General features: G+C 41.7%; 2 protein-coding genes across 2 annotated transcripts; both read right to left on the minus strand.

Annotated features, from left to right (window-relative positions):
* Nucleotides 1–38,318: 38,318 nt before the first annotated feature.
* Nucleotides 38,319–53,187, minus strand: LOC145416436 (lipase member H-like). The gene is made up of 8 exons (XM_080285391.1): nucleotides 53,140–53,187; nucleotides 44,746–44,915; nucleotides 43,603–43,745; nucleotides 43,001–43,154; nucleotides 42,519–42,616; nucleotides 40,498–40,686; nucleotides 39,734–39,902; nucleotides 38,319–38,463 (listed from the first exon to the last, which is right to left on the minus strand). Exons 2-8 carry the CDS (start codon nucleotides 44,865–44,867, stop codon nucleotides 38,400–38,402), a joined length of 939 nt encoding a protein of 312 aa, XP_080141517.1. The 5' UTR covers nucleotides 44,868–44,915; nucleotides 53,140–53,187; the 3' UTR covers nucleotides 38,319–38,399.
* On the minus strand, nucleotides 51,106–58,050 carry LOC145416438 (coiled-coil-helix-coiled-coil-helix domain-containing protein 7-like). The gene is made up of 4 exons (XM_080285393.1): nucleotides 57,978–58,050; nucleotides 57,697–57,806; nucleotides 53,802–53,900; nucleotides 51,106–53,305 (listed from the first exon to the last, which is right to left on the minus strand). Exons 2-4 carry the CDS (start codon nucleotides 57,802–57,804, stop codon nucleotides 53,183–53,185), a joined length of 330 nt encoding a protein of 109 aa, XP_080141519.1. The 5' UTR covers nucleotides 57,805–57,806; nucleotides 57,978–58,050; the 3' UTR covers nucleotides 51,106–53,182.
* Between the last annotated feature and the right edge of the window lie 2,981 nt (nucleotides 58,051–61,031).

The following is a 61,031-nucleotide window of genomic DNA, read 5'->3' on the forward strand; positions in this document are numbered from 1 at the left end:
CCAGGAGCTATAAAGTGATCGTAATGGGTCATAAGAATGGAAGATTAGGCACTGATCTTGAGGATAACATAATGGGTTGTAATGGAGTACCAGGAGAATTTGATAATTAGAGTCGACTAAAGGATACGTGTCAGGAGAGGAGGTTGTGCATTTGTAATTTGTATTTCAAACACAAAGATGCACATAAATATACATGGTATAGAGGGAACGGGGATCGTGTTAAAAGAAGCCTGATTGATTATGTGCTCGTGGAGAGGTCGATGCTGGGAATGGTTGCTGATATGAGGGCCATGAGAGAATGATGTGGAGGTCTGTCAGATCATATGATCGTGGTATGCAAAATCAGGCTGAGAGGAGTGAGGTGGATCAGGAGAGAGAGGAGCAGTTAGGGAGAAAGATGGAAAGTTGAGAAGCTGAGGATCAAAGAAATGGCAGATGATTACCAGACCAAAGTAGAGGAGGAGTTAGAATCAGTGAATTGGAATGAAATGGATCCGGACAGCCTGTGGAATGCATATAGGGATTGCTTAGTTAGGAATGCTAAAGCGGTGTGTGGTGTGGCAAGAGTAACAACAAAGAAGGAAGGTACAGTATGGTGGGATGATGAGGTTAAGAGAGCAGTGGAGGAAAAGAGGAAGAAGTGGCTAAAGTAGTTACAGGACAGGGGTTCAGTTGAAATAAGAACTGAATATATTGAGAGCAAGAAGCACGTAAAGAGACTAGGGAAGAGGAAAAAGGAGGAGTTAAGTGATGATCTAGAAAGAGAAATGAATGCAAACTACTCTGAAAATAGAAAGATATTCTAGAAAGAGGTGCAGAAATGTAGAAGTGAAAGCGGAAGGAAATGTGATGGTGTGAAGAATGTAGGCGGTAGATTATTAACCCATGGGGATGAAGTAAGGACCAGATGGAAAGAATATTTTGAAAGCCTTATGAATGGGAGTAGAGAGAGCAGAGCGGCCTAAACATGATTGGTTTTGGGGGTGTGCAAGGAGGAATTCAGTGCCAGGAGACATGATACTGGCACAGGTGAAGAGTCCTGTGAAGCAGCTGGAAAATGAGAAAGCAGCTGAGGTTGATGGTGTATGCAGAGATGATTAAGTGTAGTGGAGAGAGTGGAATGAAGTGCTTGTTGGGGATATGTAAGAAGGCATGGATGAGTTAAACTGTGCCAGCAGAGTGGAAAAAGGCTGTGATTGTACCCTTGTACAAAAATAAAGGTGAGTGAAGTGATTGCAAGAATTACCATGGCATAAGAGTGTGGTAGGGAAGGTGTATGGAAGAATTACCAGAGAGAAGTAAGAGAGATATCAGAAGTCCTAATGAGTAATGAACAGGGTAGCTTTAGGAGTGGCAGAGGATTTGTGGATCAAATATTTGCAATCAGACAGATAGCAGAGAATGCTTGTGAGAAGGACCATAAGGTGTTTATGACAGTCATGGATCTGAAAAAGCATAAGACAAAGTAGACAGAGAAGGATTGTGGAAAGTTTTGCGCATGTATGGTGTAGATGGTAAAATGCCCGCCGTGCCCGCCGCAGGACCTCCCACCTCACCACCCCCCACACCACCACCGAGCCGCCACCCCACCACCACCCCAGGAGGACACACCGGTGAGGTTAGTGACCCCGGGCAAGAGGGTCATCAGGGCATCACGGCTCTGAGCCCCTATTCCCCGCAAGTGCCCCAACCCCAGGTGATCAGGGGAACTGAACTACTGTGCGGGCGGGGCAGTGATCGTCAGACCAGGGGTGGGACTGAAAATAATTCAGTCCCAGGTAACACCGTATTGACGGTCTTGTTACACCCTCTAGGGCAGGAGGCCCAAAGCTACGGCCTAAATAAAGAGAGATTGACAGACATAGGCTACGGCCTAACAGAGTGTGCAAAGGGAAAGGTGACCCCAGGCTCCGGCCTTAACACACTAAGGAGAGAGAGTTGCCCTCGTGCATCCCTCTCCAGTTGCTCTTCGGCTACGGCCAGAATACGGTCCAGGGTAGAGAGACCCTGCTACCGTACGTGTAGCGCTGCCCAATTACGGAAGCGGCGTCCCGGGGTCGGTACCTTGCCGCAATGGACGGGAGAACCAATTCGCCCGTTAGTCGTCTTCCGTACGGGCAGACACTCGGCTCTGGCCGGGGCACGTACCAGGGTAGAGAATTCCCTGCAGGTAGGATCTGTCCGTATTGGAGAGAGTGTGGCCTCTGTGCCCCTCACTCCGGCTTGTCTCCTACTACGGGAGGAACACCACGCTGGCAGTACCTTGCCACGGCGAAAGGGCGACATCGATCACTCTATAGGTGTCCCCCGTATGCCGGGCAAGTTCACGGCTACAGCCAAGGTGCACAATAGGGGAAGGAGAGCCCCGGCTCAGGCCTACAGACACACTCAAGGGACCACGAGTAGCGTGAGTCTTCCTTTAGCCTCTTTCCCTTCGGGGAGCCCTTCGTCGCCATCCGGGCTTATAGGTCCGGAGGAGGCACTAGAGTGGTGGCAAGGCCTGATATCGGACCTACCGCCCACACCCAGGAGTTCTTTGACCCTGCCGGAGCCCCACAGGAGACGCTGCCGCAGTCCAGCCCTGACGGCGCCTCTCACCCTGAGCACCCGCAATCCCAGGACGCCCAGGCCCTCCGCTGCAGTCTACAACAAAGGCGATCCAGGCTCCCTCACTCCCCGGAGGCAGAAGAAACAGGCCCGACTGCTCCAGTTGTTCGGCCCTAGTCCCGAGGGCCACCGATCAGGTCGAGGCCCCCAGACCATTGGGCCTCCCTGCACCCCACCGGCATGGCCCTAGTACAGGAGCTGCCACTCAGGTCGAGGCCCCAGACAGGTGAGCCTCCCTGACAGTAAGTGAAACAATGAACTAGTAAACCCAGGAAACAAGGGGAAAGACAGTGACAGTGACAGTGATCCAGAGTACAGTGACAGTGCTTACACGGAAAATATATTAAACAGTGGCCCAATAGAAACTAGTGCCATCGGGGTAAGAAGTGTATTTTGTCAAATAATTCAGTCCCTCCCCGCATCAAGGAACCAGGGGGTTTTCTGTGAGTCTAGAGGTAGGTGCGCGGGCGAGTTGAAAGATAGTGTATGTGTCCCCGTGACCAGGTGACAGTGTCGAGTGTCGCTATCCGCACCCCACCTCTATTATGGTAATATCCTCGAAACAGACTCCCAAGCTCAGTATTCTTAAAGTGAACAACCCCAGTTTATTATTATCCTGAAGTGACATAATAATTCCATACAATCAATTAAAGTGCACAACCCCATTTGCATAATTACCCTCCAAGTGACCTTAAAGAATACCCGCGATCTCCCTGTGTAATAGTGATAATATATATGATCATTCTGTGAAGCCGAGTGTAATCCTGTATCTCTGTTCCTCTATATGCTAAATATCATTGTATGTACACTGTTATGAGTAGGACCTAAGTAATAGTTGTGATACGGTATACTGCCTGTTTTTATGTCCTGTTCCTTTGTTAGTGCTTTACATCCGGTCTAGAAAAAGAACCCCGTTTCAGTAGCTTGTGTTTTTACGACGAGAAGTCGCCTTAAAAACACAGCATTACAGATGGTAAGCTAGGTGCCGTCAGGAGTTTTTATGATGGTAGTGAAGCATGTGTAAGGGTTAATGGGCATCTAAGTGAATGGTTCACAATCGATGTGGGTATATGACATGGTTGTGTGATGTCCCCTTGGTTGTTCAACATATGTATGAATGGGGTGATGAGAGAAGTAAAAACACAAGTGATGGAGAGGGGGATGGCGTTGGTAATGAGTGGTGATGGATGGAATATCTCAAATTGGTTGTATGCTGATGATGCAGTATTGCTTGCAAATACTGGTCAAGAACTTGGTGGGCTAGTGCAGAGTTTTGCTGGTTTCTGTGAGTGTCGTGCCTTGAAAGTAAATGTAGAAAAGAGTAAAGTGATGGTTATTGAGAGAGAAGGTGACTCCCAGTGCAATGTTACAGTGAATGGAGAGAGACTGCAATTAGTGAGAGAGTTCAAATACCTCGGTGCTGTGATAGAAAAGAGAGGAAGATGTACAAAAGAAGTGGAAAGTAGGGTGACACAAGGAGGAAAAGTAGCTGGTGCTATGAAGGCCTTGATAAGAAAAAGAGGCTTAAGTGTTGCAGCTGCACGAGGCTTACATGAAGGAGTGTTAGTTCCAACTTTAACGTATGGATGTGAGACTTTGGTGTGGCATGAAAATGAAAAGTCAATAATAAGAGCAGTGGAGATGGGACTGCTGAGGAATGTATGGAGTACAGAGGGTGGATAGGATACGATATAATGTGAGTCATGAAAGATGTGGAGCGAGGAAGTAAGTGTACACCAGAATCAGAGAGAGTGTACTGAGATGGTTGGTCATGTGGAAAGAATGGATAACAATGGATTGGTGAAAAAGGTATATCTGAGCAAATTTGAAGGAGGGAGGAGCAAGGTAGGCCAAGGAGAAGATGGAGAGATATGGTGGATGAGTGAGTAAGAGAGGTTTGGAAGTCGGTTAGGCAAGGGAACTGACAAGAGATCAAGCTGACTGGATGAATGTTGTGAGAAGTGCATGATCAGGAATTTATCATGCCTTTTTAACGTGGGAGCTTCAGGATTGACTCTGTCAGATACGTTTATTTGAAGCTACAGAACATGGTGAATGTTTTTGGCGTATCTGATAGAGTCAGGCTTCTGGGGGCTTGAATGATGAGTGAATGGAAGCATGACCCATTGGATTGGGTAAATTTGGGCTGTCTGGACATTGCTACTCGTCACCTTACCCTAGGGTGGGAAAGGAGGTCTGGATGATGATGGTGATTATTATGATTATTATTATTATTATCATTATGAAAGACATTTCACATATGGTACTGCCATGTAATTTAACTCCTCTTGTCCCTAGGTAATATTGTTCTTGATACCAGTCAGTTTCATTAACCTGCGGCGTCGCGTCAACGTGAATTAACGTCCACACGTTTTGTCACTGCCAATCCCGTCGACGTATATAAATGCGAATCAATTGCTAGGTCCCTAATTTGCACAATTTTCAATTTTCGCAAGTGATTTTTGGTACGTTTACACGGGACACCTTCCTCTACAAGATCCCAGGCAGGGACTATGCCTTACCCAGCATGACCTCCCCCCCCCCTCTGCACGCCATTGTCTCAGCATTCACCTGTTATCACTGACCTGGCCAGTAAAGCCATGTCATGCCACGGTACGAAATTCAGGGCCAGAATGATTCCCCAATCAATGACAATGTGGAGGACAAAGTTTACATAGCATTAGAGGAAGAAACAGTCAGAAATGATGATCAAGTAATGTGGCAAAAAAGCATTAGAGGAAGAAACAGTCAGAAATGATGATCAGGTAATGTGGCAAAAAAAGGTCAGGTATGGTGATGAGTTAGTGAGTGAAATAATGCTTATATTACCTATATTACTGTTTGAAAACCAGTATACTCTTGTACTACATATAAATTTGTACCAAGTAAATAAATAAATACCGTTTATGAGTGGTGTGAAATAGTTACCCTCCCATAGAACTCGTTTACTTTGGTGCCAGCCTGTTAGAAAACCTAGTAAGGTAAGGAGGTACTGCTACCTGGATTGGGTATTTTAAACCTCAGGTGGGCGATTTCTCTATGAATTTTCGATGTTTCTCACCAAAAGCGGAGGTTTGAGCCAAAAAAAAAAAAAATCCAAGAATGATCGGGATTGAGGGGAGTCAGTGGTGGAAATGTGGTCGGGATGGGGTGGGTTAATTAAGGTTTGAAAGGAAAGGACCAATGTGTAACATATTTTTCAGGTGTGTGTGTTGGCTCAGCTGTGGAAACTGCCTACAGAGAGGGGGAAGGGGGAAGAAGAAAACCAGATACCAACTGGCTGCCAAATTAATACCAACCAGCTGCCAAACGTACGGTAATCCCAACCATCCGCCTCCGCTCTAAGGTAAGTGTCCAATTGTGACCTAATTCTTGCTGTGGCCCTAAGCCCAGCTGGACAGAAACCGGAAGTTACCATTCTCGTGCAGTCCACCATCCTCCATTTTTGGAATAGGGAATTGAGGGAGAGGGAGGGGAAGATTGAGGATGGGATGGAGGAGTGGAGAGGTATGTGAGAGAGGTGCGGATGTGCGTTAGGGGGAGGGCATTGAATTGGCAGGGGACAGGGCGACATGGAGGCGATTTATTTGTGGCCATCTCGTACAGGATTAAGGCTTCTGTCCATAGATAGATAGGGACCAGTATCACATTTTAGTGTAGATTTAATATATTTGGTGGGGGCGCTCACCACACACTCACTCTCAGTAAAATGGATCAGGTGGTCTCAGGTAATGTGTACCAGTAACTTTAGTAGTTGCAACCTCAGGCATATCAGAACATGAACCCAGTGGACTGCAGGCTGAGCTTTCCTTCTGTAGTCCATCATTCTCCTGTTGGAGGTTAGGGATGGGATTGACAATGTTAATATGATCAGACAGCCTCCCCTCCAACCTAGTATTGCACTCCAGCACCAATACTATAGAGGTTAATTAAAGAAGTACACTAAGGGTTAATTAAGAACTGGATTGAACTCCTCCTCAGACAAAAGGTTAAATTGCTAGCAGGCCTGGGATTATTGCTTTAAAACTTGCCATATTTTCAGGATCTGCCCATGCTTGTATTGCTGCTGTTCCTGCTATCGCTGTGTTGGTGGTGCTACAATGCCGGAGGTGGTGGTGCTGCCATGCTGAAGGTGATGTTGCTGCCATTGCCGCCATGCCGGACTTGGTGCTGCTGCCATACTGGAGGTGATGTTGCTGCCATGCCAGAGGTGGTGGTGCTGCCATACCAGAGGTGGTGGTGCTGCCATACCAGAGGTGGTGATGCTGGCTTAGTGTGTGTGTGTATGTGTGTGTGTGTGGGTGTGTGTGTGTGTGTGTGTGTGTGTTTAAATGGCTTCTAACCTCTGGGGAAATACCTGTGACTACCCAGAAGAGGTTCCCCCTGGCCATCAGTTTTGAAAATTAATATCTACACTTCAGCTTATACAACTACTACTACTACTACCACTACCGCCACCCTTCTGAAATGTAAGTTAGAAATTTTTTGGTTTGTCCACCTTGACTTGGCAGAGAGTTTTGTCCTCTGGCAGCCTAATTCCCAAAGGCCAGAAGCAGAGTAAGACAAGGATAGCAATATTGTGGCTCTGCATCCATTCCAGATCACTTTTAAGCCAGGTTGAGATGGACAGAGTATAACAGTTGCTCCCCTACTTACGATATTTTAAAAGAGAATTCCTCACCCCATCCTTGGGTGGGAAATTAGGACTGACGATGATAATTATGATCAGGGGCAGTGCTAGGGTCCATAGCTAAATCATTCCACCACTAGGGTATACAAGGCCAGTTAACTTAGTCTAGGTGCTGATTTTACTGGCCAATCAATGACAGTGATGATTGATGATAGGCTAGGATGATGCAGTGCCAGGAGTCAATCCCTGGCACTATCAGGCTGGCCACCAAGCAGTCAAATGAAAGCTGAAGCTGGTAAGTGTTTAATGTCAACAGTAATTTTTCTTAGCTAAGATGTTCGTAAGTGGGAGAGCAACTGTCTTTATTCCAACTAACACCAGATGGTTTTATTCAACTGAGAGTGATGCATTGGGAGTCTAAGGATAATAATGATCTTTATTTTTAACTTATTTTCATCTTAAATGTCAGGACCAACTTGCCTAGCCCTGGGTTCCTACGTTCCTCTGTGGGGCGACATAGGATTGGATGATGGATGGATTTTTAACTTATTTATATTCATCTGTGCTCAATTATCATACTTCTTGCACAGTTACGTAGCCCCTGATTTGTCCATTCACCAGCTTTTTTCATATATCTCAGTGGTAGAATAACACAGTACTACAGGTCTACATCCATCCCACTGCACTTCTTCATGACTAGCATTGTACTTGATAAACTATTGCTAAGATGCTTATTTTATGCCTGGGTAGAGTAACAAGAGTACAATAAGTAAATGCCCCGGGTTTACCAGTAGCAGATAGTTTTGAAACCTTTCCCCTGCACTTCATGATTAGCATGTCTCCTTGCTAGGCTGTTGCCTCAGCTCAGCAATATTTCAAGCTGATAAAGTACACAGATGGGTAAGCATTACACAGATACACATAGATAGTAGAAATATCACAGTAAGTGTTAGCTAGATAGATATACTGCAAGAATTTTGTGTTTCTTTCAGTTGAACAATGTCTGTTGTTAGTTCAGTCAGAGTCTTGTCTTCTTTGTGGCTGGGGTGATTTCCTAACGTGATTTCTTAGCAAGCCTCCTGAGCCACCTAGAAGACACCTCAGTGAATTATGCATATGATTATTGATTGAATATTATGTTGATGTTTGTATTGTAATTGATGCACAGTGGACAGAATTTTATAGCCTGTGGTTTGGCCAGTTGTTTCAGATACATGTGTATATTGTTGCTATGTTGGCCGTTTAAATCACCTGCACCAATCGACTCTGCATTGCTGGCGTTACTCATTGTTTGCGAACCTCGGCCTGTCGATTCCCCCGTGTGGAAGTTGGAACGCTAAATAACGATATGCTTGTTAAAAAAAATGGCACCAAATCAGATTGAAGAGATTAAAGTTTTACGCTGGCAGTAACTGAACGAAAAGTCTGCATCATAAAAATAAGCTTTAAAAAGTTTGTGCCAGATTAGTTGCTATAATACTGTACTGTCATGTAGCGCAGCCCCAAGTCCCTTTGCTACTAGTGGGGTTTTGGGGGATTGGGGATGCCTGGGTGGTTGGGTATAACTTTTACATAACATACAACCCACCATTGTGTGCCATGATATATATCGGTTCTGACATCGGTAATGGGGGCTGTCGGACATTGAGAAGGAGTCCATCATTGCATATGTTGGAAAGATAAGTGGCACACAGGTGGATGATTATATAAGTAAACATGCACTCAGCCCTTGCTTGCAATAACCACGTTGTGGCCGTACAGTAAGGGGGCGGAATGCTCTATGAGGGGGTTGTAAGGATGGCCAGTTTTTTTGTTTATTTTTTACGGCCTAGGCAATGCTTCAGGGATTGGGCATACGTTCTTAAGTGGATATTTCAAGCCAGACGTTGCACACTTTGTTCACATCTATCAGATGCTGGACCACACATTCACAGCCACTCATTCATTCACCAATTTTTTGTTTCCCCTGTTTTGCAAGAGACCTGGGACTAGCTACTGACTGATTTAATATCGTATAGTGCCACGTCCAGCTGGAGTGCTGTAACTTTTGACACCATCACATGACTGTCTAGTTGTATATTACCACCAAGTGTAGTAACTTATATCCTGGGTAGCAAGAAGCCACTTGGCTTGCACTCATGATAGTCACGAGATGTCCACTTTGATTAGTAATCGTATCAAACAACCAGTTTCTTTACCCGCTGCTGTCAGCTCTGAAAGAAGACGTCTTCGCCAGATTCGAGTAAAGCTATTAAGGTTATAGACAACTGGCCAGCCGTACACAGCCACAGGCTATGAAATGTTTTGCAAAAATCCTGTCCTTAGCACGAGCAAATGTATGAAGACACTTCTCTGCTGGCTGTAGGAATGGAAGGTGTTGTTTGAAATATTTTATGTGTTAAGGACTGCACATCATCGTTACTGTTCTTTCATAGTCCACCATTCTCCTTTAGGGGGATAGTAAAGGAACTGAAGACTGTTAGTTTAACCTGACAGTCTCAATATTTGATCATTGCTGTATGAAGGTGTCTGTTCCAAGCATCAGTAAAACAAGGGAAGGAACGATACTCTCTAGTCATCTGGATAAGAGTGATAAGTATACAAGTTAGTGCTGGCAGAGAATTGTTGGCATACTTTTGCACATGCCTGTACATCACAAACAGATGCAGTAAGTCCTGGTTATGTGCCACAGATGCTAAAAAGTACAGGATGGTTCATATATAACATGTCTGATCTCATGTGTTTTGTCCTCTTTTGCGCCATACCTTACCCCATCCTTAGGTGGGAAGAAGAGGCTAGGATGATGATGATAATTGTAGTGATGATTTTAATAATAATGAATGATGATTATTCTATTGATTTTGAGAATTATTTGATGATTGATATGATGGAGGCTCAGTCAGGTTTACCATCACTACCCTGCATCATTTTCTGTTTCCCATAACCTTTTCTTACTTTATAGTGATTGCTTGTTTACATCCATTGGTTGCATTTTTTTATCAGGTAATTTAATATCTCCTCTTGCATTTGCTTCAGTAATTGCTTAAAGTTCACTCATTTTTGTAAGAAGAAATTTTTACCCTCCACTGACTTTCATCTACTGACAGACATCTCAGTCCCAAAAGAGCGAGGCCACAAATAAATTAACTCCATGTCATTTTGTCTTCTGCCATATGACTGCCCTCTCTCCAACTCACACCCCCCTCCCTCATACCTCTCCACTCCATTCTTCCATCTCTGGCGTGGTCTCCCCTCCTCTCCACATCATACACATACCTTCTAGTCATTCTCTCATTCCCCATCCTCTACATGGCCAAACTATCTCAAATTATTTCTTCTAATAGCACCACAATGCATCTTTACTTCCTCATTTGTGTATCTGTCCGTCCATAAAACTCTGCACATTCCTCAATTCATTTCCACTGCTCTCACTCTTGTGTCCTTCCAACAGGATCTAAGCCACACTTCCATGCTCACTTCCCTACTCCTTATCACAGTTTTCAGTAATCCAGCAACCTTTCTGCCTTGCTGTACCCATTCAAGCACATCCTTCCATCCTCACTCATCACTCTACAGTACATGGATGCACTCTCATTATCTATTTCCTCACCATCCAGTCTCACTGTGTATGCTGTGACTTCATTTCCCTCAGAGATCATGGGCCGATTCCACAGTTGTTTGTAGTGGTTTGCAAGCACCCAAACAAAACAAACTGAACTGTGTTAATGACTTATGACTGAATTATATGATGATTTTGGTGACTAAACTATGTAGCAATCTTAATTATCTAACCATTTGACAGGGGGAGTGAAAGTGGATACTGAACTTTTTGGAAAAAAATGTAGTTATTAAGTGTGGTTGGGGAGGAAGCAAACAAACGAAAACTACTGTGGAATCACCCCCATAACTTTACTCATATATACATTCTCTTTTGGATTCTGTTTCATACGTACATCCTCAGACTCATTCACCAAGCCTTGCAGTTCACATTCTTCACAATACAATATCATCAGCAAGCAACAGCTCAGGAAGTTTCCACATCTTACCCTCCCTCACAAGACACTCCAATATATTCACATCCCTTTCTATTATCTCTCTTATAACTCCATCCATATACAAATTGAACAGCCACTGAGACATGACATGCAGAAACATGACACACACACAGACATGACACACAAAAGCATGGCACAAGGTATGACACAAACATGACACAAGAGGCAAGATTTTTGTCCTCATGCAGGTTCATTTCCCTCACCTCACTGGCAGAAGATAGCACTGTGGCCCAACATCCTTTCCATAGCACTTCTTCATGACTAGCACCATATTAGTCATGTTTCAACTAGCATTTATAAACGAAAGATGATAATTTAATCCCCAGCTAAACAGAGCATAATTGAATGAAGTTGTCAATGACATGCTTCCCCCATACCCGCAGACTGAGCTGACAACACCTGATATATGGGCAGCCCTGTATTTTGGTTTAGTAACTTGTGGGATGCTGTTGCTGTGGTCCTGTAGTGCTCTGTAGTAGTGCTGTAACCAAACCACTTCTCTGAACCAACATAGCATCAATTTCAGCATTTTTGTCGATATAGTATTTGCTTCCTAAGTAAAACAGTGTCAGTTGGTTGTAGCTTATTTGTGTGTGTTGATCATCTACCTTCTTGAATGAGGTGGTGAAATGAGCTATGAAACTTTGCTAAGGATATATGCCTGTCATTTTCCAGAGTAGACTCCTGAAAGATGGACACACACGTCTGAAAAAAATTATTAGAGGATAATCTTTGTTATAAGACTTTTGGAGCAGCTCATATCGCCTCTTTTCTTTGATTAAATTCTAGTGTTTAGTTTCTCCAGCATTGACTCTGGTTCTTTGTAGTTCAAATGAGCCAGGGACCACCACAACAGCAGGTATTATCCCAAAAGATCGTAAATAACTGTGGCAAATAAAAGGACTCTGCAAAGAGCCATAGTGCTTGTTTACCTAACAATAAAATTAGGTGTTTTGGATATATTATCCCACCTGAAGTATTGATGTTGGTTATTGTATTTGTACGCCAGTTGTTATGCCCATTTTCTTGTTATATTTGCATTATTATTTTTGCCATGTCATTGTGATGTACTGCACAGTCAGCCACAGGAAAAAATATGTACTCTTGTCCTTCTTTGGTTGATTTTAATCGGCAACAAGTTAACTTGAATTTACCTTCCTCAATCTGTATTTCCCTCTTCCTGTGACCTCCAGTCTTTTAAATGCAGTGTGTGCAGGAATTTCAGATGTAGAGATCTTGAATTTGGCTCTCTTTTGTGTATTATTCCTTGCACCCTTCAGTCTCTGCTTCTGTGCATAAAAAAGAAAAATGTATTCCCCTAATTAGCATTGAGATTTTAAAACTCACAAGCATCCTTAGTTAATGACCATTTATGTCAAAGGTTAATGACCTCTTGAGTCATTTCCCCTCATTTATATCCAAGAGTAACAGTCATTCTGAGTTTATTCCCTTCATTAAACATAGCAGTTGATTCCCTTCATTTAGGTCAGAAATAATGAGATTTTTTCCTGCATATATTCGAACATTTATCGTTAATATGGCTTATGTTTTTATATATATATTTTTTTTCCTGTGGCTGACTGTATGTTTTATATATTGATGTGGGTGTTTTTTTGGTGTCTGTTTATTTCTGTTGATTTATTCTATAGTCAGATTGCTTTTTCCTGACAGAGATTCATAACCTTTAGCTTTATGGCCAAGTGTAGTCAGACTGGAGAGTTAATTTGACTAGTAACCAAGGAGACTTATCCCTACCTTATCACTGAGGCCTGTTGAATTTTATACACCAATGATTTAGTACTGAAGTGAAAAAAGTTGCCTTGTTTGTCAGGTGGAAATAAACTGACTATAGTTATGTGTGTGTTGAATTGTGATACGTTATATATATATCTATTCTTCTTTGTAATTGTGTGGAAAATGTCATCTTCAGGTGTTTTAAATTTTATAACTATATAGATTAGGGCGTTGGGGTGTAGATAGGTAGATAGATATGGAAAGATGGTTAGGTGCCCAGTGGAGTGAACTATTTTGATATACCTCTTCTAATCACACACTCATTTGCCATATTTTCCTAAGCATGTGCAAGAACTAATTTGCCTGTCAGGCCTCTATCGTCTTTCAACCCAGGGCATCTCAGAAATCAGCAGTATTATGTGTTGAGCCGATTATTTTGTGCAGTATGCCTAGCCCTGGCTTCCTATGCTCCTTGTGGGGTGACATTGGATTGGATGATGGCAGACGATGTTGTATAAAGTTGCAAGGTCTCCAACATCACAGCCAATTCATGATATATTTTAGAACCATCATTATGCTTAATCTTAGGCTATGCTGTTGATATTTCTCCTTCATTGTTGCGTTTTCTTGGTCTGTGTATCGTTTGGGTGTTTGTGATGGTGTTGATGTCTGTTGGCTTGGGTTGTGGTGGTTTATGATTAGAGAGAGAAATATGTAAATGACAGTGGTTTAATATCAGTGTTGGAATGAGCTTGTGTGATGTCCCCATGGTTTGTGTGTGTGTGTGTGTGTAAGATACTGGGATTTGAATGGTGAGTGAATGAGTGTATGAGCCATTTCAATGGGCTTGCAGTTAGTTTCTCCCTCTTTTGGGTTTCCTCTTTGCTTTATGGGTCCTATATATTTCATCCATATGTAAAAATAAATAAATAAATAAACAAGATAGGAATGACTGTTTGAAATAGAAAAAAAAATGGTTACGATGGTTGAAAAATAATTGGTTACGAAGATGATGATGATGATGATTAGTCCACTTCACTAGGCATGGTACTGATAGTTTCCCCGCTTAGTGCTTTTTTATTCTTTATTCTTTGCTCCCACCTCAAATATTTCTGTCATGAGAGAAAGAGAGAGAGACCCTGTTGTTGTAGTGCTAAAAATCATTACAGGCCTCTGACCCTCCCATCACCTGTATTGGCCGTCTATCCCCCCACCTTCCCTTCAAGCAGACAAATTCTCATGATAAATTAAATTCCTTTGTCAGTAGATGATAAACCTATTATATCAAAATTATGCTGTTTTGAAGAATATTTGCTGTGTATTAGTATATCTTGGCTTGTAATCCCACTTGACTGACTACAGAAACCCTGGCAGCCCCAAAGATATATGTTGAAGGATTGTCTGTTGTGTTAGTGTGGTGTGGTGTGTGGAAGGAGGCCATACACTGTGGTACACATGGTGAGTGTTTGTGGTAGTGTGTTGTGGTGAGGGAGGAGGCCTTACACTGTGGTAAATGTGAGTGCGGTGTGGTGTGGCAGGAAGCATTACACTGTGGGCATAGTGCATTGTGTGTGAGTTGTATATTGTGCTGGCACTGAAGTGGAGGAAGATGATGATTGTGTTGAAGTCTGGGTATACTCATTTCACTCTAACTTGGCACAAATTTTCATGTTTTGGCAGCTTCTTTTTTAATGTTTCCCACTGGCAGAAACAAAACATTAGACCTGCATTCACTCCATAGCTTTTCATTGTGACAGGCATCATATTTTAATGCTTGTTTACCGTATTCTTACAACTCAACATTCATGAGAGAGCTTAAGCCATTTTTAGACCAAGTTAGAGTTGTGTTTCTCTGGGTATGGTTGTGTCTGAAGGGTGGGTGTCTCGTGATGGTTTTTGAAGGCTTCTGTTTGGCTGTAGTGGCCACGTATATCTAGGTAGTAACTATGCACCCTCAGAAATAGCAGAAATAAAGTTAGAGAGAAAAAAAAAAAAAAGTGGATGACGGCCACAGCCACTGGCGGGACTGCACTTAGGCTACAGGTATTGCAGATGGTCGGAGCCAGTGACCTGTACTGTGAAATTCCATGTGCTTTTCACAGCACAGTTTCGTTGGAATGGGGGCCGTTTTAAGGGGGTAGGAAAAAAATATGTATCCTTGTGAATTTTAGTGTTGGGTATAGGGTGAGAACAGATGTTTTTGAAGCACTCTGTGTAGTGTGGGTTTTAGCATTTCGTCCTAAACAGCATCACATGTTAATGCTTATTTACTGTATTCTTACAATTCAGCATCCACAAGAGAGCACAAGCCATTTTTAGACCAAGTTAGAGTAAAGAGAGAGAGAGAGAGTATAGGTGTAATTGTGTTTCTCTGGATGTGGTTGTGTCTGAAGGATGTCTGGTGATGGTTTTTGCAGGCTTCCGTTGTATATCTAGGTAGTAGCTATGTACCATCTGAAATAGTAGAAATAAAGTTTAAAAAGAAAAAAAAGTGGATGACGGCCACAGCCACTGGCGGATCTGCACTTAGGCTACAGGTATTGCAGATGGTCGGAGCCGGTGACCTGTACTGTGAAATTCCGTATGCTTTTCACAGCACAGTTCTGTTGAAATGGGGGCCGTTTTAGGGGGGAGAAGAAAAAAAATGTATCAAATATATCTTTGTGAGATTTAGTGCTGGGTGTAGGATGGGAGCAGATGTTTTTGAAGCACTAGTGTAGGTGTTGAATGGGTGTAGGTGGTGGGTAGTGAGTGTATACAGTAGCTTAAACAAGTATCTGTGCAGGAGGGGGTCAGTGTTGCCAAAATTCTGAATGTAATGAGTGATATCTAAGGAGGGTTGATATACATAATGTCACCCACCTCTCTTTAGTAGTACCGTACAAGAATAGATTACATTGATTACTGTCTCTCATTATAGGGAGATAGTTCTTACCACAGCTAATATTTGCCTTATATAGTCCATCTATCTATAGCCAGACCCCCATGATCCCATAAGGTGTGGTCATTTGTCTTTGAGTTGGTTATTTTATGGGGAGGGGCACTAACCCTGCACGAAGAACTTGTTCACACACAGGGAACACGTATGGTTGTGTTATATGGTTACCACCCAGTGTTGTATATAAATGGTTTCCTGGCTTAATTTTTTTTTTTTTGTTTTTTTTTTTTTTTTTTGAGGGAACAATCATGCAGGTTTCTGTTCTTTCTTTGCATTAAAAAAAAAAAATCATGTAGTATGCACAGATACTTGTTTTAGCCACTCAACAGTATGAAAAAATATATATATATTCTGAACACAATCCCTTTAGGATGGAGGTCATTTAGGTAGGGGAAAAAATTGTGTGAGGTCTTAGGTAGAGGAAGAGGGAAGTGTAGTGCTGGGTAGAGGAAGAAGAGGGAAGTGTAGTGGTGGGTTGAGGAAGAAGAGGGAGGTGTAGCGTTGATTAGAGGAAGAAGAAGTGTAGCGTTGGGTATAGGAAGTAGAGGGAAGTGTAGTGTTGAGGAAGAGGAAGGATGTTGTTGAGGCAGTGCATGTAGTGTTATAGGCTTTGAATGGCTGTAGTGGCTAGGTAGGCAGTATGTACAGATAAATTATTAACAGAAAAAAAAGGAAATAAGAAAAAAAGAAGGAAAAAATAAACACAAAAACGGTTGCATGTTTTATTTGGATGGAGTTCACTTTATTATTAATTTGTGGTCAAGTGATAGGTCTAGTACAACTTCCTTGGTAGTTTGAATGGCCATAATGCTTTTATTTTCCTCTGACAAAGTGGGGCCAGAGTGGAGGATCACTTTAACTAGTAATCAAGGAGACTCATTCCTGTCCCAGTACTAAACTTAACTGTTTCATGGGATTGGTAATTATGAAGAGGTACATAGTGAGGTTGGGGGGAGGAGACAGCTTTGTAAGTCTGTGTGGAGTTCTTGTTGGGTTGTAGTGGTTATTTATGTGTTTTTGTTTTTGTCTTGTTTTTACATGATCGTGTTTTTGTTTTTGTCTTGTTTTTACATGATCGTGTTTTTGTGGATTGAGAGTCCCCGAGTTGTCCTGTGTCTGTGTGTTTAGCCACAAGGGATTTTTCGCACTGAGAATACCAGCTGGTATTGTAGTGGCGTTGGTCTGGAATAGGAAAGTCATGGAGTTGATAATTATTACGAAGCACTTATGTAGAGAGAAATATGTGAGGTAGTCAGGATTCCAGGGTCAGTGAGTGAGCATCTGGCAACTGGACATGGCCTGGTTATATCAGTGCCACCACATGAAGGTGTCTGCCCAGCACCAGATTTTTATAACAATTGGGTGCGGAAGGTGACAGGTGTGTTTTTCGGGGGTAGGGTTGCGAGAAAAATGGGAGAAATGGAGTTCCCCGAGCTAAGCCCTGTATTGGACTATATAGCCCTGCTAGGGTTACAGAAGTGAGCTACCACTCCCGGCACGGCAGCCCGGGCGAGGCTCGAACTCGCAATCCCCCGATTACGAGTCCGGCGCGCTACCACTGTGCTACCACGCCCCCCTAGGGTTGCGAGTGGCAGACTGAAAAAAAATATATATATACGAGACGAGGTCATAGGGTAGCTGCCAGAGATTGAGCAGCATAGACAGCCACCATTAGGTGACTATGGCTGATGAATGCATGTTGGAGCCTTCATGAACAATACGATACGAATGATATATAAATACTGAACTGTTTCTACAGGCCCATCATGTACTCCTCAGTATATATATGCATAGCTTTGAAATATATGTAAACACATCTGAGATCTGATGATACATTTTCCACACTGTTACAAACTGAATATGTGTAAATTGTGAGTTTTGTTTGTGTATAATGCCAGCAAAAAAGTACTTCCTCATTTAATAATTGATATATTCCCGTAAATTGCTGATTGCATGAAGTTAGGGTCAGGTCCCAGCAAGAGGGACTTTTTCTCCAGCATTTAAGGATCATAAGCAAGGTTGAGATATGTATTTGTGTTAAATTTAAATTAATATTTTTAGATGAATTAACGTTGATCTTTCACGGCACACCTTTGAGATTAAGTAAGAAGCATATTATGTGAAAAGTGTTTGTATTTTTGAGTGACAGATTAAGAGAGAAACTGTGCTTAGTGAAAGTATCTTAAATGAGGAATTACTGATAGGGGTTTGCCAGTAAATTATTATTAGTATTAGTATTACTATTTGTATTATTTGACTAACAAGCAGTTTTTGAAGCATAAACTAATGATATCCCATGTTGGCATTAATACTACAAAGGAAAACAAAGTTGAGTGTTTATTCTCTGTGTGGTTTAGTATTTCATATAGTTAAGTATTGTATTAGGTTTCCTCTTCTCCTCCTCTTTGTTCTTCTCTTCCTTCCTCCTCCTCCTCCACCTCATTCTTCTCTTCCTTCCTCCTCCTCCTCCACCTCATTCTTCTCTTCCTTCCTCCTCCTCCTCCACCTCATTCTTCTCTTCCTTCCTCCTCCTCCTCCACCTCATTCTTCTCTTCCTTCCTCCTCCTCCTCCACCTCATTCTTCTCTTCCTTCCTCCTCCTCCTCCACCTCATTCTTCTCTTCCTTCCTCCTCCTCCTCATTCTTCCCTTCCTTCCTCCTCCTCCTCATTCTTCCCTTCCTTCCTCCTCCTCCTCATTCTTCTCTTCCTTCCTCCTCCTCCTCCTCATTCTTCCCTTCCTTCCTCCTCCTCTTCTTACAGTATATGGCTTCCTCTTCTCCTCCTCCTCTTCCCCCTGTTATTGTATTAGGCTTCCTCTTATCCTCCTCTTCCTCTTCCCCCCCCCATTATTGTATTAGGCTTCCTCCTCTTCCCCCCTTATTGTATTAGGCTTCCTATTCTCCTCCTCGTTCTTCTCTTCCTTTTCCTCCTCTTCCTCCTCCTAACCTTACCACCCTGCAACCCACCTTACCACCCCCACCCTTGCTATGCCCTGCCAGGTGTCCCTTGCTATTCCTGTCATCCTTGTCTTGCCCTTCCATCCATCCTGTCAACCACGTCTTGTCCTGTCATCACTTACCTGCCCTGCACCCTTGCACTTTCCTCCCCTCCCCCACACCCTTACAATAAACAGCCATGCCTTCCCCTACAGCCTTGCTATTCCCTGCTACCCCTGCCTTGTCCTGTCCTTCACCCATGCACTGTCATCTCCTGTACTCTTGCTGTGCCCTGCCGTCCTTGGACTGTCCTCCCCTCCTTGCTATACTTACCCTATGTCCTGCCCTGCTTTTCTTGCCTTGGTGTGTCCTGCCCTGCTGTTCTTGCCTTGGTGTGTCCTGCCCTTCCATATCTGTTATTGTTTCCTTTCTGTGCCCTGCCCTTCCATATCTGTTATTGTTTCCTTTCTGTGCCCTGCCCTTCCATCTCGTGCTGTGTCCTGCCTTGCCCTGCCATCTGTGCCATGTCCTGTTGTGTCTTACCCTGTCATCTCTGCCATGTCCTGTCCTGTCATTTGTGCTTATGTCCTGCCTTGCCATCTCTGCTATGTCTTGTGTCCTGCCCTGTCATACCTCTACCTGTCCTTCCTCTATCCTGCTCCATGTGTCTTGTTTTGCTTGTTTATATATTACTTTCATATATTATCAATATATGTTATTCAGCCTCTGTTGTATATTAAGTCCTTTTTGTCATGTTCATAATTTTTTCTAAGTGCAAAATTTTGAATATGTTACTTATATATGTATAGTACTTTGAAAAATATCAGAAAAAAGAATACCAATAGACATGAATAGTACGAAGTGATGTCGCCTTCGTACTATTCATGTCTATTGGTATTCTCTTTCTGATATTTTTCAAAGTACTATACATATATAAGTAATATACAAAAAAGGTATATATATAATAAAGACATTGTAGTAATAAATTGGTTTTATTTCCACTAGTTACATTTAAGTGAAGAAGGTGCAAAAAAAAACCTTATACAAAAAAGGTATATGTATATAATAAAGACATTGTAATAATACATTGGTTTTATTTCCACTAGATACATTTAAGTGAAGAAGGTGCAAAAAAAAAACCAATCTCGATAAATCGGCCAGAGAAATAAGGACTTGCAACCCCAAGGGGAGGGTTGCCAGTCCGTATTTTCGTGGCCGATTTATCGAGATAGGTTCTGTGCCCTACCCCAAGATGCTTCCAAGAGCGTGCCCTTCAAATCACTTTGTAAATCCCATGTTTTTTATTGCTCTGCCCAGCTAATGCCAGGCAGAGCTATACAAGAACACATGGCATACAACAAAGTGATCAAAAGGGCTACTTAACATGCATTGCTAAACACTGTGCAACACGCAACGTGTGTATGCTAGTGCATGATAAACATCAATACATAACATTTTTATACCAAATCACTCATCTCTAATATATACCAGTTTCAATAGTCACTCCAAAAAATTAAGCAATGCAAGTCAACATGGCATGTATCATACACATAAGCCAATTAACCCCTTCATTATGATGAAATTTTATTCCTGCTGACACCACACGATTTTATTCAGCTTGGGGTGCGATCGCATACTGGAGAGGACATAACAGCCTTCCTTCAGTATGAGAGACCCTTCCTAAGCTGAGTAAAATCGTCTGGCAGAAGCAAGAATAAAATCATCTGGGACACAACAATACACTGAGAAAAGACATAACAGTACTGAAGAGGTTCAAAGATACCAACATGGACTTCTTGTGATGCATGTTAAATAAAATCACATTCCACTGAATATAATTTACTCTTCACTAACTTGGCCCAATTTTTCATTCTTTTCCAGCTGTGTCGCATAAGAGTAACTCGAGGCACAGAAAGCCAATGCTATTGCTCATAATCCTTTTCACACTGTGCCTACCATCCTGTTTTAAGAATTATAACTCTTAATTCAGGCTGGAAAGATTTATAATTTTAGGCCAAGCTAAAGTTCTGAGTATAAACTCAAGCAAACAAATAAAACTGTAAATATATATAACTAACGGCCATATTACTATAGCAATGTGAAGGTGTGGACATGCTGTATCTACCTATAGCCAGACGCCTTAATCCTCTAAGGGTATAAATCTGCTCCCTGTCCACTGCCCTCTACCTGCCCTCCCCCCAAAGTACACCCCCCCTTCTCATATACCTCTCCATCTCTATCTCATCAGCCCCCCCACCCGTCTCTTCCCCCTCCTAACTCACTCACACACCCTCCTACTGAAATCTCCTACTCCCCATTCCCCCAACTTACACCCCCCTCTCATATCTCTCCACTCCACCTCATCCTCGGTCTCCACCTCACTCGCATACACTCCCGTAGTTAATTTTCCTACAACCCCCTCTCTCATGTACCTCTCCACTACATCCTTCCACCTCACTCACATAAGCTCTAGTCTCCACTCCCCCCAACTTACACCCCCTTTCTCATACAATGTACCTCTCCACTCCATCCCTCCATCTCATCCTCAGTCTCCCCCTGCTTCTTCCCCCACCTACACCTCACTCAAACCCCTACTTAGTCTCACTCACCATCCCCCCCCTTACACCTCCCTCTCTCATATACCTCGATTCCATCCCTCCACCTCACTCTCCTAGTCAAGTCACTCTCCACCCCCAACTTACCCTCCTCTCCTATATACCTCCACTCCATCCCTCCATCTCATCCTCAGCCTCCCCCTCCCTCCTCCCAAGCATCCATCTTTCTCACATACACACTCAGTCTCCCTCTCCATCCTGCTTCAATTTAAAACATCCTCTACTCCATCCCTCACTTTCCCTCTCCCCCCCTACACCTCACACACAGTCTCTCACTCCATCCCTCCATCTCATCCTTGGTCTCCTCTTCAACCTCACCCACATACACTCCTAGTTAATTCTCTCCCTCTCCACTCCATCCCTCGGTCTCCCAATTCTAATTTATGATGCAGACAACCAAATGACGTATTATTTCATACTAAACTCGTGAAATGTTGCCATAACCTATCTACCAGTAACAGATCATTAAATAAAATTATAATATGGCCACGTTATATAATATTTTGAGGTATGAAGTAACATTTCTCACCTTTAAGCCTTCGTTCCCGTAAAAAAACTTGGAAAACCACTTTAAAAAAATTACAGGGTTACTTACGAACTGGTTGCTACAGTTTATATACCCCTTTGTTAATTTCTTGGTCATTAACAGACACGCACTTTAACAGACACGGGCTGAAGTTTAAATTTATTGTTCATGGTGTGGTGCAAGTTGGCAACTAATAAAGTACTGTATGTATAAAATCGGTATGCTGTTCCTGGCCTACCCAGCCATTTCATACTCAGGCAACTGGTCCAACATGACAGATGAACAGAAACGTACGTAATTTTTAGGCAACGTTTCTCTCTAAACGATTTAAATAATTATTTCATGCAAGGAAGAAGGAACCAAATGCTAGAAAACCTGAAAGACTGTTCCCTCCAACCAAAAACTAAGTGCCAATTTCAAGATCCGTTAATTTTTAGATGCCTGGACACAGGATTAGACTGGAGGGTCATAGGCAGTAGGTAGTGTGGAACACAGTTCCAGAGTTGACCTGTTGCACACAAAGGAATGGGAGTAATGGTTAACTCCTGAATTTGTGAGTTAGAAAAGGGACGAGAGAGTGCTGCTAGACAGGTGCTACACACCCGCCACAGTGGTGGAGTGCTGCAAGCAGACATTTCAGAGGGGTAGTGACAATTGACATTGCAATAGAAATGAGATAAACATGCAACACTTGTAGTCAGGTGGAATAAAAACTGGCACGCTACATCACAATATGCCACGAAAGCAAAATGTTGAGGAGTTCCAAGTAATTTCTTGTCTGCACTAGGAGCATTTTTTTTTTTAGCTCCAGTTCTTATTTTGATTAAGAGTTGCAACAATACTTCACTCACTGGCAAAACAACTGACGTAAGATTTTAAAACACGATTAATTTTACTATCCCCGAAGTATCGGACATTCTACAACGGCCTTGTCAAAATCAAGCAGTTTTTCATATTATAAAGTCTTAAAGGTGAAAACTTGTTTACTCCATAACATACAATATTAAAACATTCATATTAAAGAATCATTTATTGGAATAAAGAAAATATTTTATGGTCAGCACATATAAATATACCAAATACGTAATGGATGTGGGATCATGAGGGCCGTAATATATTAAAATCTATACGAGTGAAGAACCGCTAAAAAATCAAATGGCCTGACTGGCCAAGAGATGCTCCCACATCCACAAATAATGCATATACAGATGTCCTCGTTTAGCCACAGGTATGGCCTAAACTTACAGTATTCCGTCCATAGAACTTGTAGCCTAATGAAAATTTTGTATCCTGACTAAGCTTAATAGGAAGACTTCTCAACTGACAGAACTGGTAAAAAAAAAAAAAATGGAGGGGAGGTGAAGACACTGTTTGATGATCATTAGTTACGAGGCACGAATTAGCCTCCCTTGGTTACTTAGTTTCATTTTGTATCACAAACCCTCCAACAAGCTTGCATGTGTCAGCCTTAGTCATCTAAAATTCCCTATGCTACTCAATCTCTGGCAGTCTCCCTGTTCATTCCCATATCCCTGAGGTCTCACTATGACCTCATCCAGGTCTTTTTTAGGTTTGCCCTCACAACTCAACTCTCAACATTCACACCTCTCACCCACCACACCCAGCTGTCATCCATCCTCTCTACTAGCTCAAACCCTCTCTCTACCCATTCTCACCACAATACTAATATTCAAATCTCATCCTTCTTCTCAACTCTTTTAATCACAATCCTAACCCCCACCCCCCCAGCCTGTCATTCAACACACACTAAATACAAGAGTAATTATTATTATTTCTGTACGTTTGAGCCCAGGTCTCACTACCATACAACATAAACTAACAAATGCCACATACAAAGATCCCTTGGCACAGAGGGAGAACCCTCTCTGTCGGTATAGGCAACTCTCTGAACATTCTCCAACTACTCTCACCCTAGCCACAGGGGTGGGCTCCAGCCCCACCTCTAGCACACGACACGTCTCCCAAGTAACACAACTCTTCCACAAACTCAGACTCACCAGCAAGGTCAATCCTTTCACACCTGACAATCTCTATACACTCTTCCCAACACCACACACGAAATTGGCTTTATCTCGCAGTCTACCTCTGATCACACTAAATCACTTGAGCACCTACATATCACAAATACTGTAAAGGATGGAGTTACTTCCCACACCCAAACTGCACATGGTTACAATCCCTCTTCTCTGACAGTATCACCACCAGCCCTAAATACCAACTTTTGCTTACTAGTCATATCAACCCTCTAATCTCACTATACATTGCCATCAACTGAGACAAAAGGGAACAGGGATCTGTCAGATTTGAATACATGCTATTAAGACTATAGGCACATGAGACTTGCTTTCATGAGTCTCCTTGGTTACTAGTCCCTCAGGTGTTAGGGCAGAGGTCGGCAACCTGCAGCTCCAGGAGCTTCATAAAATATCATTTATTCTTTCAGAACGAAGGCATCATATAACACATGCAAGGCAACATTTGATTTTTTTATTCAACTTTGAAAAGATCTATACTATTAAGTAGACTGAACATTATCACCGTAACGTTTTGTTAAAAATAGAGGTAATGTAGATTTCGGTTTGAGAATTTTTTGGATTGCGGCTCCGAGAGTATTACATTTTTATGAAACTTTTAAGATAAATGGCTCTTCTAGCTTTAATGGTTGCTGACCTCAGTGTTAAGGAGTAATGACCATCATCCACTCTCAATGTAGTACTGCCTATTTCACCTGTATCATTCTGTTTGTATGTCCCCTCCTCCTACTTCTCCCTTTCCTTCCTGTCACATTCTCTTCTTTCCACTTCACGTGGTTGTATACACAATGCCAAGTATAATGTTTTCCTGCAATCCAAGAAACCATTTACAATTCTGGGTGGTAACCAAATAACCAGATGACTGTTTTCCTGCAGCCCAGGATATCATTTACAATGCTGGCTGATAACCATATAACAGGGCAATGTGGAGCCCACTATGGTGTTAGTCAACTGGGTGGACAGATGCAAATGCAGCAACCATCCAGGAACTAACCTCCACACTTTTTCCCATACCTCGTTGTTGCAGGGTGCTGTCAGCCACAAGTGAACCCTGGTTCACTGCATGGGGCGGTGCTGCAAGGGCCATTTGCCTGTGGTTGATGGTCTGCTTGCCCAAGACTGGGGTTGACTAACAACTAGTCCTTCAATTCACAATCCCATTAAAACATCCCTCAGCTCTCTCCCTGACGATGATGGTGGACTAGTCTCAAGACTCCTTGGTTACTAGTCATTAACCCACATTATAGGCACTGGAGAGGGTTGCCTTCATGATTCTCTTTCGTTACTAATCATATACCTCCCTATACACTCAAAGTATAATGGTGAACTACAGGTGAAAGGCAAATTCAGCCTGCAGACTACCTTGTTAATGCTCATATAAGCCTGGGGACAATAATTCAGCATTTTATCGTGACCAGCATATAAACGAGGACCTTCTGTATAAATAACTACAGTTCTTTCACCTTAACTTGGCCAAGATTTATCTTTTGACAGCTTAGTTCAGTGGCAAAAACAGACAGCAATGGCTGTACATCCTTTCCACAGCAATTCTTCGTGACTAGCATCACTGATTTTAATCTACTGACATGGCCAAAAACTTAATATTCAAAGATGGTTATTTTAGACCAAATTTAAGCCCTTTCCACAGCACTTCCTTAACTACCATGGTAATTTCAGGCCAAGTTAAAGCAAAAAGAAAGATGTAGTTTTAACACATTACCACTTCTTGGAACAAGCTTTTTCCTTTACACAGCCGGGTTGATATTGCTATTTTCATACGATCTTCAACCATCCTTATTAGAAGTTACCGTAACTCACCTCCTGCAAATACAGAATGATATTAGTTGGTTTGTTTTCATCTGATGGCACTGAACCACTCCAAAAATGAAATACTACACTGTGGTTGCTGAGGCACTAGGCATCCAAACCCACTGGACCACCAGGTACCCAAACCACCATCACCAATCACCCAAACCAACCCCCTAAACCAACCAGGCACCTAAACCTGCTAAACCACCAGGCACCAAAATAACCTACTCTACACATTAACACTCACACACACCTAACATTCAAACACCTGCCAATTGGATCATCCAAATATCAGAAGTTTAAATAAAGTACCTAAAAAAGGCCTACTGGCAATAATCTAAAGCACATCTAGCTGGACCACCTTACCCCACTACGCCACCAGGCATCTACAGCAAAAAATCAAGTAGTAAACATACCCACTTAAACCCCAAACATCAGAGAATGGGAACACCAACCCAAGAAACAATGGCAATGACAATTACCAAATATTTCAGGCAAAAACTGAAACTATAGGCTACATTGCTAATAATCATCCGGACCTCCTTTCCCACCCCTGGGCAGGAAAAGGAGTGCTAACCCCCAGACAGCCTAAGTTTGCCCAATTCAATGGCCATGCTTCCATTCACTCATCATTCAAGCCCACGGAATCCTGGCTCCATCAGATAGGCCAAAAAAAACTTTCATGTTCTGCAGCTTCACATATACCTATCTGATACGAGTTCATCAGAAATTGCTAATACACCTAACAATATTCTACTGTACTCCCTGTGTGCTTTATATCTACCTAATCTACTGAAAATCCTTGAGACTTTCAGATATGCCTGCACAATGCATTTAAAAGACTAACTGGCAGAAAGAAACAATTATTCACAGCTGGTAAAAGGAACCAGTCACGGGCAAAAGGAAAGAACCAGTCACAGGCAGAACGAGAGAACCAGTCACAGGCAGGATTTTCAACAGCTGCTTACCTGCCGTTAATAGAACATTACTTTCCTATCCCCTGAAAGGAGGATGGTGGGCTGCTGGAAAGGGGCAACTTAAGCCTGCAATCCACCTGGCTCAAATTTCAAATAGGCCTTGGGAACAGATATGCTTTTTCTCACTCCTCTAGCACCTCTTCCTTTGTGATATATTTTTGGTTTATTGGTTTTACTTTAAATAAGCTACCAAAGAAATAATGAGTCACTGTGAAAGACCTACAGTCAAATTTACCCTTCTAATCTGCCACAGCCATCAAGTAACTGAAAAAGGGATGAGCCTCTTTAATAAGAGTTTTGGTTGTGAGTTAGGAATGTCTCCTCGGTTACTAGTCAAAATTACCTTCCCAATCTACTGTACCTACGGTACGATTGGCTATCAGGTAACTGAAAAGGATGGGGATCTGTCAGATAACATCATTATAACCAATTCTGAGGATATACCGTGCCTAACATCTCCAGAAAAGCAAACTATATAAAGCTGTATGGAAGTAGCAGGCAAAAAAAAAAAAAAAATCAGCACATACCCAAATTAGTATCCTGTTAAATGTCCCCTCCAACAACAGTACAGTTGTGGTAATGGTAGTTCTGGTAGCTGTGGTGGTGGCTGCCCTGGACAACTAAACTGCCTTCATGCCGGAATGGGTATCGACAAAATTCGCCTCCATGCCATGCCGTTTTTCACCTTCACGCTGCCTTCTGTTGTCCAACTCTCAACCCTGAAAAAGAAAACCCTTGTAAGCAATTACACTTCAAAGACCCATAAAAACCATAAAATACCCATAAACATAATGAAATCCAAAACTCCACATCAACAGCCTGAGCTCCACACCAACCCTGAACTCCAAACAGATTCCCACTCCAAACTCCACACAGATGCTTTCTTTCTATTTCCAAAACTACGATTTCATTCATCTCAGTAAGCTTTAGAAATACTCAAGAGTGTTCATAATATACACTAAAATCATTATCATTACCATAAAAGCAATAAGATGAAGCAAAAAGGAGAAACACCTTACCAAGTGTTGAGAATCTTCCCCAGCCATGGTGCAAGCCAAACTGAACAAAAGCCGGCAAATTCCACAGTCCACTCCTCTCCCTCCCTCTCTCCCTCCCCCCACTGGTTCCTTCCCTCACCCCCACTAATTCACCCACCTCCACTAATTTCCCAGTTTCCACCATCTCCCTCTTCCTTCATCCTTTCCTCTCTTCCTTTCCACTCTTTAATTGTCCTTCCACCTCTTGTCTTACTTCTTAGTTCCACTCCTTCCTCCTCAATGAAATGCACGCTTCCTCCACCCCCCCTCCCCTCCTTCCTCCACTCCATCACCCCACCCCTCCCCCTCCCTCCTTCCCCCTTACCTCCTATTCTTCGCCATCCTCCCTCCCCTTCACCCCGTCTCCTCCTCCCTTCTCTTGTTTTACTAATTTCTCAGGCTTTCTTGAACATTCGATAAGGGGACACACACACACACACACACACACACACACACACACACACACACACACACACACACACACACACACACACAGAGTTCTGTTGCCCTACTACTATCAGCTATTACTATTTCAATTATCTTATTAAATTTTAGTACTCATGAATGTTTACAACACAAACTAAAATCAGTATCATAAAAGCAATTAGGGGGAGGAAAAGGGTAAAACATCCTCCTTTCCATGGAGAGGTGAATGGCACAGGATATTTGTATAACTAGGAATGAAATCCGGTTAAATGTGTCACTGCATAAAGTATCTCTCTTCAGCATCAGATAGAGTTTTTATAAACCCATTCAATATAAGACCTTTCTTAATTAAAAATGCCTTGGTACCAGCAAGAGTACCATAAAAATTGTTGTCACCCAGATTCAGATTGTTGTCAGCAGCAATTCATATTCTAACACACCTGTTCGTTTAAGATATTTTTTTCTATAATGCTGTAAATCAACCTACAGATAGCCTATTTCTCACTTAACACGCTATTCTTCGCCAGTAAGCAGTCAGAATGTGCAGAGAAGGATCAGGATTAATAAAACTTACACAACCACAAATCTCAATGCAGCAGACCCACTCTAAATTGGACCAACTGGGGGAAGAAGGCCCAATCTGATAAAGCCAATACTCTGATAAGACCAATGGTCTCCCCATGAAGTGGATTTCAAGCACATAATAGAAAATAAATGACTAAAATAGCATACTCTAGTACTGCAAATGAAAACTATACTCATTTTACACTGGCTTGGACCATAATTTCACACCCTTGCCATAGCACTTGTTAATATCTAGTCTAAGCAGGTGGGAAAAACCGCTGCCAGCATTGGTAACTGCATTCTGAATCTTCCCACACACGGGAAGCAATCAAGTACGCCTGAGTCATTATGCCAAATGTAACGGAGAGTATACTTTAAATACGAAGTGTCCAGTGGGACCAGAGTTAGACCCTCCCTATATAATGGCTGATGTTTGCACTGGCTGAAATTACAACCACTGGGCATTTTTCATATTTTTTTTATAAAGATGATGCAACTCCGAATAAGAGATTATAGTGTGACATCCCATAACTTGGCCTGGACCAATTAACTGACTGGTACCGGTAATCGGCCACTTTCCTGATTAATCAATAATCTGCCTTTTGACCGATTAATCAGGGTCGATTAGTTGAAGAAGCTTATTTTCTGTCTTTTACACTAACCTGCATAACGTATTAATGTCAGTATGTGAGTACGGCAATGATACCAAAATCGATACCCTCTCCAAAGCATTTATTTTGAGCAAGTTCCTATACAAATATACTATACATTAGTTACCGTAGTTACATTATCTTAGTTTTGTGTGCTACTTCTGTTTATTCTTACCATATCCCATATTACAGAACAGACAGATTATGAAAATAAGAGTTGTGTCTTTCATCCTGTAGTAGTAGCAGCATCTAGGATCATCCCAAGATCAAGAAAAATGGCAAATTCTAACAAATTACGACCAGGATGCACAAAATAAGATGTTGCAACAAGGCAAAACTACACTATAGAAGAGTGACAAATGACTAAAACTATTTGTTCCCCATACAGGAGATGGCAGTTGGGTAGTAAACAGAGTTATTACATTAGGGTGATGTCTTTAACTTTGTGCTAACAACAATTACATGAAGATTAATCACATTTAAAATTTCTTAATAATCGGCTGATTAATTGGTCTCGACCAAATACTGACTACCGTACTGAATAATCGGTAATAGGCAAAATTGCTAATCGGCCCAACTATAACCATAACCTTTGACATCGAAACAGTAAGGCACAATTTCTCCATGCAAACCATGGCAAGCAGTCACCCGCCATGTCGGACTTTCAAGTTGATTCAGCTTCAAAGTCAATCCCTCAATAATTGTATGTTCCTACTAACCAAACATAAGCTAACCTAACTAATCCGAATGATTTGGGGACAAACGAGTCTAGAGACTGCTTCGACCCACTGCACTCTTTACCACAAGAGGCCACCACTGACATTAGAGGATTACAGCTACTCGATGATAATACAACATAGCATTAAGTATTATTTTTTTGCAGTACCGGTATGTTACAATACATTATCCACTACTGTACCATGTACTACTCTAATGCACTGTATCACAGGTATGCACTTTGGATTCCACATGTTGCCAACACTGCTTGAATAGACCATGAAACAAATACAGTAGTGGTACAAAAGTGACGCACAAAGCGTCAGCAAATCTAAATTAGTGCTCTTTCGTAACATGTAATTTCCAAATACTTTGGGTGCCATACATAAATCATAATCTTGTGACAAAAACAATATTTCTGCAGAATCTGGGTGCCATTAATGAGCTACAGCCATGCGGTGCTTAGCATCCATGATACATTCTGGAAATACGACATTAGGTGACCTGGACATTAAGAGAACACCGTTACTTTTGCACTTGTATACTGTATTCAGTACTGTATACGGTTGGGCAGCTGCCCGGCCTCTCTGGATGCATGTTTGTAATAGATCCTAACCCACAAGCTGAGCAAAAATGGACATCCACCTAATCAGCGAACCGTCAAAGTCGCCCAGCTGGCCTCTCGAGCCATGTGCTGGTAAAGAACCTAACCCACCAGCTGAGCAAAAATGGCCATCCACCTCCCTACCGAAAGGTCAAAGTTGCTCGCCTGGCCTCTTGAGCCGCCCACAGGTAAAAGAACCAAATCCACCAGCCGAGCAAAAATTGCCTCAAAATACAGGTATGCGGTACATATTGTACTGTATATTACTTTCACAGTACAGTATAAAAAGCCAAAATTATGATACTACTACAATATGTAATGCTATGTAGACCTGATGCAAGGATACCCAAGAACACTCAAAAGTAGCAGTGAACACCTGACGAGAAGCGGCTGCCTGCAGCCTGACACTGTTATAAACTTTTTACTGCTTGTTAGTAAACTTTTTGCTGCTTTTTGGTACATTTTTTACTGCTTTTATTTAAGTGGGGAGAAAAAGAAACATGTTACAACACGAACAGTATTAAACTGTATCTGTAAGGGTTATACATGTGTATCGTACAGCCAGCAGCATAAACGCTTTATTTTAGGATGCTGACTGGCCATCACAGAGGAACACTGCTTTGTGCTCGCATACACTCACTGCATCCTATTCTTCTGATTTTATTTTTTTTAACAGATCCCCAGACGTTCAAATGAACAGACATACGGACATTGTGCGGTAGGGCATTGCACTAGGCATGGCTTACAATTATGGAAGATATCCCAGTCAAACTGCAGAAGAGCTCCAACTAACAAATGATTAAAACTGAATGACACAGATTATCTTTCATAATTGTAAATTCTTTTACGAGAACCCAGATTCTGTGGAAATATTTGTTACTAAGAAAAAACTGCATGTTACTCAACAGCATGATGCTAGGTTTGTTGACGTAAGCAAAGACATCTGATGGAGGGCAATGGGCCAATTCCCAACCAGGGCTCATTCGTCCCAAAATCGTTCAAGCAAATTAGGTACACAGATTAGGTTTGGTTGATCTAGGTTAAGTAGTGAAACTGCCGGAGAGCTCCTAGGCATAAATTTTACCATTGTATTTTTGTACAATTTTTATGATAGCTTTGAAACGTTGAGGAACTGCATTAGTTTGACAATACAAACTATAAAACCACTAGTGTTACATACAAATCATGACAAGCAGCCACCCACCATGTTGGACCTTTAGGCTGATTTGGCTCAAAGTCAGTCCGTCACTACCGGTAGTCATCCTTCCTTTCTAACCTAACCTATCCTAACACAACTTTGGTGAAAGCAGGTGAGTGCCCTATCATAAAATTGCCGCATGCCACGGCTTCCACGAAAATCTGATGGCTTTATAATTGACATCTTCAAAATTCTGCAATTCCAGAACTTTTTAAAGCTATCACAATGATAATTACTTTATACTTTACTGTACGAGACAAAAATACGATGGTAAATCTTATGCATGAGCCCTCTTGCAGTTTCACCACCTATCCCTGTCATTAAATCTTTGTTATGTCATATGAGATCTTTCCTGCAAATTGTCATAACATACCACTACCATAGTATGGGGTAGTCATGCCTCCTCTTTTTTGGGGGGAGAGGGGACCTGCAACAGTAAAGAGGGTTAAACTGACCAAATCACATGCAAAAACCCATGTATAACTTCCTCATAGCTGACAAAAACTGCAAATTTACCATCCAGTGGGTGTTAGTGTTATTACGATGCTCCTGCTGCCGCTGCTAATAATGATATCATAGGCTAAACTGTTGATGCTTTCCTGCTGGGGACTGGGTGAGTGAGGATTATTGATGTTAGTACGTTACTGCTTATACAATAATGGCGATGGTAATGATGATAAAGGTAATGCTGTTGCTGAAGATGGTGGTGATGATGTTAATGGTACTGATGATTCTGGATTAGTTTTACTTGCTGCGATCCATTGTACCCCTACGTACCTGACATAGGTGTCTATCGTGTTCTCCAGCATTTTTCAACTCTTGGCTTTACGTCACCTTGAGTCCTTGTAACTTAACGTTCAAATTAACGTCAAAATATCGTGGCACGTCATAAACAAACACAAAACAAGCAAAAAAACAACCGTGCCATCTCTCTCAATCTTCAGGTGATCAGCAGGGCCGCCGGAGAGGACGCCAAGAGATGCTGGTTTGAAAGATAAGTGAAAGAAAGATACCGAAATAAAATGCAAGGACACCACGTGATAAAAATAAAAATAAAGATAACAAGTGCGAGGAGAAAATTGACGAAAAACCTCTAAAAATACGATACGCGAGTAATTTAAAGACCCTCAGTTTGTTTACATGTAATCACGTGATAAGAGGGACATTTAAATCCTGAACACAGTCTTGGCATTTAAAAGACATCGTAGCACTTCCTTCAAAGTTATTTAATCAGCAAATTACACACCAGTATCTTCATGTATGTTACTTCTATCGCTTTAACATTCAAAAATACATTGCATCGATAACATACGAGAGATTATTGAGGTGTAATTTCTAATAGTAGGTTTACCTGGTGCTTAGAAATTTATTCAGATATTTATATATGTGGTGGAGTTAACTCAGCTCCCGCCCTATCCCTGCAAGGAGGATGGTGGACTGCATGAGAGGAGCAACTTCACTCTGCAGTCCACTGGGTTCACATTTAGATAAACCTGGGACAACAGCCACTACTGTTACATCTACCACCACCAACACCACGACTGCTACTACTATTACCGGGTACTATCCCATCAGACAGAGGACGTTTTTACTCGTATAATTTCTTTATATTTCTGGACATTATGTAGTTTGACGGAGACTTTCCGGACAACTTTTCTATGACATTATGCAGTATAGGAATCTTCAAACCATTTTTCTATTTTCTAAACATTATTGGGTTAAGTGGAGAATTTTCAAACTATTTTTTTTTTTTCATAGCTGTCACTAGCTCCTTTTCTGCAAAACATCTACAAGGGCAGGTTCTATGGTTCTAGGAAGGTCAAAAAGCTTCGATGGAGAAATGTAATTGAATCATACTTAATTTTTGGCACATGTGAGAACAATATAAACATGAGCTATGGCTATTTTAACTGTGATACAATGTTAACAGAATATATCATACAGAAGTATCTCTCAGACTGACATTCTTTGCAAGTCGAGGTGGAGTTGAGATGAGGTCATGGTATGTCATGTTGCAGCACATCCACACACACCAAGGAACATCAAAACAACACCCAGCACACGATATCATACACAAATACTGATATCTCTCCCCCCTTGCCCACCTTAAACTAGATTCCAGAAGCATGTCCGTGCTTAAATCACTCGCTACTCCATTCAGTCAAAGACACACAGCTGCTTGCACGACCTCCTGATATCCACCTTTCTGAATCCTACCTCCCTCGTGAGGGCAAAGTCCACCTGGCCAGGCTAAGATGTGGGCATCATCCAGCCCTCTCAAGTTATCAGAAGAGGCTGGATGACTCCATCACTGATGCCTGTCCAGGATGCAACACAGCACCCCATACTATTAAGCACATTATGAAAGATTGCTCTACACACACTTGCCTGTGCCAATAACACAACATACACTCCTTGAGCGCTCTGTGGGAAAGCCTGGTCTTGGCCATGGCCTTCCTTAGGGACTTGGGACTGTTCGGTCAGACTGCCTTGGGAAAGAGTACTACTACTACCACTATTACTACTACTGCTACCATGCAAACTAAACCATGCTGGCCTTGATTTCCTCCTTGGCCTCCACACCTTGCTTATCCCTTAAGTCCTTCCACAGAAAGAAAACAGTGCAGAAAAATAATAATACATGAAGAGACTAAGAGGTTATATCTCCTCCAGAATAGGTTTCCATGAACTGGTTAGTTGTTTAGCAGTCAGGGGTTGCACATTCTGTGATGCCACATCTGATTTCTTTGTCATTGTCAAGACCAAGGGCACAGCTACTGGTACATACCAAACCTCTCTCAGCTTAGGAATAAAAGTCAACAGAGGAAGGTGAGAAGAAAAGGTTAGGTGTATTCTTTCTGTCAACTGTAATAAGAACACTACATTACATTACTCATGCATATACTGTACCTGTACAACACTCAAGAGGCATAATTTCAGGTTACCCTTTAATCATACTGCTAGCTGGAGTGGTCAAAATAAGAATTTTACACCATACAAGACCCCATTGCCCAGTGTTAAAATGGTTTGAAGCCTTGCTGGAGTGTAACAATCCTGTTACCTGTGCAGTCTTGCAAGGCTTCTAACTACCAAGAAAATGGGTTTGTCTGGTGTCAAATTGGCTATACATCACTCTAGGCAGTGAAACGGATAGAGGGTGAGCAGAATAGCTAACGGGTGTACCTGCCCCTAGTATTCTGCTTTACTGTTGTGTATATCTCTACTATACCTGCCACTGGTAGAATATTTCACTTACTGCTGCCTGTCCTGGAGGTGGTACTGGTCAGCCATCTGTCCTTACAAACTACATATCAGACATAACTGTACAAAAAAGAGCCTTCATTGCTATCAATCACATTACAAAATTATCTGAAAAATTAAACTTAATTAGATGGTAAGCACCATTAAAAATTTTGATCTTACAATAGTTAAATTTTTATTTGAGTATTTATACAAAATGCATAACATAATTTATGAGTCTGCCTGTGAATTCCTCCATAAGACCAAATGACAAACATGCATATATTAGGACATTGATGCCAATTGAGTGAGTTTCATATTTTATTACAAGCATTTTATCTTAGCTATCTTGCATGATCAAGCTCTTGGTACAGTTTTTACAAGCAATTTCTTAGCTTTCTTATTTCACTGTATTTTCTTTGGCGATTTTGTTCTGATTCTTTTTCTTCTGTTCTCAAGACAAAAGGGAATTTTGGAGTGAGGAGTGATGAAAGCTGAGAGGAATGCTAGTGATATGGGGGACTGAAGATCATATGAAATATGAGTGCAGAAGTATAAGGAAGCTCTTATCCAATGATCATTTACAGACCACCTATGACTGTTAGATGCTATTAGCCTTTTTTCTAGAATGTAGAGGGCAGAGGTGCAAGAGGTGACCTAAAAAAAAAACATGGGATGAGGTCATAGTGTGACCTCAGGGATAAAGGACAGAAGAGAGAGGCTGCTAGAGATCGAGCAGCATGGAGGGCTGCCATTACACGACCAAGGCCAACGCATGCAAGCATGTTGGGGACTTTTTAAACAAAATTAAATGAATTACAGTGCGCAGTCAGCAATGATGTAGAGAAGTAATACCTGTTCTATCATCATCACATGCTTCAGAAATTATCCAAAATTAGAGCCTTGATGCTTCAGAAATTATCCAAAATTAGGGTCTTGTCCACAAGTTCTCAGTTTTACCACAATGAGCCCAGGGATGTTTACTTTCATTTATTCTTGCCATCTCCTTATGATTTTATTCAGTTTAGGACTGAAAAGATAAAACAATGTCAATTTTTTGGAGAGACTGACACCAATACTTCATAAGTAATGTATTATGTATTTACATCTTTCCACACTACTACCCTGGTAACCTTTCCTGTTTAAATGGTTGCAGAGTGCTACTGTGAGAGAATATTGTACTTCCTAATACTGTAAATGCAAAGTAAACCTGTGGGTGGATACTCAAAACTTTAAAAGTGGTCCCATGATACGACATGCTGCCTGTCACAATAAACTTTTGCAATCCTAAGTCGCAGATATTTAAAAACTCATTGAGATACCATCAGTTTCTCGCAAGTAAGCTTGGTAAAGGGTCAGAAAACTTGCCAGCTATTGTAAGTTCTCCCAATCAACATCTAATCCTGGCAATGCAGGAGCCAATGGGAGTTAAGCCAAGTCCACTGGCATCTGTTTCAAGCTGGGTAGGGGAGCAGTTAGTGTATACTTCAACTCTCAAATGATTAAGTTCATTAATTCCTTTATATTTTGATTTGTTTCTTTGATGTGTGTTTCTTTTTGTTAATATCTCCTAATTTCCTCTTTGTTTTTTGCTATTTTACTTTTTCCTATTAGATATTTACCTAATACATGTGTGCTTTATATAATTCTATCTATCCTTCAACCATTCTTTTTTATTCAATTTTTTCATTCCATTTCATTTCCTGTCATTATTTAGCCTACAATCAGATCTTAAATCTTCTGTAGGGCAAAAGAAATCTTCATACAAGTCATATTACAGAGTTTTATGGCTGCTTTTTTCCAAGCTGTGTTTTGCAATGACACTCTCTGCATGTACCCTAAGTTAGGATAGCTATTTACGTCTGACATCACAAGATGGCGACAGGAATGCTTTGAGTATTGATGAACTGGACACTTATGGCACCTACTGGTGAGATAGGACTGTCATAGCAAGAAACAAAGGTCTTACGTGTTTTGAGTATCCGGCCCCAGCTTGTTCACTCACAGGCTCAGGACTGATACCATGACCCTGGTGTCTATCTTGGATGCTTAGATAAGTGGGTCTTATCCAGGGATGTGGGTGAGGTAAAGGTACAGTTCCCTCCACCTTTGTATGAACTGGCAGGTGTCAAGTCTCCAGCAGACAGAACTATCTGTTTATGTATGTTTGGATGGATATCTCTATAGGCGACATAGTATGGAAGTACTGAAAGAAGTCTCTGGATTTCAAAGCTATTGTGAATAAAAAAAGAAGTATACCTGTAACTGCAAACCTGAGGCAGGGAAGGGGAGACAATGTACATATGGATGGCTGTAACTGGGAAGAGGGTATGGTGTCATTCAAGAATGGGTTATGCTCACATATGACAGAGAGTCATTCTCAAGCCTGTTGCTACTGCCATGAGGATAAGTTGGGAAATTTCTGCACTGTGTATGTGGATCGCTGTGACAACCAGGGAGAAAGGGTGTCATCTGTTGATTTACACTGCAGCAGGGGGTTTACAGTCTTTCCAAGAGCTGGTGGTATGTTCTTGATGTCATGTCTATACTGAATCTATGCACTATGAACAGAGCATTCAAATGCTTCTGCAACTTAGGAATACTGGCCTCCAAAGGAAAACAAGTACAAGATGTGAAATGTTAGGCAAACTTTTGCCCTAACTGTACCTAAACAGATCAGGGAGCTCTTGTTAACTTTGGCAATGGCCAATGAAAACTTTTTAAATTCTTGCAGACCAAGGTCATACACAAGTAGTTATGGAGATTTAAGTCACAGCATATCAACCACTGCTACTTAAAGGAAGATCTTCAAACATCTGAAAGAATTTCAGAATACATTTTAGATACACAGGCTGTGTTGAGACACAATCCATCACTGACAAATACACTTGTACATGATGTGGTGGCAATAAACTCACTCTCTTCACTTGATAATAATGCAAAATATGTCACCATCTGAAAGAATTGCCATCTGTTGTGTTTCTTCTTTGTAATCCCCACTTATATTAACACATGTATGTAAACAAAGAGTTATAAATCACCCATACAGAATAACTATGTACAACCAACATCGGTACTGCTTTTATCTGAGAGGCCTTGAGTATGGGGCCTCTGAGTTGGTGGTTAAATAGAAGCTGCCTTGCACTCTGCAAAGAAAAATCAATATAAATGACATGATACTTAAGAGGATGTGGGGAAATTTTAACCAACCATCCATCCATCATCCAATCCTACATTACCCCATCAGGAGTGTAGGAGCCTGGGGCTAGGCAAGTTGGTCCTGACATTCAAGATAAGATACCTTTGTATATCATTGTCATCATCATCATCATCATGACATGTCAAATACAGCTGGAATGTACAGTATGTAGTAGAGATGCCCACCACTGTCAAGCATATATATATATATATATATATATATATATATATATATATATACACCATCGTCATTATTTTCAACAGCCTTAAGTGACCAAATCATCTAATGAACAAATATTCTTTAACATCTCCAGTAGCACAGCAGTAGTTGTAACCCCAGGTTCATCTGAATGAGAACCCAGTAGACTGTAGGCTGACGTTGCCACTTTCCTGCAGTCCACCACCCCCTCTTCTGGGGATGGCGAGGGAGTTGAGGGGCATTTGCATGACCAGGCAGAAAGCCCGTCGAACTATGTCTGTGCAACTGCACAAAGGCACCCTCCTCAACCACCAACTTCTTCAGTAATGTCATCTTCACTTTTCATACAGTACTCACACCATACCCATATGTACCAGAGGGGATCTTTGGTAAATTGTTCCAGAGAGAATCTTCATTATTTTACAACCAAAAGTGCTGGTAAATTTCAAATGCCAAATCCAAACTTATAGCAGATGGTGGCTTTCAATCTGTAAAAGGACATTTTTGGCAAACTGGTATTCCGTAAAAATCAAATGCCAGTGATTATCACAGTTATTCCTTGTTTCACTTAGAGTTGTTTCATTATTAAGGTGCTAATGAATTGACACTTATCCTTCACTTGTGGTTCATTATTAGGTTGCTATGAACTCAGAAATTAGCTATGTCTTTTGTGCTTTTAAATCTTGAGTGATGAATCAGGAGCATGTCTCACTTAAAGCTGTTTAATTTCAAAAGGCACTTTGACAGTTCACATCCTACTCTTTCAGTGATGACAGATTGTACTGTATCTTAACTATCATTTTTTTTACTCTCATTTAGACCAGATAGTCATTCTTCAGCAGCTTATTCTACATAGATCAGTGGTGGTGGGGGGGGGAATAATAATTCAGTCCTACATCCTTTTCATAGCACTTCTCCATGACTTGCATCATCTTTTTGTGTTAATCTATTTTTGTAACCTAGCATGTAAGACAGACTGATAGCAAGTTTACACTAAAATAAGGATTATAACAACTTACCCAGGATCAGTATCAAGGGCAAAGTGATTGATGGTATCACATGGACAAGTGTAGTTGATGTAGCTCTCCCAGTCTGGACACTTGCAGGCAGGGAAGATGGCTTTATCCACACTAGTCACCGCCTCAAGCATCAGCCACACCGCACGATAATGGCTACAGATGTGATGCACTGTGGTGGGAAAGACAAATTAATCCCTTCACTCTCACAGTGTAAATCTTACTTCTATGTAACTAGAAAGAGTTCTTAATCTAATCCCTCCCGTTTACAAAGTCTCACTCAACCCAAATAAAATTACTTGATGGTTGCAAGATTAAATACACATATAATGCTTTCTCTTGCTGAAAGGGTTAACTACTTCACTCCAAATTATACATTTTTTATTTTATTACTGGTGACTTCAGACAATTTTTTTTCCATATACTTTTTGAAAAGGAAGGGTTAGATAAGAGCCTTCTAAACTCCTTCACTAGCCTGGATCATTCCTAAGCTGAATACAATTATTGGTGAACTGGAGGAGTTAGATAAAAGCCTTCATTAATTCCTTCACTACTTCAGAACCTTTCTAACTTGAATAAAATTGCCTTTGCTGGACTAAAATAGAAAAAATGTATCTATCTATCTATCTATCTATTTATATCTATCTATCTATCTGTCAAGTGTGCCAATCTGAGAGATGATACTGTATACAAATAGAAACTGAAAATACAAAATTAATTACGGTATGCTTAAAACAACAATCCAACAAACTACCAAAGTCACTCACATACATTCAGAAGATATTTTTCACACCCAGGCTGTGACATTCCACCATTAAAATAAAAATCTACATGGCCAGGAGGTGAGAGAGCCCCAATCTTGGAGGTGCGCAGGTTGACGACAAATTCAGCATCCCCTGCATCCAAATACTCGTCCTTGGTCGTTGGGGGTTGCCATGGGTATGATGCATCAATACCTGTAACCAGGTATGGTACTTTTCACAACAAATTTGCTACACTGTACTTATTTCATTCATACAATTCAACCACCATATATTCAGGTAATGTACTCATCAATGGAAACTGGGGAAAGCCCTGGTTATACTGCATCTATATCAGTAAACAAGCAGTGCACTTACTTTATCCATCTGTCAATCACCCAATCCTTAACCATCCCAACAGAGACATTGGGGTTCGGGATTAGACTAGTCAATTGTTTTGTTTCATTTTGTTTTTGAAAGCTCCACTATGCTTGCATGCATCAGCCTTTCTCACCTAATGCTCGATCTCTGGCAGCTTTCCTATGCAGTCCCTTATCCCCGACGTCACACTCAATGACCTCGTCCCAGGTCTTCTTTGGTCTACTTCTTGCAGCTCCACCCCTAATGTTAACGCTTCTCACTTTCTGCACCTAATTATCATCCCCCATCCTCTCCACATGCCCAAACCATCTCAATCTACGTCTCATCATCACAACACCAATACATTCCAGTCCCATCTACCTTTCAACTCCTCCATCATAAACCTTGCTCCCCCAGAAATGACAATGATTAGGTGGATGTGCAGTGCGTCCCTGAGGAGACACACTGCACATCCACCTAATCATTGTCATTTCTGTACATTTGCACCTGCAAATATCCTCTTCCTTTACTGCCCACGTCTCACTACCATAGCGTGATACACTCCTAATATATGCCACATACAAAGATCCCTTAGCACAGAGGAAGGGCCCTCTTAATGTCAGGAGAGGCAACAGCTCCCTGAACTTCTTCCAGCAACTCCTCATTCTGGTCACAGACCTAGCTCTAAACCCACCTTCAGCATGTAACAAGTCTCCCAAATAACAAAACTCATCCACACACTCCAGACTCACCAGCAAGATCAATCCTTTCACGCCTGACAATCTCCACCAGCTCTCTCTGACACATCGCACACATGAACTCAGAATTATCTCGCGGTCTACCTCTCATTACACTACATCTTTTATGCACCCACTTATCACAATCATTGCACAAGATGGAATTGCTTCCCAAGCACTTGTGGCAAATCGTACATGTAAAGTAAGAGACCATTTCTTCACCCTTAAGCAGTACTGGTGGGTAATAAACCCCAGCCAACTGTTGGAGTTGCCCTTATAACCAATCCCTGGTGTAGGGGAGATAGAATGTTGCCCCCTGAATTCCATGTGGGCCTGACAGCAAAAAGGAGAGGATGCCAGAGATTATCGTTCCTCACCCTCCATTCTATATCCACTTACAAAGGTCCCGTACAAGCAGTCTCAGACCTTGGTCCTGTACCTGTCCAGGAACTGGTCTGCATCACCTAATATTTTTTCTGGTACTGGAATAAGACACCATCTTATGGTGGTGTAAACAGAACCCGATGGCAGCAATTACTGACATGTCCTTCAACTCCCTCCTCTTCCCTCAAGAGGAGGATAGACTGCAAAAGAGAAATGTCAGCCTGCAGGCCATCAGTTTCATGGTTCATGTTCAGATGAGCCTGAAGAACAACATTTCTTGTACAAAATCTCTGTTGCAACACACTACTTACAGCTGTCACTCAATGCAACCCTCCTCATGTACCTCAGTATGTTTATTTCTGTGCATTCAAATCTGCATGTATCCTCTTCTCTTACAGGCCATATGGAGGTGTATGGTATGTAGGAGGATTGCTGGATCTCAGGGAGGAGGATGTTAAGCCTATGCCCAAACTTGCACACATAAGAAAAAAGGGGGGGCAGGGGGGGAGTTTTACATAGTGGAGAACATGTGAACAAATAAGGCAGTTGTAGACAATAGATACTTACCTGTGATTCTGCCAATCTTGCCTGACTTGATTCTGCTTCCCACAAGGCCACTGATTCTACCACCAAGACTGAAGCCCATCATATGAATGTTGCTCAGCCTGAAGATACAAAGGATTTACTGAAATTATTGACATAATTGTAACATTATCAGGGGCATGTGTCTGTCTACCATCTTCACATGCTTCCGACTACCATAGCCAAGCTTCAGACCCCTGCACTTCTTACTGAATGAGTATTCTCTTCAAATAAAACAATTTACCAAGAAAAGAAACATTAAAAAAAAAAAAAAATCTTATGAATAACAACAGGATATATAAAGACTCCAAATATCAACTACCTGCACAAGAAACAAAATTTATATCTGCAATAGATTCAATCAATTTGGCTAGTTACATCCAGCCACATTAACACAATTACTCTCCCCAGGATCACACAACAGATACCAATATTCAATCTATACCTATCCACATACAATACAGTACCTGACATCTTGCTTTTCCACCAGCATGTCAATTAACTGAGCAGTGACATTGGCAACTCTGCGTGCATTCTCCATCATGTAAGGCCGGGATATTGTAGTCAGGTCATAGTAGTCCACCAGTATTACCACACTGCCAGGGTCATGTGACAGCAGAGCTGCAGGCAAATGCAACATAAAGATCAATATATGAACACAATACAGTAACAGCATACAGTATAGTAATGAAATGCTTTCAGTAATAAACATAACCTATTCATACAATACCGGTATTTCATACAATATGGAGGTCAAGTAAAAACACTGCTGTTATTGGGATATAAAGGACATGATAAAGCTTTTACTGCATTTGTTTTATGAAAACAGTTCCATAGTTAGTGGAAGCACAGGATTGGCTGTATGTTTTCTTTATGTCTACATGGCTGCTGACTTTTTAAAGGTCCTTATTGAACTCAACTATGACACAACTTGCCATGTGCAGTACAGAGGAGATATTCCTTCTTTTGCCCTACTTTCTTTGGAAGGGACAATGTTTATGCAGGCTTTCAGTCTATGATTCCATCATTCAGCTTATCAAAAACCAACAACAACAACACAGATACCTACCATCCGTTAGGTTGACTACCCATGATCTAATCGAAGACTCAGTGTAGCCATGAATGATAATGTTCAAATGGGTTGAGGCATCAATGGGAAGTGCTTTCATCCCTTCATGTGTAGCCTGGAACTCCTGTCTCTCCTGATGGGAACTGGGACATTATAAATATGAGAAACTGGGCAATGGAAAGTAATTAACATGAAACACCTGGAAGATTAAGGGGAAAAAAGTGGAATTCACAGATACAAACAAATGAAAAGGGGCAGAGAAATACAAGAATTTTCACATGCTGCCCTTGCCAGTGCCTGTCCTACTGGAGATGCGGCAGCCAAATCACCCTCTAATATGATATCAACCTGGACCAAACTTGGAATGGTAGTTGATGGAGACCCAACAGATGTATGTGCCAAGTTTTGTTTAAAATTACTGAAAGGGTTTGGAGCACAGTTACATAAGCATACATACATATATACAGTACAGTAACACACACACACACACACACACTTACAGTCCAAGAATGTATTTTTGTAGCAATATTCTTGCTGCCTCCACATAATTTTGTTTAGCTTTATAATGACTCAAAATACAGGGGTCAGATGTTGCCTATATCAACCCTTTCTTTACAAAAGATCTCCACAGTGTATGTCTGATTTCAGTTAAAGCAAAATGAAAATATGTGCTTGGCTTGAAAAGGTTATATACAGTTCTACAAACATCTTAACTCTTTTTGTCTCAGTTCCTGCACTTCAGTACTTTATTCAGGCTAACACAAGTTGATTATGTTCACTTAAGAGAAATCCTTGCAATCAAATGCTTCAAGGAATATAGTAACTCAAGTAAACTTTTCTCTGATATTGGTACACCTATGAACAATAAAACTGCCCAGTTCAAAAATTACATCAAGTAACCTTTTACTAGACTGTTACATCTAAGAGTTGATAAAATTGTCCAGTTAAAAAATTCCAGTAACTCGAGTAACTTTTTCTCTGATACTGTTACACTTCTGAGTTAATTAAACTGTCCACTTCAAAAATTATAGGAACTAGAGTAACCTTTTCTAATATTGGTACGCCTGAGTTGATAAGACTGTCCAATAGTACCAACAATAAATAATGCATCACCAGACTGAAAGGATTAAATTGTTCACTTACCTGGTGCAGATATAAAAGAGAACTCCCAATTTTCCAGTAGGGTAGTTGGGGTATATTTTAAATGCTATGAAGGCTACCACAACCACTGCCACAGCCCACATCACTCCCTCTTTGCCCTTCATGGTGTCAATGAATGTGATTTTAATGACAGATGTGGAAACTCCTATGTCCTAAAAGAGAGTGAGAAATAGGAAATTATATATGCTAGCAACAGGTTCCTTGCCTATCCCCAGGTTCCTTGCCTAGTCCCGGGTTCCTACGCTCATCATGGGTCGATGTAGGATTGGATGATGGATGAATGGATACATAATACAGATGATCCGATATTTATATATACAGTACTATACATAATGTGAACACTTGTACAAAATAAGGAAAATGGACTACCATTAATCAGTAAATATTATTCAGTGTTTCTTCATCATCCTATCCAGGCTCTGACTAAACAGTAAGTCTCTGAAAGCATTACGTGAACATACTGCGTGAGACAACTGTGAAGCTTTTGTCACAAGAGCAGTAATTTTTGTCACATACCTGGGCCATGAGTGTGAGGTGACCAGCCAATATACAATAAGTCCTTGTTATAAGTCACCTATTAAATTTTCCTTTTTGGTAAAACCTTAGTAAAGAAAGAACATCAAAATTTCATTATCTATGGCAATTTTCCACTTTCTCCAAGTTTACAACAGCAGTTATGTGCAAAAAGTTTAGTGGTGATGTTTTACAAAATATCCCTTGCTTATAACAGGAACTACCAATGCTCTCATCAAATTATCAGATCCCATGAACGAGGATGTACACCTACCCTACTCTTTGTAAGGCTGACCCCAAAGCTGTCATGGTGAACCCATGCCTAACTATAGTCAGTTTGTTTACACATGACAAAACTGGTTACATGAAATTCAGTGAGCCTTAGATACCATTATAAGGTCAAACCAGACTTCCAAACTGACAAAATTTGGATATCAACTGAAATGTACGGAGTTAAGAAACTCTGTTAAATTAAAACAAATATGATATACAGTACAGGCAGGGCATGCCAATATGCAATATAAATATGTAGTGATAGGGTGGTTTCATATCAATGATTGGGAAACATAAGGGAAACTACTGGTGGTTGCTGGGTGGCATGAGGGGTATGCATGACCATACACAAAGACAGTTAGTACAAGAATGATACCAACATATCTGAGACAGTGCAAGGCACTTACAACCCTTACAAATCAAAAGTAATGTACTGAAGGCCCTAGGAAATTACATAAGAATGGTGGCCACAATCCTTTACTGCAGTCTGTAACAATGTGCTATACAGACAGTAGGCCCTACATGAGTATATGTTTGTTTACTGCCAGTGACTGAAAGAAGTGGTGTAACAATGTGCTATACAGTAGGCCCTATATGAGTATATGTTTGTTTATTTCCAGTAACTGGAAGATGTGGTGAACCCAAAGCCTCCACAAGCAACTCTTAATGATGAAGCCTTCGAGGGCTTCTAACTAAAGTTAGAAGGAAGCTCTTCTCAAGAGGTAAAACATGGGAAACAGATCACAGACTGACCATAATCTCACTCTGAGCAGGTGGTAATTGCACAGGTAGTTCATGATCAAATCAGACATTCCAAAAAAAAAAAAAGAGAGAGAGAGAGCTGTCACTGACCATATAACAATGGTACAAAGAGGTGCTTGGGGTTTATTGCTCATGTAATGCCACTCTGGGATGAGCGAGGCTGGTCACTCTCATCTTAAGGACCAACTTGCCTAACCCCAGGCTCCTATGCTCCTCATTGAGCAATACTGGATTAGATGGTGAATGAATGAAGGAACATGCCAAAAGTGACAACTGTCATAATCTGTTAGTTAAAGGAATCCATCATCAGATTACAGAAGTGAGCAGCATCCTTGGCTAGTCAGGAGGAATAAATACAAATACAATCCATAAACTGCCAATCAAAATTAAAAATGGCACAAGTAATCCTAGTGCTAAGAATATTCTTTAGGTTCACCATAGCACCATGAATGTAGTTCTCCACTCACTGCATTACAAGTTTTGTAACACTGAATACTACTGTACTAAGTCTAAGGTATTTGTGTCACTGACAGGTGTCACATCTGGATGGCTGGTGACTGTATGAGGTCTGACCATCCAAACTTGTTGTCTGGGTAGTGTCTCTGTGATGGAGATGAAAACCTTCACTTTCCCCTCTCAAGCTATCTGTATATATATAGTACAGTACTGAGGTTCTGTAACAAGGACCCAGGAGATTTCTCCTCTTATTCTAGCTAAGGGTGACAGAGGCAGGACTGCAACTGTGACTCTGACCTCAGATGCAATCAATAATTACCAATGGGGTCATTAGTTGGCATGGTCAAGATGATTCAGCAGTTGTTCTTGCTTTCACAATTAAGTGTTTTTTTGGAGATTCTCTCCACCTTTTAATATTATGTTCCTCAGTTCATGGCCAGCAAAATATCACAGTTGGCCAGACGAGTTCCCTACAATCTTCTAATAAGGAAAATTTAGTGGAATCTATTGACAAGGGAAACTAGAAATTATATCCTTCCAGATATCTCCAATGGTGTGAGACACAAGTCTGAATACAGACTGAAATTATAGGACAAGTAACTACGCAGGGGCCAATTCACTAAGTCCCATTCTACTCTTTCTCTCTTGAGCTGGTAACCATAACACTAGTGTCTGTGACAGAAGTTCACCCAAGTCAAAGGCCTTCTAATATTAAGCCTGCATTTCCAGAGGAAGGCAGTTTGATGGGAACTTTCTCCAATAACTTGAGCATCGGCATGACACAGACTTCACTAAACAAAATTTAAGACTGGTGAGCTGTCTCCTTGATGCAGTAGAAACCATGCTAGACACAAAAGTTATGAAGACCCCAGGTGTTCCCAGCACGCTCCAGAGCTGGGAACACTGAACATAACAACGGGTTGCTCAAGCTACACATTGAGGATACTATGTGGCCTATACTTCCCAGCGGCTAAGCAACAGGCATTCTTGGAGAGGGGAAGGATGTATCAGAGAAGAGTCATCGAGTGGGAACTCATCAATACCTGTCCCTCCCCCAACTATATCCACTATAGTCGTTCTGTTTTATGAAGGCAGTTTGGGTGCGGCGCTCTGGGACCTCACTCTGTTAGCTCTGTTGCCACATCGTTGCCACACACGTGCTTTCTCTCTCTCTCTCTCTCTCTCTCTCTCTCTCATATTTATATTAACTACCAGTACTACTAATTTTATTTTCTTTATTTTTTTCTCTTGTTTTCGACTTTTTTCCACACCACCCCTGAGGTAAAAGTCTATAGGTGCGTTTTTTTTTTTATAGCTTCCATGGCAGGAGACTGACCGAGTATGACCCGCTCACGCAGGGCTGTCCCTCGTGTCACCACCTGACAACGTCGCAAAAGGAACGCTGACAAGTCTTATGAGATTTATACTATACTATAGCATTTTTATTGAATTACATTTATACAGAGTGTTTAAAATTCATTTATAAGTAGTTACTAGCTTAGAGTGAGAGAGAGAGAGAGAGAGGTAAGCACAAATAATTACACGTGTGTCGGCGGCGATGTGACAACAGAGCTAACAGTGTAAGGTCCCAGATCGCCCCACCCAAACTGCCTTCATAAAACAGAACGACTGTAGGGTATGTGGGTATGTACCACTGAGGACTGGAGATAAGAATCGATGACATAAAACCTATGCCCTAGGACCCACAACCCAGCTGGGGGACCACACCAGGTCATAAGATCCAAGATAGGAGCTTTGCCTGATGCCACATCATGTGCAGAGAACTGAGAATACTGCGAATACTGTACTGAATTCCCAACAAAAATATGATATAAACTCACTAAGAAATTATGAAAAATAACTTCTAGTACTAGCACAAGAGCTGTGTGAAAAACAAATATGGAACATTAGGAACATAAGGGAGCAGGTCTTTGAATAAGTTACCACTAAATTGACTCTATCTGGTGAAAGTTTTTGGCATATCAGATAGAGCCAGGATTCCAGGGGCTTGAATGGTAAGTGCATGGAAGCATGGCCCATTGAACTGAGCAAACTTAGGCTGTCTGGACATTGCTACTCCTCATCCTGCCCTAGGGTGGAAAAGGAGGTCCGGATGATGATGATGATGATGATGATGATGATGATGATGATGATGATGATGATGATCATGATCATGATGTTGATGATGATGATCATCATCATGATCATGATGACCACCAAATGAATTAGTCTATGTGCAGTATGCACCAGCAGTGGCCCGATATGGGCTGATACCAATCTAGCAGTGTTATCTAACTGCCATGAAACTTCAAACCTTTCAGCATGAAATATAAACTTTGTACTTTAGTCTATCTTACACCAGAGGACTTTATTTAGCTTAGGAAAGACAATTCAGCCTGAAAGGGTTATAATGAATCTCTTTCAACCTCTTCAGCATAAGCAGATGATTTAATTCAGATTAGGAGAGACCTCTAGGTGTAAAGGTTTAAGCGTACTTCTTGCAAGATCAAGCACACTAATGCTTAACCTCTGTTAGTGTTGAAATGATTCACTCTCTGACCACTATAACTGTTTGGGGATCAGAGCATGTGTTATGGTTTCCTATTAAAAAATAAAAAAAAAGCACATCTTTGATGGAGGCACTGGTCACACAGCAGTACAAATACAGATGGTAATTTTTAATACTATATACAGTAGTAGAAATGGATTTGCAGAAAGTTTGTTGTCATTTAATGTCAACACAGCTCACAACAGTAATATTATATAATATTATATGACGGCCTACATATACACACCTTACAATGCTGATTCAGTGTTCTGAGAGCAACATCCATGAGCTTTGATAAGATATACGTACTGTTATCTTAACTATTGTACTTCTGAGTGTCATCTTCTCTTTAGTTATGAGTTGCTGCTGTTATTGTTGAGTAACCTTGGTCTGTCTAGTCAAGCAGACTCATCAACCACTGGCAAGTAAACATCCCTGCAAGGCCATCCTTTGCAGTGAGCTGATGTTCCTGTGTGGCCTCACCAAAGTGAGGCACAGCAAAGAGTGTGGAGGTCTGGTTCCAGGATGGAGGCCAAATTTGCATCTCTCCACCCAGTTAACAGGAACACCATAGCTGGCTCCATTTCACCCAGTATTTTGGTTTTATGATTACCACCCAGCACTGCAAATGGTTTCCTGGGTTACAGGAAACCATTAGGTTTGTCACTCAGTGTAGAACCACCTGAAGTGGTAAGATAAGTAATAAAAAGTGACAGGAAGGAAAGGAGGGAGTAGGAAGAGAGGAGGACAGATACATAGGTAGAATGAGAAATGGTAAGGAAAAAGGAGGCACCATTACATCATGAGTAGATAATGGTTGCCACCACTAACCTTCTGTATCTGGAAATAACGGGTCCACAATGTTCAAGTCCAGCTCAAGACCACTCTGAGACAGCTTGGGCTTTGGAGTCTTGGCTAAGCTTGTGAGAGACTCAAGTAGTTTCTGCATATCAGTTTTCAATGTGTCTGTCTCAAGTTCAACTTACAAATAACCCAAGCACCAATCCTGGCTCAAGCCTCAGTAGCATTCAAGCCTTTGGGTACTAATTCACTCCCACTGAATCCTGCAGAACACATGGATGATTACTTCCAATCACCTCCTACTGCACCTCATCCCTCTCAGGGTTTGTATGCACATTTTATGCACACTAACTATTTCTCCCACTGAGAGTTTTCATATTTGTTACATGCATATCATGTCTGCTACTTTTCAAACTGAAAAAGTAAAGTTTGAAGCACATTTATGCACAATGTTTTATTACACTTAGGAATGCTGCACACTTACAGTTTGTATAGGTTAAAGTGGGTAGGGTTACATAAGGAGAAAGGACATGGGGGAGGGTACCGCATACATTTTGGCTGTGACAAGTGAAACTGTCTGGCTCCTGGAGTTACCTGGTACTTAAAGCCTGCTGTTTGTTGTTTGGTGGTCCCAGGTTCATCTGAAATAAGAACCCAGTGGACTGCAGGCTTCAGCTGCCCTTCTCTTGCAGTCCTTTGAAGGACTGGAATGTAGCTGTGGGACAGTTATTCAACCAAGCAGTTGGGCTGGCTGGTTATATCGGTGCCACCATATGAAGTTGTCTCTCCCCAGCACTCATTAAACCTTGAGAGAGTTAATAAAATGTTGCCTAAAATTTCACTTCTGCAGCTCCATATTCAAAATCAGTAAGTGGGTTGCATAAAGTCATGAAATGCAGTGCTCCATGACACTCCCAAACCACCACCCTTGGCAAAGATATACTGATATACCGGACAGACAGACAGGAGAAGTAAATGCCAGAGTGAGAGAATATCATTATTTACAACTGTACTGTACAATGTCAGTTTTCTACATATACATCAGAGTAAAGCTTCAAGGAAAAGGAACTACAAATAAAGTGGAAGGAAATTCATCAATTAAAGGAAAGAGTGGAAATGTTAGTAAGTAAGCAGAGTTGTGGAAAAGAAGAGAAAAGCAGTTACAAAACTACTATTAACAGTTGTCCAAATGGTGATATTACAGAAGAGTACTTCAAGTTACAACACACTACAACAAAGTTCAGTGGGTAATCAATGATAATGCTGTATTACACTTTCACACACCATACATGATATCACTTCATTTATACAGATATTTCGCTAATAGAAGCCACGTACTCGTACATACAGTTATTATGGTGACCACACACTAAGTGACAAGCTTAATGGTGTCCTCTAACCAAGGAAACCATTTACACAGTGGGGTGGTAACCATATAACCAGATAAGAAAGGTGGCATGGAGCCTGCTATGGTGTCCCTTGCTAACTGGGTGCAGTGCCACAAACGTGGCATCCATCTGGAGCCATATCTCCATACTCTTCCTCAGGCCTCACTGTCAGCCACAAGGGAACATCAGTTCACTGCATGGGATGGCCCTGCAAAGGCAGTTGCTTGCCTGCAATTGATGAGTCTGCTCAGCCAGAGACCGGGGTTGATCAACAGCAACCCTTCTTTGTTATAGAGAGAAAATTTTTCTTTAAAACTGTCAGCTAAAGCAACATATCTTCCAGAAAAGGTATCATAATATGGAAAGCTGATTTATTTCACAATCCCATAACTACAGTGGTCATATGGATTAATTACACACACATACCAACAGTCATTTTGTATTTGATCCATAAGTGTTGCATCCTCAAAATAAGCATAATCTTCAATATGCACATATCATTTATCCACAGAAAACTTACGTTACTACAACTAAAATACAGTATTATCATCAATATCAACCCTAATTCCCACCTACAAGATGAGGTGAGGGGTATCACTGTATTTCAAACCATTATTGAATAAGGCTTAAAAATCCATGCTCACTAGGATACAAAGTATTTAATAATGTAGTTTCATTCATTCATTCATCATCTAATCCAGTGATGCCCGACAAGAAGTGTAGGAGCCCGGGGCTAAGCAAGTTGGTCCTCACATTTAATATGAAAGTGATCAGCCTCACTCATTCCTGAGTGTCATTATGTGAGCAATAAACCCCAACCACCCCTTGCATATAAACCTACACAGGCTCAATCTGATTGGAGTGCCTTAATTACCCACTGAACCACCAGGCGCCATAATTCGGTTATATGGTTACCACCCAGCATACAGTAGTAAATGGTTTCCTGGTGTATAGGAAACCATTTGGCTTGTCACTCAGTGTAGAGTCACCCATATACAGAAGGATGAGGAAAGAATGAAGGAAAGAAAGACAAAAGAGGAAGGAAGGAAAGAAGGAAGGAAGAGAAGAAATGGCAGGCACCCAAGAGCAGCACTAGCTACATCGAGTAAGTGGATGATGAGTGCCCCCACCTACCACTAAATCATAAATGTTAAAATCTTGATGTACCCTGAACTGGAATTATAACACAATGTTGTTTTTCAGGTAGCTTTTTAAAGAGCTAACTCAAGAAATTTAATTAAGCAGATCTGATTGTTAGATGCCTTCTAAACCGAGCAAAATTCCAGCATCTATATAATACACACAACATTGTCCCTACAACTGGAATTTTCAACTCTGAACATAGGCCATATTCATAAACTTTCTTGATCCTAAACTGTGTATAAGAAGGCTTGCTTATGAGATTAGCTATCTACTAAACACTTCACAATGAAACTGGAGCGAAAAACAACAAAACAAAAGTAGCTACTTGTGACACTGTAGCTACCAATAAATACCTATGGAAACATCTACTGACTTGGATTAATACAGCGCCTTTCCACTGCCTGCCACCACCACAACATATCCTCCCATCTTAACAGCTACTCTTTAGTGAGCAACAGTAATCAGAAATTACCCAAACTGTGCCATACTCACAACAGACAAACACACAGACACACACTCAGTATGGCCTGTAGCTTCACTGTGTACCGGTACGGTCTTTCATCTTGTTGAAGTACTCTTGTTTGATTTGGTCCCTCTCCTCAGCTGGTGGGAGGTTGGGCTGAATACCTGCCTTCCGTCGTTCCACACGAATGTTGTTCTGACATGATATGGGAGAATGCTTAATAGTCAGGATTTTAATGCAATATCAGCAACACAAATACAAACACTTCTCCCACTTCTTTTCCTCCAGACTTGGAAAACCTGCTTCATGAATCTGCAGCAATATAGAATGATGACTTAACTTTGTCACAAATCAGTTTCATTTGCTTTGGATTTACGTGACTGACTTCCTAAATGCTTCACACAAAGTGAAAACAAGAAAGACAGGGCTTTTGGAGTTAACAATACAGTACTGTACAACTTAACTACTCTATATGCATGAATTATAGTTAAAAAAAAACAATGCATTACAAAATACTATGAGTTTCATTGTAGATCTTGATTTATATTTTTTTCTCCATTTCTTAATAGCGCATATACCATGCACTGATAAAAAAGACTCAACAGTGAATACTTCAATTTATGTCATTACATAAAAGAGCAATAAACCATAGTATCAAAAGGTTTGTTCAACACAAAATACATCTGCTCACCCAAAATTCCTTGCACCTTTTGTAATTTTCAAAGTATCCAGCACATGCGTCACGGTTGTAGTTGGTGTCATTTAGACACTTGAAAGACAAGTCATGTTCCTGAAAGAAAAATTGAATTTTGTTAATATCATATTATCACTGCATTCATGTATAAATTTGGCTATGTTTTCTCAATTATGAATTATCCTAAAATTCAACCAATTTTGATCCCTCAAGAATATTGAAGACACATGAGTGAATAAAATGTGGTTTATTTTGGCCATGTTGTTGATTGTCTTACATTCTATCTATCTATCTATCTATAGCCCGACACCCTAATCCCACAAAGGGTGGCCACAGACAAAACGCCTCCAAGTCCCTCTATCAACCACCATTTGACTACCCTCCCCCCAACTCAACCCCCCCCTCCCTCATATACCTCTCAACTCCATCCCTCCACCTCATCCTCGGTCTACCTCTCCCTCTCCCTCCCTCCACCTCACATCCTACTTTTCTGTTCATCTCTCTCTCATATGGCGAACAGCAAATGTCACTGATACGAGACCACAGTGCTAACACTTATCCACATAAATAAACACTCTGACACAGTGAATACAGTCACAACTATAGAAAGACCAAGTTGAGTCAGTAGACAATTACCAACCCTACCAACTATTCATTGTGTCTAACGAATGTCTGACAGTGGCTCATGTCACTGGTAGGAACATCAGGTTGAGGTCTCCAGTTGTGCATCTGGTTGTGGGGGGCGTGAATCCCAGTACGGTGACCCAGTGAAGCTCCCCACTCAGTTAGGGTATGCAGCATCCATTAGGTGAACAAGGCTGACTCATATAAGCTTGCAACACTACCTTTCAAAATGGGATGATTCATATCTGCCATACATAGCTTGCAATCCTCATCACATGCTTTCTCCATTACCTGTCCTCCTACAGATATCTGATCCACACATCCCTTACCACTCTGAAAACAACCATATTCACCACATTCATCAACTATCACAACAACAGACATCATACCCTCAAACAAACAACAAGCAAACACTCTCATCAATCACTTTTCACAAGTCAGCCATCTAACCCCCCATCCGGAAGACCGACATATCATCAGACGTAAGAGACAGTTCCCCACAGACCCAGACTACGCCCTTTCACTTACAACCAGACGAAGCACATCATTAACAACCTCAAGCACTCATCTGCCTGTGGACCAAACAACATAAGCAACATTCACCTTACACACCTAGGACCACAAGGCATACAAGCACTCACCAACATATCAAACTACAGCTACTCACACAACATAATACCCAACATCTGGAAGCATGGCAATATCATCACTTTCCTAAACCCAACAAAGACCCCACGTTACCCTCCTCACATCGCCCCATCACACTCCTCTGCACCCCCTCTAAAGTCACTGAACAACTGATACTACAACTAGTCACACCTCACATTCCCCTAGCCCAGTCACAACATGGCTTTAGGCCACTACACTCCACAAACACCTTTCTTAGACCTTACACAGAGAGTTTTCGATGGCATGAATTCAGCTAGGCCACCACACAGAACACTCCTTGTCACACTAGACATTAGCAAAGCTTTTGATGCCATCCCCCACCACAACCTCACAAACAACATACTCAACACAAACATACACAATAATGCAAAAAGATGGCTGGCAAACTACTTAGCAGGCAGATGTGCAGACGTAACATTTGCAAGTCAGTCTTCTAACATCAGAAACTTCACAAACGGCGTCCCCCAAGGATCTGTTTTGTCCCCTACACTCTTTAATCTATACATGCACGACATACCCACACCCCACACACCACAGATACACATAGCTTCCTATGCAGATGATATAACACTTACATGTACACACCAAAACTCAAACACAGCTGCACACATCATTCAACCTTACCTCAACACACTACACGAATGGTTCACCACAAACAGGCTCAAAATAGCCCCAGCCAAATCTACAGTGACTCTTCTCACAAACTGGACAGCAGAACACAGTCACATCCCACACCTCACCATAAACAACACTCCCCTACCACACACACACACACCCAAAATCCTGGGTGTAACATACAATACATCAATGTCATTCAAACAACACATCACAAACATTAAAAATAAAATAACACCGAGACTCAATGCTTTGAGGTCACTTGCCCATACAACATTCGGACACAACAAAGAAACCACCACCACAGTATACAAACAATGCATACGTTCAGTGATGCAAGCCCTGCCTGGGCTTCTAACCTGACCAAAACACCCTACAACACTACAGACCATACAGAACAAGGCCCTAAAAATAATCACAGGCTGCACAGCTACTACACCCACAGACCACCTACATCAAGAAACCAAAGTCCTCAAGGTCAAGAATCACCTAGACATGAGAGGCACCCAGTTTCTTGCTACAGCCTCCACAAACCAACAACATCCACTACAGTACATGACAGCACATCCACCCACACCAAGGAACATCAAAACAACACTCAGTACACGATACCATACACAAATACTGTCAACTCTCCCCCCTCACCCACCTCAAACCAGCTTCCAGAAGCATATCCACACTCAGATCACTCGCCGCTCCATTCAGTCACTTAAAGACAACACACAGCTGCATGCACGGCCTCCTGACATCCACCCTTCTGAATTCTATCTTCCTCGTGAGGACAGGGTCCACCTGGCCAGGCTGAGATGTGGGCACCATCCAGCCCTCTTAAACTACCAGAAGAGGCTGGATGACTCTGTCGCTGATGCCTGTCAAGGATGCAACACAGCACCCCATACTATTAAGCACATTATGGAAGACTGCATTGCACACAATCACCTACGCCAACAACACAACATACACTCTTTGAGAGCTCTGTGGGAAAGCCCGGTCTCGGCCATGGCCTTCCTAAGGGACTCGGGGCTGTTCGGCCAGACTGCCAAGGGAACGACTACTACTACTACTACTATTCTGATACCTTTCTTTCCTTTCACTACTAGTGTTAACCTGTCATAACTTTACTTCAACAGACTGAAAAAGACTTGGGATAAAGGACAGAATAGGGAGGCTGCCAGTGATCGAGAAATGTGGAAAGCTGCCATTAGGTGACTATGGCTGATGCATGCAAGCTTGTTAGAGCCTTTATAAACAGGAGATACAATAAAATAAAAATAATAATGATACATCAACCAAACAAACCTATCATAACTGTGACACACATTCTTCAGTTCTAACATGAAAATAACTACCGGGTAATACCTAAAATTGGCACACATATCACAGTGTTCAAAATTCATCTGCAACTGCCACACACACTAGGTTGAGTTGAAGGAAGAAAAAAAAAATCCATGACTGGCCACACGAAGCTCAAAATACATACATACGTACTTACTACATAGGCTATGGTACTGTATCTTGTGAAATGATAATCTGTGGGAGAACTATCATGGAAGAAAAGTTGTAAATGACACGTAACAACAGAAAAGACGAAACGAATGAAACTGTGTTGTGACAACTGAGAAAATACTACTGGTACCAATATTTTTTCCAGTCAAACCATACTGTGTTACAAATTATTAACCCTTTCAGTAGTGATGGTATATAATTTCCAGTCAAACCATACTGTGTTAGAAATTATTAACCCTTTCAGTAGTGATGGTATATATTTTATTTTGCTGCCAAACAAGATTATTCTGCTTAGAACTCTCATACATAAATTTCATTAACCCCTTCTGTGAGATGCTTCATTATTTAGAACATGCTGCTGTTGTTGAAGCCCCAGATTCATATGAAATGTGAACCCTGGGGACTCCAGGCTGAACTTAACCATTTTCTGCAGTTCTCCATCCTTTTGGGAGAGAAAGGCTTACAAGAGCACACCTGCCTTTATGCATGGATTTTTGTCCTCAAGCATAACTTTTGTGGCCTTCTTGATGTTGGCCTGTCTCCCTTCCTCTGTCTTGGAGGGATCACCTAGTACTCCATGAAACATACCTGGAATATATGCAAAATATCAATTACAAGGTGAGGTTCAGACAGCCTAGTTCACCTTACTTTCCTGGCCGTGTTAAGCATAATTAAGCAAAATTTCACAATAAAAACACCTTCTAGTGATCATAACCTTCACAATTTTCTAAAGCCCAGAACAAAAGAACAAGACATTACCTAGAAACTGAGATAAAGCTTGTAGATGTAAAGCCACATGAGAAGGTAAACATTACCTGTCGGTGGAAGTGCAGTCGATATGTTTATATAAACGAAAACGAAAGTTAAAGTTAAACATTTCCTATATTTGCTATTTTTCTAATGCCAAAAATATCAATCTAAATAAGTATGAATAATGACTTAGCAATTGGTTTTATTACATAACTTTTTCAACTCACGAATGCCAAATACCCGCGGTTTTTAAAATGTCAGAGAGAGAGAGAGAGAGAGAGAGAGAATATAGAGGACTGAGGAAGGGTTGAGGGGTTAGAAGACTGCGAGAGGGAGGAAGGATCGAGTGAAGAAGAAAGAGGAGGATTGAAAGAGCAGGGGATGGAGGATACAACAGAGTAGGCCTATTATGAAGAAGCAGGTGGAAGGACAATATATAAAAGTGACAGAAGGAACAAAAGAGAGGGAGAAAAAATACGCCAGGGAGGAAGGGACGGATGGAAGGAGGATGCTACGAGGAAAGGACGAGATAGGGAGAGATGATAAAGTGTGGAACAGATAATAAAATGGAAGGAAGAAGGGACGAAGGAGAAATCTGAAAGGGAAGGAGAAAGGAGAGAATGATAAAGAGGGGTGAGGAAGGGGAAAGGGAATAGGAAGGCAAAGAGGAAAGAAGGGAGGGAACGAAGCGAGACAAGAGGAACGTAAGAGGGGAAGACAGAGAGGAAGGATGCACAGGGAGGGAGGGAAGATGGATACAGAACAAAGAGGAGGGAGGGAAGATGGATACAGAACAAAGAGGGATGAAGGAAGGAAGGATATAGAGGGAGAGAGGGAGGATACACCCGGGGGAGGGAGGAAGGATACTGAGGGAGAGAGGAAGGAGACAGGAACGTAGGAGGAAGGGAAGAGACGGAAGGAAAAAGAGTGAAAGGATGGATACAGATGAAAAGGTGACAGATGGATGATACAGTGGAAGGGAGGAGGGATAATAAAGATAGAGGGAGGAAGGGAGGAAGTGTCTTTGATGACTCAGCGTGAGGGAGGGAGGGAGGGAGGAATGACGGAGGAAGGATATAGAGGGAGGGAGGAGGGATATGGAGGAGGGAGAGAGGGAGGAATTGATGAGTCAGCGTGAGAAGTATCTTTTATGGTTGTGGTCGCGAGAAAGAGAGAGAGAGAGAGAGAGAGAGAGAGAGAGAGAGAGAGAGAGAGAGAGAGAGACAGACAGACAGACAGACAGACAGACAGACAGAGACAGACAGACAGACAGACAGAGACAGACAGACAGACAGACAGACAGACAGAGACAGACAGACAGACAGAGAAAGAGACAGAGACAGACAGACAGACAGACAGACAGAAGGGGGGGCAGAATTACATAAGAATAGTTATATAAGAGCTGACTAATGTGTACGTGAAGGTAAGAGTGGATGAGGGAAGGGAAGGGTGCACGGAGGAAGGGAAGGGAAGGGTGCACGGAGGAAGGGAAGGAAAGGGTGGAGGAGGGAATGGAAGGGAAGGGTGGAGGGAGGAAGGGAAGGGTGGAGGAGGGAAGGCAAGGGTGGAGGAGGGAAAGGAAGAGTGGAGGGAAATGAAGGGTGGAGGAGGGAAGGGAAGGAAAGGGTGGAGGAGGGAATGGAAGGGAAGGGTGGAGGAGGGAAGGCAAGGGTGGAGGAGGGAAAGGAAGAGTGGAGGGAAGGGAAGGGTGGAGGAGGGAAGGGAAGGGAAGGGTGAATGAGGGAAGTGAAGGGTGGAGGGAGGAAGGGATGGACGAATGAGGGAAGGGAAGGGTGAATGAAGGAAGGGAAAGGTGAATGATAAAGGAGAATGAGGGAAGGGAAGGGCTGTGGAGTGAAGGAAAGGGTGGAGACCGTGGAGGGAAGGGGTGGAGGGAAGGGGTGGAGGGAAGCTGCATAGTGAGTAGGAGACAGCTAGTTGATAGAGGAAGCGGGGCTGAGTTGCAGAAGGGGTGGGGGGCAGGCATTCCGCATTCACAAACGGACGTAAGATCCACTGCTTATCACAACTGAGATTTGTTTATTTTGGACGAAGAAGAGACAGGGGATGATTCGGCACTCTGTTTGTCGTTGTAATATAGAAAAAAAAATGAAGAAAAAAAACGAAAAAGAATATTTCACGTATTTGTCCTCTCGTTCGTAAGATTTATTTTTTTCCAGAATTATAATGCATGGGGAAACTTCTACATTCGCCTTTTTTTTTTTTTTACGGCAAATTCAAATAATTGTGACTTGGGAAACTCATAGCTTTTGCGTGTGTGTGTGTGTGTGTGTGTGTGTAATTCACCGGGTCGGTCAGGATCACTTGATGGTCGTGATGGTCAGCTTTTACCCTCCCGGAAGGGAGCTGAGAGCTCATATAGTCCGATCTAAGGGCAAGGCTGTGACCTTCACACACCCACACACCCGTCCCCTTGCTCAAGGGGGACAGTAACCACCCACTTCGTCAGTGAAACTTTTCGCAACCTGAGCGAGGCGCGAACTCCCGTCCACCAGTTGGCAAACAGGAACGTTACCACTGCACCAGCGAGCGGTGTGTGTGTGTGTGTGTGTGTGTGTGTGTGTGTGTGTGTGTGTGTGTGTGTGTGTGTGTGTGTGTGTGTGTGTGAATAAAGACTAATGCAGGTAGGCTACAGCCCATTTTTTTTTTTTTTTTTAAGTCCGGCAAAGATCCCAAACACCTTTCTGCTTAGTTCACTGTAGTTCCATTTGAAGAGTAACCAAGGAGACTTCATTCCTGCCTCATAGCTAATCATATTCCATACAACTACAATGGGAGTGGTTCATTTGCCAGGTGATAAAAAACAGATCATAGTAACTAAATCGACTGGTGGTAACTGAATAACTGAATAAAGAGGAAGAGACAAGATAAAGAGGAGAGAAAAGCATTAATACATTACCACACGGGCGCAGGTCTTGCAATTTCCCTAGTCAAATGGGTCTTTCACAGGTTATTTAGGACAGGTAAAGGTAGAAGTTTTGGTCTGAAAGGAACTGGGGGATTCCAACGTTAGATCTAGTGGCAATAGATGGTTAAAAATCA

Source organism: Coenobita brevimanus, chromosome 106, assembly GCF_032717465.1.
Source record: "Coenobita brevimanus isolate Jiangsu-jjx chromosome 106, ASM3271746v2, whole genome shotgun sequence".
Taxonomy (NCBI): Eukaryota; Metazoa; Arthropoda; class Malacostraca; order Decapoda; family Coenobitidae; genus Coenobita; species Coenobita brevimanus.

Coding starts and splice junctions, on each gene's coding strand:
- LOC145416436 (XM_080285391.1), bottom strand. CDS start 44,867: ATGAAGGGCAAAGAGGGAGTGATGTGGGCTGTGGCAGTGGTTGTGGTA. Junction 39,903..40,497: donor AAAATATCTTCTGAATGTAT/GTGAGTGACTTT, acceptor TTCCCACCACAG/TGCATCACATCTGTAGCCAT. Junction 38,464..39,733: donor GCCCTTGATACTGATCCTGG/GTAAGTTGTTAT, acceptor TTTTCTTTGCAG/AGTGCAAGGCAGCTTCTATT.
- LOC145416438 (XM_080285393.1), bottom strand. CDS start 57,804: ATGTTTCATGGAGTACTAGGTGATCCCTCCAAGACAGAGGAAGGGAGA. Junction 53,901..57,696: donor ACAAAAATCCATGCATAAAG/GCAGGTGTGCTC, acceptor TTTTTCTTTCAG/GAACATGACTTGTCTTTCAA. Junction 53,306..53,801: donor AAAGGTGCAAGGAATTTTGG/GTGAGCAGATGT, acceptor ATATCATGTCAG/AACAACATTCGTGTGGAACG.